This window comes from Pinus tabuliformis, chromosome Q (genome assembly GCF_031772625.1).
Source record: "Pinus tabuliformis cultivar Carrire ecotype Pingquan chromosome Q, CPIR1, whole genome shotgun sequence".
In the NCBI taxonomy this organism is placed as follows: domain Eukaryota; kingdom Viridiplantae; phylum Streptophyta; class Pinopsida; order Pinales; family Pinaceae; genus Pinus; species Pinus tabuliformis.
In genome coordinates, this window is record NC_142296.1 from 1,096,702,358 (window position 1) to 1,096,774,446 (window position 72,089).

Here is a 72,089-nt window from a genome sequence, read left to right on the forward strand (position 1 = left end):
AGAACTCCAAGCTGACGGTGGAGAACTCAAGGAAGGGGTCATCTAGTGTAGTAGACATCCCTCCTACAAATCCTCAACCTTTTCTCCTCGTATTTGGCTGCCAATCTACTCATAAATGCCCGATCTTGGTCCCAAAAATGTCCAAAAATCTACAATAAGCACGTGTTAGACCTTGTGGTAAAGTGACTATTCCCATTCACACAATTAACATAAATATATTCAAAAGCATGCATAAAACTATGGAGAATGGTGGATTAAATGAGAATATTAGGCAAAATGATCCCATAAAGTTACCCATTTTCGGGGCTCATCATCACCCCCCTACTGAATGTGTTGCTCATCCTATGAGCAACTAATCTAGTTCATCATCCTTGATTGCTTTGACTGCCTCTCTGACATCCTAGGCCTCTGAGGTGATGTCCTCTTCCCTATCATGAAATCTTGCCTTTCTGTCTACCTCCTCCCATTGCCTTTGCTCCTCTTCTTCCTTGACCCCTTCTAACAGCCCTAGCGGTAGTGGAGGGCTGAACTTAAGGCCTATCTAATTGGCTTTTAGGTTTTTCATTGATTGTTTGTATAGGGGTACTCTTCTCATAGCCTCCCTCATCCTAGTTGGGGAGTGGTACTCTCTTATTTTCAGACTATGGGACAAGGTGTTCCATCTCCTTGTGCAATCAAGAATGCAATTATCACCAAACAGTCTTTCCATGTACTCAAAGTGAGTAATGGCCTAAGCTTGTCTTTCAACATAGTCAGGCATGATGTGAGGGTTGTCTGCAAGGTACCGATGGGAATATATAAGGGTTGAGGGATCTTCTGGTTCTGCCCTGATCATAAGTGGCTCATTTAGTTCCCTGGCCATAATCTTCTGAATCTCTACTCCCCTTTTTCCTCATGGCTTAACCAAGAAGCCATGGCCATTAGTTGTAGATCTCCTAATACAATGTTTAGGTCCCATAGATTCATGTTAGGTAGTGCCAAGTTATGTAAATAGAATTCTGCCATCTTGGCCTTATCTTCTGCTGAGCTACTGTCACATAATTGCAAAAACTGATTGTAATTCTAAAATGGAGTGGTGCCCCTTTGGGCCAGTGTGTTAATTCGAAATTGCAACCATTGGTCTTTATGGTATAATGCATAAGATTTAGTAGGTTTCCTACATTGTAAGGCTTCTATTGCCCAACTAGCCATGCAAGCCAATTCGGCCTCTTTCTCTTGCAACTGTTGTTTCAAAGCTTATATTTCTTTTGCTGCTTGATATTTCTGTTTTTGCAACAATTTTGTTAGCATCTCCACATTATCTTGTAGCTCCTCTTTCTGTTGTTTTTCAGTTGTGTCCTTGTCTATTAGAGGTCCTTCTTGCTTCTCTTGCCTTCCCAAAATGGACAACCTATATTCCTTTTAAACTTCCTGTAGCTGTAATTGTTTTTTCAGCAGCTCATTCTCCTCTTGTAGCTGGGCTCTCTTGCAACTTTTTACGTGCCTTACCATGGCCAATTCTCCCCTTAATTCTTTTAACTTATCCTCCATGTGGCCTATGTCCTCAACTCCCTTAGATTTTGTGATTTTCATCCATGTGTGTGTTTTGATCCTCTCTTTCTCTAATTCGAAAAATAATGGTACAACAAATTTCTATGGGATGATTTTCCCACCCTCTAACAGATTGTAATATGAGCCCAAATCAGGTTGAGGGGTAGGTTCAGGTATTTCTTCAGTTTTTCTCTCCCCTTGTGATTGTTTAGCTACCTTCTCCTCCAATTTCTCAGTCTCTTTTAACTTGGCTAGAGTTTCCTGTAGAGATGTTGCAACTTCCTGTAGAACTGCCTTTGAGTCCATCAAATTAATTCTTTCTTTCCATGTAGACGTTTTTGGGCTTCCTCTTTCATAAGTGATGGATATATTGGAAGGAGACTCTTCCTTCTTTTTAGTGGGTGAGTCCTCAATGACAATCGGTTCCCTGGACGGTGGCTGAGGTTTGCCTACTTTGATCCTTGTGCTTTTTCTGGCTTTAAAGTACATGGAGGTCCTTTTTCTTTTTCCTCTTTGTTATGTAGGTGTACTTAATGCAGCAAGCATAGCTGCATAGCTACTGGCTCTCTTGCCAGCATTTCTGGGGATTTCTCTTCCTGATGTTCTTTTTCTTCACTTCCTGTAGAAATCTCTATGCCCCATGTTTCTACTTGTGTCCCTGATATCTCAAGGTGTGTCCCTTCTTTCTCTTGCTGGGTGCTTGTCTTGGCTGTGGTAGCCTTCTTTGGGGCCTTCTTGGCCTTTTTCTTTCCAAACTTTGTCTTTTTTCCTTTATCTATTTTTGTTGTTTTCTCCTATGTTGTCTTAGGTTCAGTAATCTTGTCAAATTCCTCTTTTTCCTTCTGTTCTTCCTCTGTTTTCCCTCTGCTAGGATGTCCTGTGCTCCCTCATCAATGTTCTTCTCACTTTCTTCAATTTTCTCCCCCTCAATACTGCTGGATGGGCTGCTGTTTTCAGTCAAAGTTCTGATGTTATCACCCCTAGACATATTTCTGAAGATTTCCCAAGCTATGGGGATAGCATAGGTGTGTAAAGCATCTTCCACCAATATTTTGATGAGTCCATGGTGGGCTAACTGATGTGGGACTCCTACATTTAGCTTTGTACCACATTCAATCAAAGACTGAAGGAGGAAATATGGGATGTTCAGTTTCTTAGCTGGAGATAAGTCCATCCCATACCTCAATTCATGTAACAACCTGAAATGATAACCATAAATGATGCTAAAACTCCCTTCACATGTGATATAATTCATGATTTGATAATTGACTTCACTCCAGAGAGGAGGCAAGCTTGTCCTTCTAAGCCCATTTTTGTCTTCTACAGAATGCTCCTCAGGCAGAAAAAAATGTTTTCTTAGCCAATTGTCCCAATGACTTCTCCTCTCTGCTCCAAGGGAGCCCCAATGGTAAATCGGTAATTCTACTGATGAAATCAGGGGTAATTTCTAGGGTCAAACCCCTAAAACTAATTGTGGCATGTGTCTTTGAATGTGGTCTCAGAGACATCAAAAACTATTCAGTCACCTCCTCATCATAACCTTGGATTCTGTCAAAGAAGGATATCCAATTTTCCCTAGTGAAAAGGTCCACCACCTCAGGGTTCTCATACAATTTGCTAGAGTTTAAGGGTTCTTTCCTCATGAATCCTACTAGCATGATGTTGAGTGCGGGCTTTAACTAGAAAAGAAAATTCTTAGGCGGAAAAAAACACAGTCAATAACTGAGACAGAGGATAGCTGAATTCGGTTTTGTTTTCTGAGATCAAAGAAGGAATTTCTCGTGTGCTCCTTACAATATCAAATGGAAATAATTCCCCTGTTTGAAAACTACTGTCACCCAGAATTGGTCTGTCTGTTTATGAAAGATTTTTTTTTTTACAGAACAGAGCATAAGGACACAGGTTTTTTCAGCACATAGATAGATATGTAAATTCGGGTTTTTTCACACACAGGTTGGCCTCTACTACTGCGTATCTTCCTTACAGGAGAATTTAAAAAAAATGATGATGAGAAGATTTCGGATGTAGAGGAAAAAACTGGGTAAACTCAGTGAAATATGCAGGCAGACTTTCACTTTTTTCTCAATGCACAGGCAGACTTTTATTCTTGTTTCTCAACCTAATGCCATGTTCAATTCACCACCTTGCACCAACAAATCATGCACAGAGAAGTTTTCCTGAGCCTACCTCATTTTGAGCTTGGAATTCGATGAAAGTCCCGGGTTTTCTTTCTGCAGAGCCGTTCTCTATTTTTCCTATAGAACCCTTCCTGTAGAAGTCACCTGGCTCCTATAGAATGAAACTGTGCTTCCTGTAGAGCCCGATAGGTGGGAGATTTCTGAAAAATAGGTAGAAATCCGACGGAGGACAATTGGTTAGCTGCTCTGGAAGTGGTAGATGTGTACTCTAGTCGAAAACGTCGTGAGTGCAGAATGAACAAAAGGTGATGAGTGGCTTAACTGAGCTGTGTTTTATCTACGAGCATGATTCGTGGTGAGGTGATGAGGTGATGAGGTTGTTGGACCAGACCTTTGATCCTACATCATGGCCATAATGTTTCTGCATGCCATCTAACTGCCATCACCTCCCTTACTCCCGTTTACCTTTCGCCACCACTACCAGTCCCGATTTTTTCTTCGTGAATGGACATTCTACACGTGTTGGTTGTGTATCTTATCAGTAGTTTTTAATTTAACGGGGCTCGTTTGGATTCCACGAGGACATGTAACTGACCGAGGGTGGCCATTTAACTGGCCACTGATTCCATTCAAACCAAGCCATTCCCATAGTCACACAGCCTCGAAATATGATTCATGTAATTGCATAATAGGTTTAGGAACTTACCTGTGTAGCCACAGCCGTGTTATGCACATTTTAGATGCTGGAACCCATTTCTTCATTATTGTTGCTGGTTGCGTTCTGCATGATTGACCTCAGATTGTTGCTGATGTTTATACGTTCAAACAGATCTCATGCATGTGTCATAGGCTATACTTTGTTGTCCCCGGCTTTGTAGTATGTGTTTCAGAGGGATCAGCTGCTACATGAATCCTGTAGGATTTCCTATACCTGCTTCTCCTTCTGAGATTTAAGCTAAAATGAGTAGAGCTACGACTGCTGACGAGGGTCTCAGCTGGTAAGGAATCTTCAGATGGAGGGTATTAGGTATGGTGAGTGAAAAAAACTGTTGTTTTGATTTGTCATTAAATTTTTGTTTGTAGCATGAAAAACAGGATTTCTGGGTGTGACTATGCAGTGACATGAAAACGCGTGGAATGGAGGTGTACAAAGATGGAAAAGGATGACATATGGTGAGGGATGGAGGGAGGGAGGTTTATAGGCCTCATAGATAGATCTCAAACCCTTAGGTCTTCTTCTGAGACTGATTTTGGCTTGTCTGAAGTTTCTATAGGATCCTCCTGTAGAAGATACAGAGCTTCCTGTAGGATGTGGAATTTCAGGCCAAATGAGACCAAATCTTGGGAAAAGGTAATGATGATGGAGGAATGGATTGTGAGGGATGCATGCATCCTAGTTCTGTCCTCTATCTTTGACTTGTGTGATTCTCCCAAAACCTGTAATGACCTTCTTGCAATCTGCAATTTATTCAACCGAAATCAGATTTATTTTTCCTTCTTTTTTTTCTTTTTTCTAAGATAGCTAGGGTGCCTCAAGGAGGTTTTCACCCTCATTGTCTACCCTGGGTGCCTCCAAGAGGTTTTCACCCAAGGATCTTTTATTCTTTTTCTTTTTTTTTTGTGTTTTTTGTGTTTTTTTCCTTTTTTTGTGTGTGTTTTTTTCTTCATGATGTAGGTAGAGTGGAGATAGGGTCCTGCTCCATTACCAATACTAATTTCCCAAGAGTCTCAATGAACCCCTACTTAGAAATGGGCTTCTTGTAGATTTTCAATCTATGCCCATTGACAAGCACGGGGATGGCTTCTTCATCAATGGTCCAAATAAGGACTGAACCATTGTCATTGCATGTTTCCACTATATATGGCCCCAGCCATCTTGTCCTTAGCTTGCCCTTGAAATCCTTGTACCTTTAATCATATAATAGTGCCCAATCCCCTGGCTGAAATTTATTTTCTTTGAGGTCCCAGTCATGCCATATCTTTCTCTGAAGTTGGATTACCTCTAAGTGGAGAAGGGCCTCCATTTTCTGTTCATGTAATCCATTCAATTGAAGTAATCTTTCCTATTGTGCATGGATGAGATCTAGGTCCAGCTGAGCTGCCAACCTCAATGTGTTATATTCAAATTCTATGGATAGAAAATCCTTCTTCCCGTAGACCAGCTCATAGGGTGTGAAACCTGTTGTAGTTTTCCAAGTAGTGTTATAGGCCCAGGTGGCCTCAACCAAGCAATCTGCCCAATCTTTTCTATTGCTGCTCACTACCTTAGTCAAAATCCCTTCCAAAGCTCCATTAATAACTTCCACCTGTCCATTTGCTTGTGGATGATAAGGGGTGGAAGTTTTGTGGTTAATCTTGTGATGAGTGAGCAGGTCTTCAATCAGGTTAGAGGTAAACTAGCTTCCTTGATCTGTGACTAATTCTCTTGGGTAGCCAAACTTGTATAAGATATTTTCCCTCAGAAACTCAGCTACCTTTTCTTTTGTTGTTGCTTTGATTGCCTTTGTTTCTGCCCACTTTTTCAAGTAATCTGTGCACACAATGATGTAGGACCTCGATTTTGAAGGAGGGTTGATAGGACCCACAAAGTCCATGCCCCACTTCTCAAATGGCTCAAAAGTCACCTAAGGATGCAAGGGCATTTCATCCTTTGGAGTAGGTTTCCCCATCCTTTGACATCTGTCACATTGGCTGATGTATCTCCTGACATATTGATGAAGAGTGGGCCAATAGTATCCTACCTATAGAATTTTGAAGGCGGTTTTCTTTGCTGTAAAGTGGCCTCCATAGGGCCCATCATGATAGGTTAGGAGGATGTCAAAAAATTCCTCCTCCCTGACACATCGCCTCGAAATCTAATCTGGGCCAAGCTTAAAAATATTACCCTTGATCCAAGTGAATGGGGCACTTTTCCTCACAATCTTTCTCTTCTCTTTTGAGGAGAGGTATGGTGGAAATTGTGCTGAAACCAAATAAGTTGCTATATCAGCAAACCATGGAGAGAGTACTGAAATAGAAAATAGGTGTTCATCTGGAATTTGATCATCCACCATCCCTTCTTCACCTGTAGGCAAATCTAGTCTAGACAGAAAATCAACAACAACATTTTCCTTACCTGGCTTATCAACAATGGTCAAATCAAACTGCTGCAATGAAAGTAACCATCTAATGATACGAGTGTTTACATCAGGTTTTTTCATCAAATGCCTAATTGCAGCATGATCAGTATGCACGAATGTTTGATATCCAGTGATGTAGTGTCTAAACTTGTTTAGGGAATGGACTACAGCAAGGAGCTCTTTCTCGGTTACAGTATAGTTTAATTCTGCCTTGGACAAGTTTTTACTAATAAAATATATAGCATACGATAGCTTCTCCTCAACTTGTCCTAAGGTTGCTCCTATGGCTTTATTCGAGGCATCTATGTGAATGTGGAAAGGTAGGGCCCAGTTTGGGCCTCTCAAGATTGGGGTAGTTATCAGCTTACCTTTCAAAGCATCCAAAGCCTTTTGATAGTTGTCATTCCATATGAACTCAACATCTTTTCCAAAAAGACCAAACAATTGAGAGGCCAGCTTATTAAAATCTTTAATGAATCTTCTATAATATCCTGTTAAGCCTAGAAAGCTCTGAACATCTCTTACCTTTTGAGGAGGTGGGACCCTTTGGATGATAGCAATCTTATTGGTGTCCACCTGTAAACCTTGCTGAGAAATTGTATGACCTAGCACGGTCCCTTCAGTCATTAGGAATTCACATTTATCAGGACTGAGGGACAGGTTCATCTCAATACACTTGGCTAAAACTTTCCTCAGGTTAGTCAGAGCTTCTTGGAAGTTAGAACCATAAGGGGTAAAGTCATCCATATAGATTTCCACTGAATCATGAACCAGCTCAGCGAATATACTCAGTACTGCTCTCTAGAAAGTGGTAAGAGCATTGCATAACCCAAAGGAAAGGACTTGGTAGGCAAAGGTACCCGATGGAAAAGTGAAAGTGGTCTTATCTTGGTCTTCCAGGCTGATTTGGATCTGATTGTACCAACTAAACCCATCTAGGAAGGAAAAGAAATTATTCCCTACCATGCCATCTAACACTTGATCTATGAAAGGCAAAGGGAAATGGTCCTTCTTGGTGGCTTTGTTAAGTTCTCGATAATCTACACAGATTCTCCACTTTCCATTTTTCTCAGGCATAAGCACCAAAGGAGAAACCCACTCATTGTCAGAGATGGGGTAGATGAATCCTGCATCCAACAACTTTTGCAGTTCTTCTTTGACAATATCCTTAAGGGTTGGAATCATCCTCCTTTGAGGCTGCCTGACTAGTTTACAATCCTCTTTAATGTAGATGTGATGGGTACAGACCAAAGGATGGACTCCTTTCATCTCTTTATAGCTCCAAGCAAAAGCATCCAAATGGTTGTTCAATAGGCTACACAACTCTTTCTCCTGAGAGGTGGATAGGGATGAGTTGATCTTCAAGGTTCTTTTAGGGCAAAATTCCACATTCTTAACTCGGAGAGAGGTCAGATCGGCCACACAGAGATCAACTAAAGCACTGGCTTGGGTTTTGTCCACCAACTCTTCTAATGGTAGCACACGGGGGGGTGGATTTTGAATCAAATTCTCAATAAGATCATCCTCAGTTTGAGGACCTTCCCTGGTGGCTTCCACTGTGCACAAGGCAGCAGAGTAGACTTCACCTTAATCTTCCTCCCACTAGAGAGGTAAGTCATGTTCTAGCAGAGGTTGGGCAGGAGGATATAGGACTAGTTGTTTGGACATATGTCCATTCTTAACGGTCATGCTCCCAGCTCGACAACTGATGTAAGCATCTGCAGTAGCTAACCAAGGCCTTCCCAAGATGAGGGAATACCCCATGAGTTTTGCCTTTGGCTGAAGGACCAAGAAGTCAGCAGGGTACTCCCAGGAATCAATGGAAACCATGACATCTTCCATAGTCCCCTCAGGAGTCACAATGGAGTAGTCTGCCAACTGCAGTACTGTTGAGGTCTTTCTTAGGGAACTCTGAAGGTTGAGTTTGAGCATAGTGTCTCTAGTCATTAGATTAATGGTAGCCCCTAGATCAATCAAAGTGTGGGGGATTATGGTGCCATTTATGTGGACATCGACTACAGGACTCCTAGGGTCCAGATATTTTGGACAAATTACTTGTCCCAACATCAGGTCAGACAGTTGTCCTATGACATTGATAGTTGGAGCATCTCTCTTGCACCTGCCTGGGTGCTTGAAACACTTCTCTTTGATCAACTTACTCTAGATTGGTACATCTTTTATGGCCTGGAGAAGTGGTATTTTCAAACATAACTATTTAAGTTCTCCCAGAAGTTTAGTTTCTTCTGGGTTTGGTTGCGTGGTTCCCATTAGTCTCTCAAGAAAGGGTGGAATGGCTTTGGGCTCACTTTCTTGTTTCTCTTCCTCGTCCTCCTAAGGAGGAGGTTAGCTATCTAGGAGGACCTTCCCCGATCGTAGGTTGATCTCCTGAATCTCCATAGCATATGTAGGGCATGTGGTTTCTCTAGTATATACTTGTTGGACCTGTCTGTTATGGGGTTCGAGTTCGGTTGAGCAGGTATTTGGGGTTGTCTTAGAGGAGCAGGAGGTAATGGTTGTGGTTGAGTAGGTGGTGGAGGAAAAAGAGCAGGAGGAGAGTTGTATTGGGGTCTCCACCCCTAATGAGGTGCATTCCACTGAAGTTGTGGCTGAGTGTGAGAATGAAACGAGTGAGCAGCTAGTTAAGTATGGTATTGAGGAGGATATGACCAAGGAGGGGGTGTGGACCAAGAAGGATGAGTAGGGGGACCCTAAGAAGGCATGGAAGTGGCTTGATTGGGGTTGTAATAAGTTTGGGATGTCCCTTGCATTCCCTACTGGTAAGGTCTGGGTCCATGTGGTCTTCTTTGGTTCATAAAGTAGAGTGGTTCAGTGGCTCCTTCAACCCCTTGGTACATAGCTTTAAATCCAGGCAAGGAAGGGCACTGATTTGTAGGATGGTCTTCTTCATAGAAAAAACACACTTCTACAGAGTGCAATGGACATTCGTTCCTAGGATGCTTTCTGGTGCACAAGGGATAAAAGATGGCCAAAGCCCTCTCGGCTTCCTCTTGCTTCTTTTGATTTGCAAGGCACCCATTTGCATGGCAATGGTCTGTCTCATCTCGCTCTTGAATTCTTCCATCTGATTTGCAAACTTGTTTTTGAGGAATGAACTAGATAAGGGGGTACTGGCTAAGAGTTGACTTCCCCTACCTCTCTTTCTGGCTGCCCTAGAATGGTTTCTAAATACAAAATTTATGTCATCATAAGGTAGCTGGTAGATGTATTCCCCGGCTTGCAAATGGAGGGTATCTAGAAGGTCTTCAGGGACTTCTCTGAGTAGAACCAACTTCAGAGATTCAGGGTCAAGTGTGCACCTGGCCCTTTTATAACTGAGTTGAAACCTCTATTCATAGTCTTCTAAACATTCATCACTTCCCATGGTCATTCGAAAGATTTATTTTTCTGTATCCTTTGACCTATAGTAGTCCCGGTATTTGTTGTTAAAGGCTTGCTGCATTTGAGCCCAAGTTGTGATACTGTTTCTAGGTAGCCCATGAACCAGTGGAGTGCTACATCCTTAAGGGTAGAAGGAAAGAGTTTCAACTTTTGCTTGTCTTCTGCATAGTCATAAGTTCGACAAAGGACAACAAACTCAAACAAGAAGGTATCAGGGTCTTCAATAGTCAATCCATGGAAGTGAGGTAAGGCTGAGGGACTGATGTTTTTCATTTTTGTGTCCCATTGGTTTCTCAGATGGGAAAGGTACCTTCTACTCTCTCCCCATTTCCTCTACCATTTCTGTTTTCAACCATGGTCTTAGGAGGAATGGTTTCTTGCTCTTCTTCTATTATAGGATTTTTGTATATCTCTGGAGGTTCACCTATAGGTTCTTCAGAATCACTGCCACCAAAGAAGAGAGAAGAGTGACTCAGTGATGTGGTGGGGTGTTGGGTAGGAATTTTCTTGAATTGTCTCTATTCCTACGAGGCATGAAATGAGATCTCTTTTTTTTTGGGTGATTTTTGTTGTTTTTTTCTACTTGTACCTACAAAAACTGAAATAGATTGAATAGAAAATTGCAACTAACTGAAATCTATCTTGTTGAAATGAAAATGCAAAATTGAAATGAAAGCAGGAAAGGACTAATATATTTCGCTGAAGTGAAATTGCAGAATTGAAATGAAAGTAGGAAATGTCTAATCTATGCTTGTTGAATTGAAATTGGGGAATTGAAATGGAAGTAGGAAATGTCTAATATATGCTTGTTGAATCAAAATTTCAGAATTGAAAGGAAACAACTACTCTACTCTTGCTGAAATAAACTACTTAGCAGAATGTTTGCAGTAGAAAATAGAAGAAAAGCAGTAATCACAAAATACTCTGACGCTTCCCCAGCAACGGTGCCAAAAATATGGTGAACTCCAGTATTGTAGCAATGATGCTACAACTTCTGGGATTCCCTACTTTACTTTTATTAACCCGGTAGTTCGTAACAAACTTGGAAGTGACGGTGCTATATGCACAAGTACTAGCTCTTACTGCAGGCTGTCACTTGATCAGCTGGCACAAGTTCGCTAGGAGCTTAAGCCAACTTCTATGAGTTCTTACAAGAAGCTTTTAACTATGATGGATGAAAGCTAACTCAAAAGAGGCTATTCTACTTGCAGAAAAAAGATGAAAGCTGAAAGGAAATGTAAACCCTATCAAACCCTAGCTTTACTGACTAACCTTACTTGTGCAAGAAAAGAGATGTACAACTACTGAAATGGATGCCACAGACTATTGTAGAGGTAAAATACATTTGTTTAAGCTACTTCTAAAAGGAAATATGGAAAAATATTCTTTTTGTATTTTTGAGCAATTTTATGAAAAAATTATTATGCATGTGTTTTAACTATTTTTTACTGTGCAGGGGCTTATCGGTGAAAGAAAATGGAGTGGGTGATTGTAGGGGGTTAGGAAGGTATGGAGAGTGGTGAGCTCCAGTATTGTAGCAATAATGCTGCAACTCCTGGGACTCCCTTCTTTACTTTTATCAACCCGGTAGTACGTAACAAACTTGGAAGCGACGGTGTTGTATGCACAAGTACTAGCTCTTGCCGCAGTTGTCACTTGGTCAGCTGGCACAAGTCCGCTAGGATCTTAAGCCAACTTCTATGAGCTCTGAGAGGAAGCTTTTTAACTGATAGAAGAAAGCTAACTCAAAGAAGGCTGATCTACTTGCAGAAAGAAACTAGAAAGCTGAAAGGAAATGTAAACCCTAGCAAACCCTAATTTTACCAGCGATCCCTACCGATCCAAGAAAGAGGATGCAAGCTACTGAAAGAAATTCCATTGAATTATAGGAAGGTACATACATGTATCTAAGCTACTTCTACAGTAACATCTGAAAAAAAAAACATCTTTTTGTATTTTTGAATAAGTTGCCAGAATTATCATGCATGCGATTTGACTGTTTTGACTGTGCAGAGGTGGATTGGCGAGAGGAAATGCTTGGAGGAGGTCAGGAAGGTTCAGAGAGGGCCTAAGGGGTCCCTAACACCCTTCCAGAGAGTTTCACAGAGTTTGGCTATCAAGAAACCTCATTCGTGAGCTTCTACAGGAAGTTTGCAGGGGTTCTACAGGATGTCTGTGATTTTCTACAGGATGTCTGTAACTTTTCTACAGGATGTTTAGAAATGGGATTTTGGAGGATGGATGGATGAAGAAAGATGAAGGAGTGGGTATGGAGGTAGGATAAGGGCTGGAGGTGGTCCAGGACTTGGTGGATGGAGTTGAGGACAGATGTAGATGGCTGGATTTGTTCAAGGAGGACTGAAGCAATGATGCACAAAAACTAGGGTTATGTGAGAAAATGGAAAATGTAAGGCTAGAAGCTGAGCTGAGGGATGGAGCAGATGGGTTTGATGGAGTATGGGCAGGTAGAGAAGTGGTACAGGTGCTCTGCAAGTCATTTTTCCAACTGAACCGATGAAGACTTGTAAAATCAAAAACCTAGTTACGTTGACCTAATCTGATCTAGCTGTCAGTAAAAAGAATGAACAGAAGTTTGAACTACAATGAAACCATGTATACTAACTCATGCAACTAAGCAAGCAAAAGTCTGAACCTATAACCAACTTCTACAAATGAAAATAAAACACTAGTGATTACATGGCAAAGCAAAATCAATGTTTTTGTGGGCAGCAAGGTCACCCTGATCCCAGCTCCTGATCCCACTGAGGGAGAGGTGAAATCAGAGGTGTTTGATGGCCCTTTTTTGAAGCTTTTCCCTATTAACAACCTATCAACTCAATCTAAACATCAAAAGTCTTTCTAACCATTAATAGTGACCTAGTTAATCAACAAGATTTAATCTACTTAACAAAAATTATTTTGCAAATACATAAAGAACAAATAACAATACATAAAGGAGGCCTTAACACTCGGGTTAGGCCCAACCCCAAGAGCTGCAGGCTCCTATAAAGAACTCAGATCTGATGTCAAGTAAAGCTGCTTCTCATTACTCAAAAATAACCATCACAAGAAAGTTGTACAGCAGTAGCTAAGAAAAACGAGCTGAAAAGGACAACACTATAGTGCAAATACCAACAGTTCAAAAAAATAAACTACAAAGGCTGAGGCCTTCCTATTTATACAATACGAGGGGGCTAGCAGCCCTCCTAAATTCAAGGGACTCGGCTATTCCAACTGCTAGTAAATAGTCACTCTTCCTAAAGCTGCTTGGCTACCTTTAGAACTCGTTTTGGTGGCCTGTTGAGCTCGGAGTTGAGGGTGGAGATTTCGAGGAAGGGCCATTTAATGCCAGAGACAACCTCCCTATGAATCCTCACCTCAAGCTTGGCTGTCACCTGGGCCATAATTGCTTGGTTTTGCTCCAAAATTTGTCCAAAAAACCTGAATGACCACGTATTAGCCTCCTTGGTAGAGTGACCACCCTTATTCGTTCAAATAACATAAACATATTAGAAAAACATACATAATATATGAAAAATGGAGGATTGAACAAGGACAATTAGGCAAAATGAGCCCAATAAGTTACCTAATTCGGGGCTCATCATCACCCCCATGCTAAATGGGTTGCTCATCCTCTGAGCAACTAGTCCAGCTCATCATCTTTTATGGCTTTTATCACTTCCCTCACGTCCTAGGCCTCTGCGGTGATATCCTCTTCCCGGTCGTGGAATCCTGCCTTTCATTCCACTTCCTCACATTGTCTAACTTATTCCTCTTCCTTCACTCCTTCTAGCAATCCCAAAAGTAAAGGAGGACTGAATTTCAAGCCAATCCAATTGGCCTGCAAATTCTGCATCAACTGTTTGTAAAGAGCATAGAAAATTTTAGGGGCGAATGTTCGCCCTTCGGTGAAATTAAAGGGTTTTAAATTTTTAGTGGGCGAATATTTTGTATCATAGTACATTTTTACAAATCACCTCAAATAGCCCACCTTATTTTAAGGGAGAGGGTAAAAAAGGTAAATTTAGCCCTTGAAATTAGGAGTTACAACCTTCCATTCGCCCATTTTCAAGAATAGGTTTTATTTAAGTGAATCCATTCGCCCATTTTCAAAAATAGGTTTTATTTAAGTGAATCCTATGGGCCAAAGGCCCAAATACCATATTTATAAAAGAGGCATGGTAAATTAATAAAAATATAAATAAATGAGAGGTATGGTAAATAAATAAAACATTTTTTATATTTACTCCATAAGTCACCTTATATACATGCAAGGGTGTAAACAAATAAAAATATAAGTGGAGGTATGGTAAATAAATAAAACGTCTTTTTATACTTACTCAAAAGGTATGGTAAATAAATATAAATATAAATAAACTAGACGCGTGGTAAATAAATAAAACCTCTTTTTATATTTAGTCCATAACCCTCATTCTATTTATGAAGGCTCAAGAAAGTGGTTTTATTTAAGTGAATCCTATGGGCCAAATACCATATTTGTAAAAGAGGTATGGTAAATTAATAAAAATATAAATAAACGAGAGGTATCCATAAGTCACCTTATATTTACGAACACTCAAAAAATGAGTTATATTTAGGTGAAACCTATGGGAAAAATACTATGGGACAAATACCATGGACTAGATTGTTATTAATACCATGCAAAAAAACATTATTAACCCTAATATTAGTATTAATAAAAATAAAAATGGCACATGGTATTGACCCATGGTATTCACCTGGAATGTAGCCTATTTAAATGGGGGAATTAAACCAGCATAGATCCATCTTTACTCTGGATCTACTAACCCTCGTGATGCAAATTAGCATAGAGTGAAAAAATATTTGATCCGATCAAGAGTAAAAATGGATGTTGTAATTTAATGTATGTTAAAAATTTTAGCTTGGTTAAAATATAAAATAAAATAAAAATCAACTATTAATTTTATTAATTTTTATAAATTACTAATAGTAATTTTTAAGCTCCAGGTTTATGATAACCCATGGTATTGACCCATGGTAATACCATTGTATTCATGTGAGCATAGACTATTTAAAGGGGAAATTCTATCATCTTAGATCCATCTTAATTCTGGGTCTACCAAGTGCTCAGAGGGATAAATAGATTTCATCCCCCTAAGAGTGGTAGATGTGGAGTTAAGATGGATATAGGTTGGTTTTTATGATAATGAAGATATTAAATAGACTTAGGAAATTATATTCTAAAAACATCTTAAGGTGAATGGTTAAAGCATAGACATTGGACAAGTATATTTGTACACTTCTGTTTTAAACTGAAACAAATCCAAGGCTAAAAGGAATGGATTGATTGCACTAGTCATCCTTCTATAACTTTCCAACATATGCTGGAGTAAACAGATTGTAATTTGGGTAATTTTTCTAATTGCAAACAGGAACATACTTGTGTATTGGCAGGGTGGTTACGAGGTCCCTAGAAGTGATGAATTTGAATTTTTCTTGGTTTTATATATAGTATTAGGTTTTTTCTCATGCTTTTTGTGAATGGCATGGGTGAATTTTATCCTACACCCACTAGGTTATCAATATGTAATTTCAGTAATTTTGATTTCAAAAGATATTTTAAAGAAATGCAATGATTTCATTTGTGTATTCAATAAACAAAGATTTTATAATTGAGTAAAATATTCGCCATGTCTGGTGAGAGATTCCCCAAAAAATTATATATACATATCATATTATTGATAAAATCGCCTTCCATTTTTCCTATATACCATGGAGATTCGCCCATTTATTATACATGTAAATTTAGGCAGGGTTCTTAAAATTTTCCCTGGTAGAGAGGTACCCTTGCCAAGGCTTCCCTCATCCTGGTGGGAGAGTGGTATTCTTTTATCTTCAGGCTGTGAGGCAGTGTGTTCCACCGCCTTGTGCAGGCATGCATGCAGTTTTCTCCCAACAGTCTCTCCATGTCCTCAAAGTGGGAAATGGCTTGAGCCTGTTGCTCAATGTATTCCGATAGCTCCTGAGGACTGTTGGCCAAGTGCTGGTGGGCGCTTATCACTGCTGAGGGGTCATCCGGCTCTGCTCTGATCATGAGTGGCTCACTAAGCTCTCTGCCTATGATACTGCGGACCTCTGCTACTCTCTTCTCCTCATGGCTCATCCAAGAGGCCATGGCCATAAGCTGGACATCTCCTATCACCGTGTTGGGATCCCATGCATTCATGTTTCGGAAGGGTGAAGTTGTGCAAGTAAAACTCTGATAATTTGGCCCTATCCTCAGATGAACTACTGCCACATAGAGCTGCAAACTAATGATAATTTTGGAATGGGGTGATGCCCCTTTGGGCCAAGGTATTGATCTAAAACCGTAACCACTGATCCTTGAGGTATAGGGCATAGGATTTGGCAGGCTGCCTACACTACAGAGCTTCCATTGCCCAGCTGGCCATGCAGGCCAGTTGGGCCTCCTTTTCTTGTACCTGTTGTTTCAGAGACTATGTCTCCAACTCTTTTTCTTGTAGCTGCTGATTCAGTGTCTCAATCTCAGTCTGCATCCCTTTCTTTCGCTGTTGTTCATCAGGGGTATCTTTGGCTATTGTGGGCTCCTCCTGTTGCTGTTGTTCTCCCAAGATATGAGGCATGTCTTCCTTCCTTTGTCCCTGTAATTGTAGCTGCTGTCTAAGCAGCTCATTTTCTTCCTGTAGCTTGACCCGCTGGCTGCTCTCCACATGTCGTACCATAGCCAATTCCCTCCTTGCCTCTTTGAGTTGTTCCTCCAGAGGACCTATATCCGCCACACCCTTGGACTTAGCGATTTTCATCCAAGTGTGGGTCCTCACTCTCTCTTCTTCTAGTGCAAGGAAAAGTGGCACTGTGAATTTTTGAGGAATGATCTTTCCAGCCTCTAAGAAGTTATAGTAGGAGCCCAAGTTGGGCTGGGGGCTAGGTTCCACAATGTTCTCCACCTTTTCTTCCTCCTGTGGTGATTTAGCTGCCTCACCTTCCATTTCTTTGGTCTCCTTCAGTCTAGCCAGTGTTTCCTGTAGAATAGTCTCAGCATCCTGTAGAGAGGCCTTTGTGTCCAACATTTTCATTCTTTCTTTCCAGGTGGATGTCTTCGGGCTTCCCCATTCATAAGTGATGGATGCCTTGGAGGGGGACCTCTCCTTTTGTGTGGTAGGGGTGTCTACAATTGTGATTGGTTCTTTTGATGGTGGCTGGGGTCTGCCAGTCTTAATCCTCACACTCCTTCTTGCCTTAAAATACAGGGGAGGCTCCCTCTTTCACTTCCCCTTCTGCTTGGGAGATGTGCTTAGGGTGGCCAGCACAGCTGCTGCCTCCCTAGCTAAAATTTCCGGTGATTTTTCCCTCTATTGCTCTGTCTTCAGACTTCCTGTAGAAAGTCCTGTGCTCACTATTTTCTGTCTTCCTGTAGAAGCAGTTTTTGGGCTTCCTGTAGAAATAGTTTTCACTGTTTTGGCCTGCTTGGTTTGGTGTGCCTTCTCTTTCAATTTTGCTATGGTTTCCTTGGATGTGCCCTCACTTGCTTGGACTTTTTCAGTCCTTTTTTCCCTGTTTTGCAACCATTTCTCCCTTGGACTTTGTGCCTTTATTCCACCTACAGTTTTGGGCTCAACAGCTTGGCCCTTCTCTTGTTTCTCTTTTTGCTTTTTCTGTGGTGGTCTGTCCTGGGGTTCCTTACCCTTGGCTTTCTCTTCTGCCTCAATGTGCTCCCTTTCCTCACTGCTGGATGAAGTGAGTTCCTCGGCCAGAATCCGGATGTCATCATTCTTGGACATATTGCAAAAAATATCCCAGGATAGAGGGACAGTATAGATATGGAGGGCATCTTCTACTAGAAGCTTGATAAGCCCATGATGAGCCATCTGGTCCGGTGTCCTTTCCTTCATTTTTGTGACACACTCCATCAATGATTGTAGGAGGAAATATGGGAGGCTTAACTTTTGTTCTGTGGGTAAATCCATCTTATGCCTGAGTTCAGTTAACAACCGGAAGTGATAACCATATACAATACCGAACTGCCTGTCACAGGTAATGTATTTCATGATTTGAAGGCTGGCCTCGCTCCAAAATGGATGTAGGCTGGCTCTCCAGACCCCATTTTTATCCTCTGAAAATTGTTCTTCTGGTAGGAAGAATGCCTTTTTGGCTTTTTGGTCCAATGCCCTCTCCTCTTTACTCCAGGGTATCCCCAATGGCAGATTAGTGAAACGGCTGATGAGATGTGGGGTAAGTTTTAAGGTCAACCGTCTGAAATTTATAGTGGCCAGTATCTTGGATTTAGGCTGCAGAGACATTAAGAACTCTTCTGTGACCTCATCATCATGACCTTGAATTCTATCACAGAAGGTCATCCAATTGGCACGGGTAAATAGGTCTACCACCTCGGGATTTTCTCACAATTTCCTAGAATCCAAGGATTCCTTTCTGATAAACCCTCCTGGCATGGTGAAAATTCTCTATTTTGGCTTATGTTCTGATCAGAAGGGGGATTCTGTGTATGGTTTCATCCTTTGATTCTCAGGACAGGGTTTCTCAGATGTTCGTATCTCCCTATTCACCAATTCCCTGGTTATAATGCTGTTGTTGCCCCAAAACTTGACTGTCAAAAGGAAATTAGGCTCTCACAGATAGAGTGCAGAGCTTAATTTTCACACCAATCACATACAAGTCACATTCTTTATGCACAGGTCAGCCCTTATAGTGGTTTATCGTTTCTACAGGAGGAATTTGTTAACAGGAACCGTGGAGGAGAATGTGACACAGCATCATCTGAAAGAAATTCTGTGTATCATACAGGCAAACCACCATTCTTGACCCATAGGCAGACTTGTTTTAATTCTCCTATTCCAAATAGCTTAATTTACCACCTTTCGAAATATCATGCATGGGTATGGCATTTTTCGAGCCTACCTCTCTTCGAAACTCCAATTCTGACGCAAAAGATCCGGATTTCTCTGCTCTGGGAGGCTATGTTTTGCTTCCTATAGAGCTCCTTCATATAGAGAGCTTTTTCGGCTTCTGGAGGATGTCACAGTGCTTCTGAGAAAGCCTGGGATGTGGGAGGAGTTTGAAACGAGCCAAGAAGCTCGGGCTAACGAACTGCGGAGGAGGAGGACGCATACATTGCTAAAAACCGGTTGCAAGAGTAAATGACAGTGGTTAATGTGAGTGCTATGGCCGAAGGATTTTGAATTACGACGCAATTCATGGCACGGGGGTGAGGTGTCCAGGCCGATCCATTGGCCAACGTCATGGCCATCATTCTCCGGCGTGTCTCTGACCGCTATTTTCTATCTCTGCCATTACCCGCCGTCATCACTGCCCATCTGCCGATTTCACTGCAAATCCGCCGATTTTCCTCGATTGGACACTTCCCACCTGTTGGCTCCACGTCCCTTTGGCGGATTCGAGTGTAACCGAGTTCGTTCAGATCCCACGAGGCCATTTGACTGATTGTGGGTGGCTAGTTGACTAGCCACCAAATTTGTTCAATCCACACCATTCACAGACATGCAATTTTCATAGTATAGTCTATGCAATTTGACGAAATAAGGTTAGGAACTTACCTGTGTGGCCGTGGACGTGATCTGCAGGTTTCCAGATGTGGAACAATGGCTTTTCTCACTGCGGCTTCGTGCACAGGAGCTGGAATTCCTTCGTTCATTGGCTGATGCTGCATGCAAGGCTTCGGGACCCGATCCACTGGTGGTGAACGTTGCATGCACGGCTCTATCTTTTCTCAGCTGTCGAGGAGGTTTCCACATTCAAGCAGAGCTAGTTGCATGCCTCCTGCATTGATTTCAACTACTATTGACTCCATAGTGTGTATTCCAGGCGGATCAGCTGCTACAGGATTCCTGTAGGACATCCTGTAGCTGCTTCTCCTCCTGGGCTGCATGCTGAAATGAGCAGGGTTGCATTCACGATTGAAGGGTCCTGATGGAGCTTTAATAGGTAGAGTGTGCGGGGCCTTCATGTACTTGATTTGTCCCTTGAAAAAAAATTGCAATCTGAGGAAAACAGGACTCTTTGCATGACTGTGCAGGAATACAGGACCAGATTGTTGTAATGGTGGTGGAAAGAGATGAAACTGGTGATGGATGGAAGAGAGGAGTGGCTGCAGGTCTCATCAACAGACTTCAAGCTTTAAATCCCTTTCTAGAATTGACTTTGGCCTACCCGAAGGCTCTACAGGATGTTTCCTATAGAAATGCGAAACTTCCTGTAGAAAGCCCCAAAACTTCCTGTAGAAAGCTCAGAACTTCTTGTAGGAGGTTGAATCTCGACCCGAACGTGTTCAAATCTTGGAAAAAGTGTGTGGCCATGGAGGTGGTGTCTGTGAGGATGTCTGGTAGCTTGGTACGGACCCCTGTCCTCATTTTGCGCGACCTTCTTTATCTGCACTGTATTTCCTGCAACCTGCAATAATTCCAGAGATTAGACGTGCTTATTTTTCTTTTTTCTTTCTTTTTTCTTTTTTTCTTTTGAGAGACAGCAGGGGCGCCTCCATGAGGTTTTCACCCCCACTATCTGTCCTGGGTGCCTCAGAGAGGTTTTCGCCCAAGGATCTTTTTATTCCATTTCTTTATTTTCTGAGAGACAACTGGGGCGCCTCCATGAGGTTTTCACCCTCACTGTCTGCCCTGGGTGCCTCAATGAGGTTTTCACCCAGGGATCTTTTTATTCCTTTATTTTTTTTATTTTTTTATTTTTTATTTTTTTGATGATCAAGGTGTGGCCGGAATAGAGGCAGAACCCTGCTCTACTACCAGCACTGATTTTTCCACAGTTTCAATGAACTCCTGCCTTGAAAGGGGTTTCTTTTAGATTTTCAATCGATTCCCATTGACAAGCATGGGGGTGGCTTCTTCGTCAATGGTCCTGATAAGGATCGAACCATTGTCATTGCATTTCTCCACTGTATATGGTCCTAACCATCTTGTCCTCAGCTTTCCTTTGAAATCCTTGTATCTTGAGTCATACAACAGCACCCAATATCCCGGCTGGAATTGACTTTCATTAAGGTGCCGGTCATGCCATATCTTCCTCTGGAGTTGAACTACTTCTGAGTGGAGGAGGGCCTGCATTCTCTGTTCATATAATCCATTCAGCTGCAATAATCTTTCACGTTGAGCATGGTTGAGATCTAGGTCTAGCTAAGCTGCCACCCTCATTGTATTGTACTCGAACTCTATGGACAACAAAGTTTTCTTCCTGTAGACCAGCTCATAAGGTGTGAAACCGGTTGTAGTCTTCCAAGTGGTGTTGTAGGCCCAGGTGGCCTCAACCAGGCGATCTGCCCAATCCTTTCTACTGCTTCTCACAACCTTAGTCAAAATCCATTCCAATGCTCTATTAGTGGCTTCCACCTGCCCATTTGCTTGAGGATGATAGGGTGTGGAAGTCTTGTGCTTGATCTTGTGATGCGCGAGTAAGTCTTCAATCAGGTTGGAGGTGAACTGGCTTCCTTGATCTGTGACTAACTCTCTTGGGTAGCCATACTTGTAGAATATATTTTCCCTCAGAAACTCAGCCACCTTTTCCTCCGTTGCTACTTTGATTACCTTTGTTTCTGCCCACTTGGTCAGATAGTCAGTGCACATAATGATGTAAGACCGTTTCTTTGAAGGAGGGTTGATAGGGTCCACAAAATCCATGCCCCACTTCTCAAATGGCTCGAAGGTCACTTCAGGTTGGAGAGGAATCTCATCCCTTGGAGTCAGTTTCCCCATCCTCTGACATCGGTCACACTGGCTGATGTATCTTCTGACATCTTGATGAAGAGTAGGCCAATAGTAGCCTGCCTGTAGAATTTTGAAGGCAGTCCTTTTTGCTGCAAAGTGGCCCCCATAAGGTCCGTCATGATAGGTTAGGAGGATTTCAAAGACTTCCTCCTCCCTAACACAACGTCTCAAGATCTGATCTAGGCCAAGTTTAAACATGTTGCCCCCGATCCAAGTGAACAGGGCACTCTTCCTTACAATTATGCTCTTCTCCTTTAAGGATAGATGCAGAGGGAACTGTGCTGAGACCAAGTAATTTGCTATATCAGCAAACCATGGAGAGAGCACTGAGATAGCAAACAAATGTTCATCTGGCATCTGGTCATCCATTGTTCCTTCTTCACCTGCAGGCAAGTCCAATCTAGACAAGAAGTCAGCAACAACATTTTCCTTACCTGGCTTGTTGACAATAGTCAAATAAAATTGCTGCAACAAAAGTAACCATCTAATGATACGAGCATTGACATCAGGCTTATTCATTAAATATCTAATCGCAGCATGATTAGTGTGTACAAATGTTTGATAACCAGTGATGTAGTGTCTGAACTTGTTTAGGGAATGGACTACAACTAGGAACTCTTTCTCGGTTACAGTGTAGTTCATTTCTGCCTTGGACAGGTTTTTGCTGACGAAGTATATGGCATATGGGAGTTTCTCCTCAACTTGTCCTAAGGCTACCCCTATGGCTTTGTTCGAGGCATCAGTGTGGATGTGGAAAGGTAGGGCCCAGTTTGGACCTCTCAAGATCGGGGCGGACACCAACTTATCTTTCAACTCATCCAGTGCCCCTTGACAGTTGTCAGTCCATTTAAACTCAACATCTTTCCCTAAGAGGCCAAACAATGGTGAGGCTAGCTTGCTGAAGTCTTTAATGAATCTTCGATAATATCCTGCTAAGCCTAGGAAACTCCGAACATCTCTTACCTTTTGAGGAGGTGGGACCTTTTGGATGATAGCAATCTTATTAGGGTCCACCTGTAATCCTTGCTGAGAAATGGTATGACCTAGCACGGTCCCTTCAGTCATCAGGAATTCACATTTTTCGGGACTGAGGGACAGGTTCATCTCAATGCACTTGGTTAGAACTTTTCCTAGATTAGTCAATGCTTCTTGGAAGTTGGACCCATAAGGAGTGAAGTCATCCATATAGATTTCTACCGAATGATGGACCAATTCAGAAAACATACTCAATACTTCTCTCTGGAAAGTGGCAGGAGCGTTGCATAGCCCAAAGGGAAGGACTCGGTAGGCAAAGATACCCCAAGGACAGGTGAAGGTGGTTTTATCTTGGTCTTCCGGGCTTATTTGGATCTGGTTGTACCCACTGAACCCATCTAGGAAAGGGAAGAACTTCTTCCCTGCCAGTCCATCCAACACCTGATCTATAAAAGGCAAAGGGAAATGGTCTTTCTTGGTGGTTTTGTTAAGTTCTCGGTAATCTACATAGATTCTCCACTTCCCGTTCTTTTTGGGCACCACCACTAGAGGCGAGACCCACTCACTATCGGAGATAGGGTAGATGAATCCTGCATCCAATAATTTTTGCAATTCTTCTTTGGCAATGTCTTTAAGGGCTAGATTCATTCTCCTCTGAGGCTGCCTAACTAGTTTACAATCTTCTTTAATGTAGATGTGATGGGTACAGACCGAAGGATGGACTCCTTTCATCTCCTTATAGCTTCAAGCAAAAGCATCTAAATGATTGTTCAGTAAGCTACACAGATCCTTCTCCTGGGAAGGGGAAAGGGAGGAGCTGATCTTTAAAGTTCTTTCGAGACCAAACTCCACATTATTAACTTTGGGAGAGGTTGGATCAGTCACACAGAGGTCCACTAAGGTGCTAGCTTGGGTATCTTCCACCAATTCCTCTAAGGACAGTGCACTGGGAGGTGGATTTTGAATCAAAGTCTCAATCAAATCATCCTCGGTTTGAGGGCCTCCCCTAGTGGTTTCTACTGTGCACAATGGTGCAGAGTAGACCTCATCCTCATCTCCTTCTTCCAACCAGAGTGGTAAGTCATGTTCTAGCAAAGGTTGGGCAGGAGGATATAGGACTAGCTGCTTGGACATAGGCCCATTCTTGATGGTCATGCTTCCAGCTCGGCAACTGATGTAAGCATCTGCAGTGGCTAACCAAGGCCTTCCCAAAATGAGGGGGTATCCAGTGAGCTTTTCCTTTGGCTGAAGGACCAAGAAGTCCACAGGGTACTCCCAAGAGTCAACAAAGACCAAGACATCTTCCACAATCCCTTCGGGAGTCACGGTGGAGTGATCTGCCAACTGCAGGACTGTCGAGGTCTTCCTTAAGGAATTCTGAAGGTTGAGTTTAAGCATGGTGTCCCTGGTCATCACATTAATGGCAGCTCTGAGATCAATCAAGGTATGGGGGATTATGGTACCATTGATGTGGACATCAACTACAGGACTCCCAGGGTCCAAATACTTTGGACAGATTACTTGCCCCAACATTAGATTGGACAGTTGTCTGATGACATTGATAGTTGAGGCATCTCTCTTTCGCCTGCCTGGGTGCCTGAAACACTTCTCCTTAATCAATTTGTTGTATATCGGTACATCTTTGATGGCCTGGAGAAGTGGTATTTTCACACACAATTGTTTCAGTTCTCCTAGAAGTTCAGTCTCCTCTGGGTTTGGTTGCGTGGTTACTATTAGTCGCTGAGGAAAGGGTGAAATGGCTTTGGGTTCACTTTCCTGTTTCTCTTCCTCGTCCTCTGCAGGAGGAGGTTGGCGATCTGGAAGGGTCTCCCCGGATCATAGGTTGATCTCTTGGATCTCCACAGCATAGGTAGGACATGTCGTCTCCCTAGTGTATACCTGCTAGGCCTGTCGGTTGTTGGGGTTTGGGTTCGGTTGAGCATGCATCTAGGGTTGTCTTGGAGGAGCAGGAGGTAATGGTTGTGGCTGAGCCAGTGGTGTAGGCAGAATGGAGGGAGGAGAGTTGTATTGGGACCTCCACCCCGGTTGAGGTGCATTCCACTGAGGCTGTGGCTGGAAATGTGAGTGAAATGAATGAACAGTGGGTTGAGTATGGTATTGAGGTGGATAAGACCACGAAGGAGGGGCAGACCACGAAGGATGAGCAGGGGGACCCCAAGAAGGCATGTGAGCAGATTGGTTGGGGCTATAATAAGCTTGGGATGTCCCTTGCATCCCCTGCTGGTAAGGTATGGGTCCATGCGGCCTCCTTTGGTTGAGGAAGTTGAGAGGTTCAGTGGGTGCCTCAGTCCCTTGGTACATGGCTTTGAATCCGGGTAAGGTTGGGCATTGGTTTGTGGGGTGGTTCTCCTCACAAACGAAACATACCTCTACTGAGTGCAATGGACACTCGTTCTTAGGGTGCTTCCTTGCACATCTGGGACAAAAAATGGCCAAAGCCCTCTCAGCTTCCTCTTTCTTTTGTTGGATTCGGAAAGTATCAAGTTGCATGGAAATGGTCTATCTCATCTCACTTTTGAGGACTTCCATCTGATTAGCAAACTCATGCTTGGAGAAGGTAGTACTAGCGGAAAGTGGATTCCCCCTACCTCTTTTCTGGGCTGCCCTAGAGTGGTTTCTAAACACAGTCTTTATGTCCTCATAAGGTAGTTGGTAAATGTCTCCTCCAGCTAGCATGTGAAGGGTATCTAGAAGGTCTTCAGGGACTCCTCGAAGCAGAACCAGCTTTAGAGATTTAGGGTCAAGTGTGCACCTGGCCCGTTTATAGCTAAGTTGGAACCTTTCCTCGTAGTCTTCTAAAGACTCATCATTTCCCATGGTCATCTGAAAGATTTCTCCCTTGGTTTCCTTTGACCTACAGTAATCCCAGTATTTGTTGTTAAAGGCTTGCTGCATCTGAGCCCAAGTAGTGATACTGTTTCCAGGTAACCCCATGAACCAGCGTAATGCTGCATCCTTGAGGGTAGAGGGAAAGAGTTTCAACTTTTTCTCATCTTCTGTATAGTCATAAGTTCGACAAAGGACAACAAACTCAAACAGGAAGGTATCAGGGTCTTTAGTGGTCAATCCATGGAAATGAGGTAAGGCTGAGGGACTTATGTTCTTCATTTTCATGTCCCCGTTGGTCTCTCGGATGGGGAAGGTACCTTCTATTCTCTCGTCATCGTCTCTACCATTTCTATTGTCAGCCATGGTCTCAAAAGGAATGTTTTCTTGCTCTTCTTCTGTTATAGGATCTTTGTATATCTCAGGAGGTTCACCTATAGGTTCTTCTGGGTCACTGCCACTAAAGAAGAGAGAAGGGTGACTTACTGAAGTGGTGGGGGTGTTGGGTAGGAATTTTCCGGTATTATATTTGTTCCTACGAGGCGTGAAAGGATTTTTGGTTTCTTTTGTTTTTTCTCTGCCTGTACTTGCAAAACTGAAACAGATGGAATTGCAACTAACTAAAATCTATCTTGCAGAAATGAAAATGCGGAATTGAAATGAAAGTAGGAAAGGACTAATATATTTTGCTGAAATCAAATTGCGAGAATGAAATGCTAGACTATGCTTGCAGAATTGAAATTCTATTCTATGCTTGCAGAATTGAAATTGCGGAATTGAAAGGCTAATCTATGAAAGCAGGAAATGTCTAATTTACTTTTGCAGAAATGAAATTGCAGAATGGAACTGAAATAAACTACTTAGTAGAAGGTTAGAGTAGGAAAATAGAAGAAAAGCAGCAATCACAAATACTCTGACGCTTCCCCGACAACGGCGCCAAAAAGAGTGGTGTGCTCCAGCATTGCAGCAATAATGTTGCAACTCCTGGGACTCCCTTCTTTACTTTTATCAACCCAGTAGTTTGTAACAAACTTGGAAGCGACTGTGCTGTATGCACAAGTACTAGCTCTTGCCATAGCTGTCACTTGGTCAGCTGGCACAAGTCCGCTAGGAGCTTAAGCCAACTTCTATGAGCTCTGAGAAGAAGCTTTTTAACTGATGGAAGAAAGCTAACTCAAAGAAGGTTGATCTACTTGCAGAAAGAAACTGGAAAGCTGAAAGGAAACGTAAACCCTAGCAAACCCTAATTTTACCAACTATCCCTATCGATGCAAGAAAGAGGATGCAAGCTACTGAAAGAAATTCCATTGACTTCTAGGAAGGTACATACATGTATCTAAGCTACTTCTATAGTAACATCTGAAAAAAAACATCTTTTTGTATTTTTGAATAAGTTGTCAGAATTATCATGCATGCGATTTGACTGTTTTGACTGTGCAGAGGTGGATTGGCGAGAGGAAATGCTTGGAGGAGGTTGGGAAGGTTCAGAGAGGGCCTAAGGGGTCCCTAACACCCTTCTAGAGAGTTTCACAGAGTTTGGCTATCAAGAAACCTCATTCGTGAGCTTCTACAGGAAGTCTGTAGGGGTTCTACAGGATGTCTGTAACTTTTCTACAGGATGTTCAGAAATGGGATTTTGGAGGATGGATGGAGGAAGAAAGATGAAGGAGTGGGTATGGAGGTAGGATAAGGGCTGGAGGTGGTCCAGGACTTGGTGGATGGAGTTGAGGATAGATGTAGATGGCTGGATTTGTTCAAGGAGGACTGAAGCAATGATGCACAAAAACTAGGGTTATGTGAGCAAATGGCAAACGTAAGGCTAGAAGCTAAGCTGAGGGATGGAGCAGATGGGTTTGATGGAGTATGGGCAGGTAGAGAAGTGGTACAGGTGCTCTGCAAGTCGTTTTTCCAACTGAACCAATGAAGACTTGTAAAATCAAAAATCTAGTTACATTGACCTAATCTGATCTAGCTGTCAGTAAAAGTAATGAACAGAAGTTTGAACTGCAATGAAACCATATATACTAACTCATGCAACTAAGCAAGCAAAAGTCTAAACCTGTAACCAACTTCTACAAATGAAAATCAAACATTAGTGATTGCATGGCAAAGCAAAATCAGTGTTTTTGTGGGCAGCAAGGTCACCCTGATCCCAGCTCCTGATCCCACTGAGGGAGAGGTGAAATCAGAGGTGTTTGATGGCCCTTTTTTGAAGCTTTTCCCTGTTAACAACCTATCAACTCAATCTAAACATCAAAAGTCTTTCTAACCATTAACAGTGACCTAGTTAATCAACAAGATTTAATCTACTTAACATAAATGATTTTGCAAATACATAAAGAACAAATAACAATACATAAAGGAGGCCTTAGCACTCAGGTTGGGCCCAACCCCAAGAGCTGCAGGCTCCTATAAAGAACTCAGATCTGATGCCAAGTAAAGCTGCTTCTCATTACTCAAAAATAATCATCACAAGAAAGTTGTACAGCAGTAGCTAAGAAAAACGAGCTGAAAAGGACAGCACTATAGTGCAAATACAAACAGTTCAAAAAATTAAACTACGAAGGCTGAGGCCTTCCTATTTATACAATACGAGGGGGGTAGGAACCCTCCTAAATTCAAGGGACTCGGCTGTTCCAACTGCTAGTAAATAGTCACTCTTCCCAAAGCTTCTTGGCTGCCTTTAGAACTCGTTTTCGTGGCCTGTTGAGCTCGGAGTTGAGGGTGGAGATTTTGAGGAAGGGCCATTTAATGCCACAGACAACCTCCCTACGAATCCTCACCTCAAGCTTGGCTATCACCTAGGCCATAATTGCTTGGTTTTGCTCCAAAATTTGTCCAAAAAACCTGAAATGACCATGTATTAGCCTTCTTGGTAGAGTGACCACCCTTATTCCTTCAAATAACATAAACATACTAGAAAAACATGCATAATCTATGAAAAATGGAGGATTGAACAAGGACAATTAGGCAAAATGAGGCCAATAAGTTACCCAATTCGGGGCTTATCAGAGAGGACTTAAGGGTCCCTAACACCATTTTGGAGATTTCCACCATGATCAGATCTCGAAAAACTACTCGCGTTATCTTCTACAGGAGGATACAGGGGATCTACAGGAAATTCTACAGGAACAGGGCGAAAGTGGTTTTTTGAAGATTGATGGAGGAAAAATAATGGGGAAGTGGGAATGAAGGATGGATAAGGTTGTTAAGAGGTGTAGGACCTGGTAAATGAAGCTAAGGAGTGATGAATATGGTTGGATTTGTTCAAGGATGAAGAAAGCAATGTTGCACAAAAATATAGAAATTAGGGTTAGTTGGGAAAGTGTGGCGAATGAAGGGAAGAAATATTGAGTGAGGGGTTGGAACAGGTTGCATGATGGAGGAAGGATAGGTAGGGATGTATTACAAGTGTTCTGCACATTACTTTCTGAAAACTGATCCAAACAAAGACAAAAAAACAAAGATCTATCTACGTTGACCTAATCTACTCTTAAAAACTAGAAATATGATGAACAACAGTGTATAAACAGAAAATTATGCAAGAGAGCTATGGAAACTAAGAAAGAATAGATATGAACATGAAGACACAACTGATATCAACTTTTCCAATTCAAAATCTAACACTAGCAATTGCATTAGAAGGCAAAAACAATGTTTTTGTGGCAGCAAGTGTACCTTGGTCTCAATTCATGATCCCAAGGAGGGAGAAATGAGATCAAGGACTGCTTGGTGGCCTTTTTGTGGATCTTTTTCTATTACCAAACTGTCAAATCAACTTGAAGCATGAACAACTATCCGAATCATCAAAACCAACCTAAGTAATGAAGCAAGATTCTACCCTAAATAATAGAAAATATTCTAGGAATGTAATAAAAACACATAAAAGTACACAAAGGAGGTATTGGCACTTGGGTTGGGCCCAAACCCAAGAGCTACAGCCTCCTAGAAAGATCAGAGCTGGTGCAAAGCAAGATTCATCTTCATTGATCAAAAAATAATAGTTACATCCCACAAACTGTCTACAAGAAGAAGCTCGAAAATGTGCTGATACAGAGCTGCACTAAAGTGCGAAAATGGACTAACCAAATGACTAAAATACCAAGGCTTTAATCCTTCCTACTTATGCATACAAGGACCCCCAATAGTCCTCCTTAACTTGAGGAGCTTGGCTGTCCAAAACTATAGTTAATCAGCCACTTCACTAGACCTGCTCGACTGCCCTTGAAATCATCTTTGGTGGGATATAGAACTCCGAGATGATGGTGGAGAACTCGAGGAAGGGGTCATTTAGTGCAGTAGCCATCCCTCCTACAAATCCTCAGTTTTGTTTCCTCGTATTTGGCTGCCAATCTACTCATAAATGCTCGATCTTGGTCCCAAAAATGTCCAAAAATCTGCAATAAGCACGTGTTAGACCTTGTGGTAAAGTGACTATTCCCATTCACACAATTAACATAAATATATTCAAAAAAATGCATAAAACTATGGACAATGGTGGATTAAATGAGAATATTAGGCAAAATGAGCCCATATAGTTACCCATTTTCTAGGCTTATCATACACAACATTCCTTGTTACTGGGTTCCAAAGCTTATAACCCTTTAAACCATCCTTATACCCAATAAAGATGCACTTTTCAGATTTAGAATCCAACTTGGTTCTTTTCTCCTTTGGAACATGTACATATGCATCACATCCAAATACCCTCAGATGTGAAAGAGATGGTTTCTTACCAGTCCATACCTCTTGTGGAGTCTTATCCCCCAATGCTAATGAAGGTGATCTGTTGACCAGGTAACATGCTATCTCCACTGCCTCTGCCCAGAATTCCTATCCTAACCTGGCACCGTAGAGCATGCTTCTTGCTATTTCCATCAACATCATGTTCATTCTTTCTGCAACTCCATTTTGCTCAAGTGTGTATGAAGTAGTATTCTACCATGCTATACCATACTTCTTATAGAATTATTCAAATTCCTTGCTGCAAAACTCTCCACCATTATCTGACCTCAACACTTTTACATTCTTCTCTGTCTGGTTTTCCACCAGAGCCTTCAATTCTTTAAACCTGTCAAAGACTCAGATTTTTCTTAAGGAAATATATCCATGTATTCCTTGAGAAGTCATCTATAAATGATACATAGTACACAGACTTACCCAGTGATGGAACCTTCATAGGTCCAAATACATCACTGTGCATAAGCTCTAATATCTATTTCATCCTCTGACCACCAGAGGGGAAACTCACCTAATTCTTCTTCCCCTATACAAAATTTTCACAGAAATCAAAATCCAAAGAGTTATTACTCATACCTTCTACCATACCTTTACCATGAAGTATTCGAAGGTCCTTATCTCCAATATTTCCAAGCCTTTGATGCCACAGCATGGTCTTCTCTCCAGAGACCACTAGATTTTATGCTCCACTTTCAGGAAACACAGAACTGTTGCACCCATCAACAATAGTGCTACCTTGCAGCTTTTACAGAGTTCCAATCCGAACTCCCCACATCAATAGCAGTGCTCCCCGAACCATATTGCAGGTATCCTTCTTGAACAATGTTTTTACACCTGTATCATCCAACTTTCTGACAAAAATCAGATTTCTAGCCAATGCAGGAATATGCAGAACACCCAGAAGTGTTCTAACCCTTCCACCTTCCAACTTCAACTTTACTTTTCTACAACCAATGATTCTAGCCTTCCTATCATCCCCTAAGAAGACATCAGTACCATCATATTTCTCATACTCACAGAGCCACTCTCTATGGGGAGTGAAGTGAAAGGATGCACCTGAGTCAATCAACCATGCCTCATGATCTACATGTGTACTTGAAGAAGCCAAGTACACATCCCCTCCTTCTTTTGAGGTGGTTTTCGCCTCTGCAGAAGGAGCAGCATCAGATCCCTTTCCTTTGTTAGGAGCTTTAGATTTATAGTGCGTTTTGTAGTGCCCTTCCTTTCCGCATTTCCAACACACCACCTTTACAGGTTTTCCTAGAGATTTATATCTCCCACTCGATGACTTATTTTTGTTTCTACTCTGGGACCGTCCTCATACAGATAAGGCATCTTCATTCTGGCTCTCCATATTTTTTCGTCTCATCTCCTCCATTAGCGAGGATTAAACTATTTCATCAAACTGCAAGGTAGTTGCATTACTACCTATTGCAATAAACATATTATCCCATGAATGTGGTAGAGAACACAACAAACTGATGCATGTATCTTCATCTGAAATTTTAATATCAACAGATAATAATTAACTTACCACAATATTAAATGCCTTCAGATGCTTAGTCAACGAGTCTCCATCTTTCATCCTTAGGTTATACAACTTTTTCCGTAGGGACAGTTTATTCACCAGAAACTTATATTGGTACAAAGTCCCTAACTTGTCCCATAAAGCCTTAGTCATAGCTTCCCCTGATACATTCAGAAATACTGAATCTGAGACACACAATCCTATTGTACTCTTTACCTTCCAATCCAACTTCTTCCATTCTTCATCAAACACTCCCATTGGTTTAGTACCTAGATCTACCATGATCCACTGATCTTTATCCACCAACAGATCCTCCATCTTGAGTTTCCAAAACTCAAAACTATGACCATTAAATTTCTTGATCTCTATCTTTTCACTTCTCGCCATCTTCTTTCACCACTAGAATCGATCCCGCAGATCTCCCACTGAACAAGGTATACCACAAGCTCGAGAAAAGCCCCTCAGAAACAAAAGTTTCCCCTTGAAGCTAAAACAAATCTGATATCAAATGTAGGTTTTAACCCCGTATAGAAATTTACCTGCATACGAATTCTAGAACATAGAAAATAGACAATGCAAGAGAAAAACACATAAAACACATATACATAGAGATTTTCCCCTGGATCCTAAAACCGGGACTACCAACTTTACTTTTCATTATATTCCTTTCAATGTTATAATATATTTATACACACCAAAGCATCCAATACCATGGACCAAAAACCATCACGTCCAAAACCATGGACTGAAAACCAACACGTCTAAAACCATGTGTGAAAACCATGCACAAAACCATAGGTAGGTCCACCCAACCCAACATGTCCAATGGACATATCTTTCACATCGAGAGGGAGTTCTGGGATCACTTGTCACAAATCACATATGATGGTGAAATTGAAGTGGCCTGGCCTAAGCACTTAGATGACTTCCATGCGCTCATGGAGGGCATGGAAGATCTTAATGAAACAAATGTCTATTCGTTGCTCACACACAAACTTCATGACCACCCATTGCAATGGTGTGGCACACTACCTCATAACTCTGTGCACTCATTCAAGTCATTCACCAATCTAATCAAATTTGTTTTCCACCATTTTTATCCTAAAGTACTTGATAAAAAATTGTTAAAACAACGGAAGGCACTGCACGAATCAGCTATGAAGTTTTTAGATCACTTCCACCTATTCATGTTTGAAGTCCCGAAAATTTAGATGAAATTTTAGTATCTCATGGACAAATTTGAATATTTTCTTATCAATCCAAAGAAGATGTTCAAGCTCAAGCCCTACTCATCATACTTCGGTGATGGATCTATGCAATCACAGATGGAAACAGTCACTGTCACAAGTGACTGTCCACCGTGATGTGGAAGAATATGCACACACATCTGTTCAACCATCACTCCTGACATCGCTCCTTTTGATTTTCACACAAGTTTGGTTGTAAATCCATTGGGTTATCACATGTATTTTTTACCTCAACCTCCATCTTCTTACTTGGATGATCCTTCAGATGACACTATCTTGTGTTCTTCCATTTCAGACTCTACACTTTTTCTGAACGAGGATCAATCCATCGATAAAGTTGGTGTTGCACAACCAACATATGCTATCATTCACGAAGAGTATGACTGGGAGCTTGAACATTCATTGATAGCAGAGGACTATCCCCATCTGTCTATACCTCCTCCATTATTTCTTGACATCCTTGATGATCCTGCCATCCCTCATTTTTCATGTGTATCTCTGTCCATGGATGCACCTATTTTTCATTCATAGGACACACCGGATGGCAGTCCATCATCCGACAATAGAGAGGACCAATCATTATTTGAATATTCACTTGATTTGTCATCTATTTTTTTTGGAATGCAGAGGATGAACATTCCTTCTTCTCATCTATCCCTCTATATGATTCATCAAATCATGAGGATGCTGACCAACATCCTGAATTTTCTAATCTTGGCTGTCATGATCTCTTTACCTCATCATCCAATCACAATGTTGATTCACCTATTGTTAATCTCTCTAAGACACTGGTATATGATGATCTATCTATCGACGAAGTCGAAACCCCCCAAACTGTCGAGGCACTTCAGCCCAAGATGATGGTTATGTGAGGCCCTCACTATCCGGAGGTTGGTTTCGCTTCTGATCAGGAAATTGTTCAAACACCCAAGGCTCCTCATCACTCATATGTATGTGCTCAACAACAATCCAACACTCATATTTCATTTCCTCCACTCGAACTACACGATCCCATCGCTCATGCATTGGAGGAATCTTACTCAGCAAGCACACTTGCATAACGTAAGTGGTCTACCTTCCTCACATATGCTTTCATGTCATCGTCAAGAGTATCCATGTGCTCAACATCCAGACGTAGTGTCACACAATATCATGGTACTTCTACAGACTACATGTCATGCACTTTCCCTCAGTGTTGTTCTGTGGACGCTTGTAAGCTCGAAGTGTGTTTGTATTCATTGTTGCATCTTTCACATCTTCTTGTTCACATTGATATGTTGTTCACGAACCATGCCTTCACCAACATGGGTCAACCAATGCACTGATGGATGCGTTAGAACTATCACTTCATGTGAGATGACCCATGCACTATTAGCTTAGGAGTAGGAGTAGTGTTTTCTTTTTGAGCTGTTTTCTTGCATGCATGTTTGCTTCTTTCTTTATGTGTTTGTTTTCTTTCTTGTTTTTTTTCTTACTCGCTTTGATTTCGCATTTTCTTCTGCTTCTTCATTTGCTTTTTAGTGTTTTTTATTGTTATTGTCTGTAGGTTAGTTTTGCATGGACTGTGTGCGACTCTTGAAACAAGCTGGGTAAAGTAAAAGAGGACTTATACAACTATCAACATTTGGTTATCTTTTGTCCACTCTCTTACGTAAGAACTTGTTGTCTTTATTCCATGATACGTCAATGGAAAATATTTACTGTTCAAAGTGAACCTTGGTGAAAACACAATGCTTGCATGCTAACTAGTATCACCTACTCTAGTTGGTTGTTTTTGGGTTAATCCTTGTCAGCTCAGTCAAGTAGAGTAAGGTGAGGGGGAAAACCTTAACAAGTGTGTCAAAGATATATATAAACTACTTCTCTAAAGGAAAAAATTCTTCTGCTCTCAATAAGTCAGGATCCCTCTTCCACCTATGAAATGAATAAGTTCTATGCACAATTATGAAAATGAAAAATGAAAAAGTGAAAAGTGAGAAGGGCCTTCGAATACTTCATGGTAAAGGTATGAGTAATAGCTCTTTGGATTTTGATTTCTGTGAAAATTGTGTATATGGGAAGTAGAATCAGGTGAGTTTCCCCTCTGGTAGTAAGAGGATGAAACATATATTAGAACTTGTGCATATTGATGTGTTTGGACCTGTGAAGGTTCCATCACTAGGTAAGTCTGTGTACTATGTATCATTTATAGATGACTTCTCAAGGAATACATGGATATATTTCCTTAAGAAGAAATCTAAAGCCTTTGATAGGTTTAAAGAATTTAAGGCTCTCGTGGAAAATTAGACAGAGAAGAAGATAAAGGTGCTGAGGACAAATAATGGTGGAGAGTTTTGCAGTAAGGAATTTAAAGAATTCTGTAAGAAGTGTGGTATAGCACGGCAGAAGACTACTCCATATACACCTCAGCAAAATGGAGTTGCAGAAAGAATGAATAATACATTGATGGAAATGGCAAGAAGCATGCTTAGTGGTGCCGGGTTAGGACAGGAATTCTGAGTAGAGGTGGTGGATACTGCATGTTACTTGGTCAACAAGTCACCTTCATCAGTGTTGGAGGATAAGACTCCACAAGAGGTATGGACTGGTGAGAAACCCTCTCTTTCACATCTGAGGGTATTTTGGATGTGATGCATATGTACATGTTCCAAAGGAGAAACGAACCAAGTTGGATAGTAAATCTGAATAGTGCATCTTTATTGGGTATAAGGATGGTTTAAAGGGTTATAAGCTTTGGAACCCAGTAACAAGGAAGGTTGTGTACATATGAGATGTAGTGTTCAGAGAGGTGAAAGATGTTATTAAACATGAATTCCAACCAAAGGAACCCGAGAAGATAGATTTTGAGCTAAAGGAGGAAGAATCAGACTCTATAGCAGAGGAGGAATCGAAGATGAAGAGCCACAAACTCCGGCTGTGAGAAGATTAGTTCGAGAAAGAAGGCAGCCATAAAGATATAGTCCATCTATTTTTTGTTCAAATTTTGCTTTATCTATTACTGATGATGATCCAAGAACTGTGAAGGAAACAATGGATTGAGAGGATGGACAACTCTGGAAAGAGGCCATGGTTGATGAAATAGAATCTTTGCACAAAAATGAGGCTTGGGATCTGGTGGAGTTTCCAGCTGGAAGGAAACCCATTGGCAGAAAATGGGTGTTCAAAAAGAAGACAAATGCGGAAGGAAAAGTGGAGAAATAAAAAGCTCTGTTGGTAGCAAAAGGTTATTCCCAGGTGTCGGGAATTGATTTTGGTGATATTTTTTCTCCTATTGCCGAGGTAACTTCTATTAGATTACTTTTATCTATTGCTGCTGCTTTTGATTTTGAGGTAGAGCAAATCGATGTGAAGACAACATTTCTTCACGGGGATATGGAAGAGGAGATCTACATGAAGCAACCTAAAGGCTTTGCGGTGAAGGGTAAGAAAGAACTGGTACGTAAGTTAAAGAAGTCTCTGTATGGGTTAAAACAGTCACCAAGGATGTGGTATCAGAAATTTGATACATTTATACAGGAACTTGGATTCACCAGAAGCAAAGCATATCATTGTGTGTATTTTAAATTAATTGGTGACTGTGTTATTTATCTTGTCTTGTATTTGGATGATATGTTGTTGGTTGGAAATGACAAAGAAATTATCCAGGATTTGAAGACCCAATTGTCCTCCAAATTCGACATGAAAGATCTTGGTGCTACAAACTATATTTTGGGCATGGAAATTAAAAGAGATCAGGAAAAGAGGAAGCTTTGGTTAAACCAGAGAAAGTATGTCGAGACAATACTACAGATTTTTAATATGCAGGATAGTAAACCGATGAAGGTTCCTATTGCTATAGGTGTGAGGTTATTTGCTAAACAGTGTCCCAAGACACAAGAAGAGGAAGAGGACATGTCCCGTGTTCCATATGCAAATTCAGTTAGTAGCCTGATGTATGCAATGGTCTATACTAGACCAGACATTGCACATGTAGTGGGAGTATTGAGCAAGTTTATGTCAAAACCAAGGAAGGAGAATTGGACAACAGTGAAGCGGGTTTTTAGGTATTTGTATGGCACTAGTGATTATGGTTTGTGCTATCAAGGAAGATTAGGATTAGACAGAGTTTTGGATATTTGTGGCTTTGTTGATGCAAACTGGGCTAGAGATCTAAATCAGAGAAGATCTACAAGTGGGTATGTGTTTAACCTATTTGGAGGTGCAATTAGTTGGATGAGTAAGAAACAATCTATAGTGGCACTAGCAACTACAGAGGCAGAATACATCGCAGCCACTCATGCAAGCAAGGAAGCAGTTTGGTTGCAGAGATTGTGTTCAAGTATGGGGTTAGTACATGAAGCTATAAGGATAGAATGTGATAGCCAAAGTGCAATTTTCTTGGCAAAGAACCCCGCATATCATTCAAAGACAAAGCACATTGATGTTCATTATCACTTTGTGAGGGATATGATAGAAGACAAAAAGGTGTTGCTAGTAAAGGTGGACACTTTGAAGAATACTGCAAATGCATTGACAAAATCTGTGAGCTCTGAGAAGTTCTCTTGGTGTAGAGAGACAATGGGCGTTTCAGGGCTGGAAAAATGACTAAGCTCTCTTGTGGCCCCCTGTGGAAAGAAAACAACAAGTGGGAGAATGTTGGGTTGTGTTATATTCTTTCCATGACTAGCCACGCATTTAACTAGGGGGTTAGGGGAGGGGGGTCACATGGGGTTCAAGGTGTACCTGTAACCCCACTTTATGGGGTCTGGGGCAGCGCCCTGAAAATTTTTGGTTTTGGACCCTATGTTAGGTTGGGCAGACCCACCTATGGTTTTGTGCATGATTTTCGCACATGTTTTTTGGACGTGATGGTTTTTGGTCCATGGTTTTGGACGTGATGGTTTTCAGTCCATGGTATTGGATGCTTTGGCATGTATAAATATGTATTGTAACATTGAAAGGAACATAATGAAAAATCAAGCTAGTAGTCCCAGTTTTGGGATCCAGGGGAAAACCTCTGTGTATATGTGTTTTATGTGTTATGCCCTCGCATTATTTATTTTTTGTGTTTTAGAATTCGTATGTAGGTAATTTCTATACGGGGTTAAAACCTACACTTCACAGGCTACTTTCCGGACATACTGTTAGTTATTGGTTGAGCAGATCCCTTTGGGAATTGTTCAATTCTCGAGGGGAACCAGCCATGACTCTAGAAATTGTGCAAACCCAACTAGACACCCAGATGGGCTCCAGAATTGTGCAATTCTTCTTGAAAGTCTTCCTCTAACAAAATTGTGCAATTGATCCTAGGATAGTTGCTCAACCTAGAAATTTTACAATTCTGGGTAGCAGTCACCTGTTGTTCCCAAAAATTGCATAATCCCTATGGCACGGCCAGCCCAGAAGCTAGTAGAAATTGCACAAATCTAGCCAAAAATCCTGTTGGGATAAGAAATTGTGCAATATAGTCAGATAGGCTTCCTTGAGAAAATTGTGAGGTATGACCCAAGAAATATCCTTAGCTCAGAAATTGCACAATATAGCCAGATAGGATTCCTTGAGAAAATTTCGAGGTCTGACCCAGGACAGCTGCTCATCTTAGAAATTGCGAGATACAGTCAAATAGGCTTCCTTGAGAAAATTGCGAGGTTTGACCCAAGATAGCTGCTTAGCCCAGAAATTTCACAATCCTGAGATCCATTCACCTGTTCCTCTTAGAAATTGTGCAATCCCACTAGGACATCCATCTCTGCTTAGCCCATAAACTATGCATATTTTCATCCTAGGATCACATACCAATGCATGTGTCTTCAGGTTGATCGGTTCCCTTTGGGACCGAGTAAAAATTATTTGCATGCATGGACTACTTCTCCCAAGGCAAAATGCAAAGGCATCCCTTGATTCAGGGATCTATTTTTAGTAGCTGTAGGCTACATGCAAGGATAATTTCATAAACCTCCCGCCAAGTGTCGATTTTCCTAGATTTATGGCATGCATGCCATAACCTCAATTTTATCAAAACTTATGAACCAAATGCAACAGAGCTCTTTCCTCACATCGATCTTGTAGCTCTGACATCCCACATTGCATTTAGGAGTTGTTGGAACATTCAACCTAGCTGTATCAAGGTAAGCCTGCTTTTCATGTCTTGCGTAGCGTTTCTGTCACTTTTTTTCTTTCGCCTTGTGTGAGCGTTGTATTCTTGATTTCGAGTGCTTATTTTCATTTTGATGTATGTTAGCTTGTAGAAGCACCATTTCAGTTTTCGTTCACATCTCACTCCTGTCGCATGCATGACATTGTTTTTGCACGGACGTCATTGTTGTAGCAACTCGCTTCACACACATTCATGCTTTCCCGTTTTCTGAATCCTGCACTTGTTGTTTGCATGTATGATCATTCACTCTTTGTTTTCACTCATCTCATCATACATTCATACTTCTCATGTTTTTAGTCGCCCGTCAGCAGGTTTGGGCTGCCTTGGCCTGGACCGTGCCTTGCCCGACTAGCACTACATATTTTGGGAAGCGAAGGCTCTACCTTTCCTCCTGAAATTGAGTAATTATGGCCCAACACTGACCTCCATGCTTGCATTGTGCAATTCTTGGAGGCATTGTCCTGCTGGCCCTAGAAACTGTGCAATGCAGTTTGCTGGTTGCATGTCACTGCTAACTAAAATTGCACATTGCACAGTTTCAGTCCTTAGCAGGGCAAGCTGGATAGTTCATTGTGCAATTCCAGTAGTCAGTCAGCCTCCTGACAGCCCGGACTACGCCTTGCATAGTTTTGGTAGTCAGTCTCCTGACCTCCTGACGAAAATTATGCAACCTTCACAATCAATCACACAGGTATGTTGCAAGTTAGCCCTCAAGTTTGTTTTGGTTTTTGACTAACAGATTTCTTGCCATGAGTGTTGTTATGTCTTCAAGCATCACAGGTGTTCATCTGTCTTTGAGCATCACAAGTAAAATGGCCTTCAGGAGAGCAGAGTCAAAGGACACTATTGAGAGCACAACAGGGGTGGCAACCAAGCAAGTGTCTGTGAGCTTGCCTACCTATGAAGACATCAAGTCATTCATGGACAAGGATATTAAGATAAATGGCAATGACATAACAGTGAGTAACACCATTAGCATCAGTAGAAGGCAACACACCTACACGCGACGAATGAAAGAGTAAGGTTTTTGACAACATAAAGGCAGAGCAAAGCTGCAAGTTCAAAGGAGATCCACTCATGCCAAAAGCAGCTTTGGAGATTGAGGCTATGAGGTGATGACGCGACATGAAGATCACTTGAAGGTAGAGAGAGAAATAGAGAAGGAGTTGCATGTGCTGAAGTAGTGACTCAAGGAAGAACAGGAGCTGCACAGATGAGAGAATGAGTTATCACATGAATAGGTACAACAATGTGCACAACATGCACAGACAGATGAAACCGCGCACGTAAAAGTTATAGATCCATCCCAGCAACTGGCATGGAACAAACAAGGTGAGAAGTGCTATTGATTGCATGCAAGGAAATTCATCAACATGCATTTCATTGTGTGCATGCGTGCGATCCCACCCATTTGGCACACTCACCGAGGCAAAGACAAGAAGCAAGTCCGACTGGAGTTGAACATGTACTTCGACAAGTTGATGTGCATGATCACCAAAACACACTTGGAGATCAGGATAGACACTATGCATCAGCTGGTCCATCCACAATCAAGACGATGATGCACATGCTATCAAACAAGTTGGACAGAGTGGCCATATCAGTGTACCCGAGTGCAACGGAGGCAAGAGTTCACTTTCAACAGGATGTCACCATTGAGCGCATGGACACCATCACGAATTACCAAGCTTGGCATCAGTTTGCCACCATTGACCATCACAAGGATGTCAAAGAGTTGGTCTCACCATAATGGTCTGAGTGTTAATGATGTCTTGCATGGCTTGCTCAAGCCATTTTGTCTCACATGGGTACATGTGTAGATTGTATGTAACATCTTATCAATTGGAAGTTCAAGTGTCGAAAGTTGAATGTAACAGTCATAGAGTAGTTGAAGAGTCATGAGGATAGATGAATGGTCACAAAGGGGAATGTCAAGGGTCATCCCAACCTTTGCTATAAATAGTCCCTCATAAGTCATTTTATAGGCTGTTGGTCAGCCAAGCTTCCAATAGGAGTATCTTAGAAAAAGCATGGACAGTATTGCAATGCACCTTGGCTTCTTCACTGTGCAAAGCTAGTATATCTCTTTGGAGGAGCAGATGGAAGTGACTGTACCATTCCGCTGTCGGAACTGGTGGTTGGTCATGGATGTATTGTATGACTGGAATTTACACTTCTTAATATAACAAAGCCAACATGTTTGATGCATATGTTGTTATTATATCTCAACTAACTTGGTTACTCTAATGATATATGTATTGTTTTCTTAGGCATGCATGTATGGACTCATTCTGTATAAGTATATATGAATCTTACTGAAATGTGTTGTTGGTTTAACCATCACCTTGGATTGTTAGCTAACCTGCTTTCCAGTTTGTGATGCATCTTTGCTTGTGTGTTCCCTTCCAAGCTGCATGCTATCACAGGTTTCCAAGGGGCACACTCACCCCACTTTCCATGTGTTAGAACCATTCATGTGCCTTCCTTGGCTTGCTACACATGTCACACCCTTACTACCAACAGGGACATCTTACTTGCCTCTATGTGCAATCGTGGTCAAGGCGATACCGCACGACCCACTGTTGGGACTCCTACAACAAATGGTCTGAGGTCTAATTAGGAATTTTTACTGAGGAGATCCTATGACATGTTGGTGGGTCCAACACTATCAACATAAGGTTTCAATCTGAAACAACCGTAGTTTTGTGAAGCAAGATGTAATGGAGAAATATTTGGATGTCTTGAACAACCACGAAAACTAAATTTTCCACATGAGTATACCATATCTCAATATTGTTTAGGTTCTAACTCAAATAATAAATGGGATGTTCAGTCCCAATATCATCTTCTTGGACCAACACCATAGCTATAATACAGATGGTAGAAGTAAGGTACATGAAATAGTCATGCTGATAGTTAGGGGGATATAAGAGAGATATCCAAACCAATACATCTTTTAAGGAATCAAACGCTTTATGTGCAACCTCATCCCAATGGAAGGGAATCCCCTTTTTCAATAAGAGAGTAAATCCTTTGGTCAGTTCAACAAAGTTAGGGATAAACCTCCTCAGGAAGTTAGATTTCCCTTAGAGTATTTGTAATTGAATGAGGGAGGAAGGCACAGGAAAGTTAATGATCACCTGGAATTTTGAAGGATCAATATAATTCCTTGTTTCGAAACGAAAAAACCAAAGATTTGACCAAAACCAACAAAAGACACATATTTTTGTGGGTTAAGTCGAATGTTATAATGTCTACAACGAAGAAAAATTGCCCATAAATGCATGGGGTGATCAATGCGATGCTTGGAGTGAGCCGGGAGATCATCCAGATAGGGTTGCACGATATGCTTGATGTCATGGAAAGTGTAATCCATCACACATTGAAATGTGGCCCCTGCATTATTTATACCGAAAGGGAGCTTTCTATAAGTAAAATTACTCTAGGGAAAAATAAATGTGGTTTTAGGTTGGTCCATTGGGTGAATGTTGATTTGAATATAGCCTGAGAATCCATCCATAAATGAATAAATTTCATAGCCAACATAGTCATCAACAATATGGTCAATAAATGGGGTCGGGTAGTTGTCCTTCAGACAAGCTCGATTTACATCCTGAAAATCAACACATACTCATATCGTACCCTATTTCTTCATGACATGGACAACATTAAATACAAAATAAGTTAAAGTAATGGGGTATATGAAACCATCCCAAAGAAGCTTTTTGATTTCATCTTTTATCCCAACAACCTTGATCTGAATTAGATCCATGAAAATTATCAAAGCTCCATGACTGTATCAAATCAAGACAGATTTAAAGTTTATAAACAAAGAGCTATCAGGAAGACCTCTAGACAGTGGTCGTTTGCAGCCAGCAGGGAACGACGAGGACCTCGGTCAAAGCGCGCTGACTGAGGCCCATGGAGACTGCGCAGGAGGAAAAACTGGCAGTTAGGAAACCCGGATCGGGAAACAGAGGCCATTTCAAGAAGGAAAAGCCTCGAAGCGCTCAGTCACATGGGAAGCCAAGAAACTGTAGGGAAATAACTAAGGCAAAAGGGGGGTCCTGTGCTCCCAAAACCAGCGGTATATCGGAGGCATATTGAGGCAATAAGTGGATTTGGAAGAAAACAAGTGATTCCATTCGTCACACAATGTGTGTCTGGTGGATGAGAGAAAACCACCTCTCATCACGGGCTAACAGTCTAGCAAGTCAACCGTGCGATAAGAGCAAACATCGTCAGATCTGGGGGCTCTAGATCTAACGGTGGAGATTGCGCCTGATGAGAAACTGGATTTGACGAGGGAATTAAGCCAAGGCATATAAAAGTCTGAAGTCTGATTTGACTGCTAAGTTGGCAGATGAATCATTCCACAATGTAACCAAAATACCGAACCGTTGAGGAAGAGCTAGCACAGTTCATGAGAAGACAAGTGGCCAATTCCATGTGAGACGTTACGCAGTGGCAACAATGCAAAGGTAGGGAACTCCAAGCGAACAGTAGTAGGCAATCTGAAGGGGCGGAAGAGGAAGCAAAAAATCAAGGAAAAATTAGCTTAAGCCATGAACAGATAGAGACCAGGACAAGGAAGAACCAGAGAAGGGAATAGTGGAAAAAAAGAGACAAAAGAGACAGTGAAGCAAGAGGTAGAAAAATAGAGAGCCGAGCTAACCTGCAGCGTAAGGTAGCATCGAGCAGACAGAAAGCTTGAGAGGTTCAAGCAATCCCTGTGAGGATCTATCGGGAATTGAGTACCACATTGAGCTCCTCCCATTAAAGAACAGAAAGGTTGAGACTTGGTAAGGAAAGAGTCTGTGCGCTCTAGTGGCTTGGGGAATCCAAGAACGAGCCTACTAAGCATCCTATGTTTTAGGAGACTCAAGTTGAGCTCCTCATTGTAAATCTCTACGTTAAAGACACAATAATTAAAGGCCACCACTGAAAGCTGGACCGGAGACATAGCCCTGGAGGATAGGGTGAACTCCTTATTAAATTTGCTGTGTTCTTGTATTTGCTTATTGTGTTTCTCTTACTGTTTTCCATTCCAGTGTCTATGTATTTTAAAATCTGATCGATCCATTGCCTAAGATAACATAGACACACACCAACACATGAGTCTGTAATACCTTCATTCATTGATTAATTAACTGAGGTCAGTCAAGAGTGATTTTCAGATCAAGTGGTATCAGAGCTCTAGGCTGTCAAGCTTATACAAGCTTGTGTTGGATTTAGCTGTTGAATGTTGACTATATCAAAGCTCAAATTCGGAGAAGGAGAGTTGGTCGAAACTAATCCTAAAATTGGGAGAGTCTATCCTCAGAAGACAATGTCAGAAGAAGGTTCTATGGGGCTAGACCCTCAATTCATAGATAGTTTCTTAGCCATATGGTCCATGGTAGAAGAAATATATAGGGACTTTAGAAAACATAAGGATGAAGATTCATCAGGCTCCAAACAAGACAAAGGAGAAGATGAGTCTCACTTCCATGACCACTCAAAAGGCAAAGGGAAATAAGAAAGCTTTCTTACACCTCCTAATAGCCCTGAACATAAAAAGAAGGCATCTTTGATTAAACTAGATGTTAAATTTGATTTAGCTATATATGATGGAGAGTTGAATGCATAAAAGTTGGACAATTGGATTAGGTAAATTGATGTTTATTGTAGAGTGCAGAGTATTGATTCATACAAGAGCAAGACTCAGCTAGAAAGCCTACGCCTTGGAGGCACTGCCTTGGTTTTGTGGGAAGAAAGGACCCAAGTTGACCTGAAGAGACATGGTAAGACTATCTCAGTCTGGAGTGAATTTGTTTTTTCAATCAAAAAGTAGTTCTATCCATTGGCCTACATGCAACAAGCGATGATGAGCTGGCAAACTCTTCTACAGTTGAAAGGGAAAAGTGTATAGGGATACACTCAATAATTTAGAAAGAGAGCATTGATTCTAGGAATCTCATTAGACTCACTTGAGACTCTGTTGAAGTACATCGGTGGTCTACACAGCTACATGAGGCTTACTATCCTCATGTTTAATCCCACCAGTATAGATGAGGTATCTGTACAAGCTACTCATCTAGAAGCTAGAGGAAAGAATGGAAATCTAGAAGTTGGGGGATCATCCCAACCCACTGCAAGAAAGAATAAGGAGAAAAGAAAGCAGAAATGCAAAGCAAGGAAGGCTAACACTACACAAAAAAGCAAGGCTTCATGCACTCACTGTAAAAAGGATGGGCATGATGATGAGCACTATTGGATTCTGCATCTGGAGCTGAGACCTAAGAAGTTCAAGGGCAAGAAGAAGAAGAATGTTGTAGCTATTCAGAAAGATTTGGGGTTAGACTCAAGAGATGAAACAACTATTGCAGCGACAGGTATAAAAGGTAAGAATTCTAAAGCATCTACTAGTAATTCTGCACAATCTACTATTGATGAAGAAAGTGAGATAAAAGTACATGAGATTTCCATATTCAAGTTATTTCCAAACATCAAAAGATTGATACTTTGTTTGATAGTGGCTCACAAGTAAATTTTATTTCTGAAGCAATTGTAAAGAAGTTGGGATTAGTGACTACACCTCACAAGAAACCATACCCATTAGGATGGTTGAATGATAAAGCACAACTACAAGTGACTAGACAATGCAAACTCAAGTTTTCTTTCGGGTCAGCATTTGTAGATGAGGTTGAGTTAGACATAATTCCTTTGGATATAAGTGGAATTGTTTTAGGAAGTCCTTACTTGTATGACAGAAAAGCTATCTTCTATAGAGCCAAGAACAAGTATCTACTTGTTAAAGATGGAATCGAATACTTTGTAAGAGCTCATAAGCTGAAGAACAATTATACTCTCATAAACTCAGGGCAGATGAAATGAATGATAAATTCATGTAAACAATTCTTACTGATGGTTGTAAAGGAAAAGAAACCTGATAAAACCAATGTATTTGAGGGCTGTAATGCTGAACAGCAAGCTAATTTAGAAAAAGTTGTTTCAGAGTATGATATCTTGTTTCAAGAACCTAAAGGTCTGCCACCCAAAAAGGAAATAGTGCATGATATTATTTTGCAGCAAGATGCTTCATTGCCTAACATTGGAATGTATAGGTTGTCTGCTTTAGAGAATGTTGAAATCAAGAAGTAGGTGTAGGAGTTGCTCGAGAAAGCGTTCATCAGACCTAACACATCACCATGTGGGTCACCAATCGTTTTGGTGAGAAATAAAGATGGCTCATGGAGAATGTGCATTGATTACCGAGCACTGAATAAGATAACAATAAAAAATCGTTATCCGCTTCCTCACATAGATGATCTATTAGATCAATTGAAAGAAGATGTTTATTTTTCCAAGCTAGACTTGCACAGTGGATACCACCAGGTTAGAGTTGCAGAACAAGATGCATAGAAGATTGCTTTCAAAACAAAGCATGGATTGTATGAGTGGATGGTTATGCCTTTTGGCTTAACTAATGCTCTTGCTACTTTCATGAGACTAATGAATGATGTACTCAGACCTTTTCTTGATGATTTTGTTATTGTGTATCTGGATGACATTTTGATATTTATCAAAACATGGGAAGAACATTTAAAGCATGTTAAGTAGACATTAGATGTTTTGAAAAGAGAAAAAATTTATGTTAAACTCTCAAAGTGTGAATTTGGAAAAACATCTTTGAATTATTTGGGACATATAGTAGGGGGTGGTGAATTGAAGATAGATCCCTCTAAGGTGGCAGTCATTGTAAATTGGCCTAAAAGCAAATCTACTACAGAAGTTAGAAGCTTCTTAGGGGTAGCACAATATTGGAGAAAGTTCATTTCTAACTTTTCCTACATTGTAGCTCCCTTAAATGCTTTAATAGGATTGAACAAGGTGTTTCAGTGGGGAGGCAAACATCAAAACGCCTTTGACACCTTGAAAGAAAAGATTAGTACAACACCTGTACTAGCAATGTTTGATCTTCAAAGACCATTTGAGATCCAAACAGATGCCAGTGACTATGCCATGGGAGCAGTGTTGACACAAGACAATAAACCCATATGTTATCATTCTGAGACATTTAATTCTATAGTAGTTAACTATCCTACATATGATAAAGAATTGTATGCATTAGTGCAGAGTGTGAAAAAGTGGAAACATTACTTAATGGGAAAAGAGACAGTAATACATACTGATCATCAACCACTTCAATATCTACACTCCCAAACTAAGTTGCAGCATTCAAGACACTATAAATGGATGGGTTTTCTACAATAGTTTCATTTAGTCATCAGATATAAAAAGGGCATACACAATAAAGTTACAGATAAGTTATCTAGACCCATTATAAATGCATCTACTATACTTAAGCATAATTCTGTGTTACATGAGAGCTACATTGAACAATATGCTCAAGATATAGATTTCAAAGATGTATATGCAACTTTAAGTCAAGGCAAAAAAGTAGAAGAATTGGAATATCATGTAAAGGACCGACTCTTATATCATTGTGGGAAGCTATGCATTCCACAAACTGAAAGAGTAAAGATAATTCAAGAAGCACACACTTCTCTAATATCTGGTCACTTTGGGGTAAGTAAAACAGTTGCAGAGCTGCAAATATTTTGTTATTGGCCAAAAATGAACGAGATAGTTTCTATATATGTAAGATGGTGTACTATGTGTGCTAAAATCAAGCCCAGCAATAGAAAACTAGGCTTGTACACTCCATTACCAGTTCCTTCTCACCCTTGAGAAACTGTTTCCATGGATTTTGTTGGAGGACTACCTAAATCTAGGAAAGGTCATGATTATCTGTATGTTGTTGTGGATAGGTTGAGCAAAATTTGTATTTTGATACCTTGTAATAAACATATTACAGCTAAACAAATTGCAAAATTGTTCTTTCAACATGTATGGGCTCATTTTGGATTACCCACTTCCATTGTATCTGATTGAGACACCCGATTTGTGGGGAAGTTTTGGTCAAGTCTATGGGAACTGATGGACACCAAACTGAAGAAAAGCACAGCTTTTCATCCACAAACCGATGGCTAGACCAAAGTAGTCAACAAGACAGTGATCCAGTTGCTGAGGGGATATTGCAGCAAATATCCTAAGCTTTGGGATGAACATTTGTGTTATGTGCAACATGCTTAGAACAGATCAAAACATTCTTCTACATAGAGATCTCTTTTTGAGACCTATTTTGGTTTCATACCAAGGTCTCCTTTGGATTTTGTCTTTGGCAAAGACACCACAGTTGAGGGACATAGTGATGCGGACAGGGCAACTAGGTTCATTGAACAAATCCAAGAGATCCACCGGGCAGTATAGGAATAACTGGAAAAGAGCCAAGCCAAATACAAGGCAAGGCATGACAAGCATCGGATGGAGCATAGTTTCCAATTCGGTGACCAAGTCTGGTTGTATATCAGTAAGGATAGGATGCAAGGTGAAGGAAAAAATCTAAAGCCTATCAGGTATGGACCTTTCAAGATACTTGAGAAGATTGGTGAGAATGCTTTTCACCTTGATCTACTAGCTTACATGCACATCTGCTCATTCACAAATGCAGATTGCTTGAGATTGTTTGAACCATCACTAATTGAGGATCCCAAAGAGCAGAGTCAATTGACTTCTATTGATGTCCTGATACCTGAATATCTTAATGAATTGTAGAAAGACACAGTTCTAGACAGGAAGGTGAGGACAATGCACAGGAGAGATGTTGAGTACCTTAGAGTTGGGCTCAAGGGTTCAAAGCCAAGTAGTGCAAAGTGGATAGAGATTAGACAAGTGAGACAATTGTACCCTCACTTAGTCGATGCTTGAAAACCAACTTTTGGTTGTCCAAAAGCTTTTTTAGTGGGAAGGCCGTGATCCAAATTGGATCCATGAAAATTATCAAAGTGCCATGACTGTATCAAATCAGGATAGACTTCGAGTTTATAAAGAAAGAGCTATCAGGAAGAGCTATAAGGAAAAGCCCCGAAGTTCTCAGTCGCATGGGAAGCCGGGAAACTGTAGGGAAAGCACTAAGGTGAAAGGTGGGTCCCGTGCTCCCAAAACCAGCGGTATATCGGAGGCATATTAGGTCGGTAAGTGGATTTGGCAGAAAACGAGCGATTCCATTCATTGCACGATGTGTTTCCAGTGGATGAGAGAGAAAACCACCTCTCATCATGGACTAACGGTCGAGCAAGTCAACCATGTGATAAGAGAAAACTTCGTCGGATCTGGGGGCTCCATATCTAACAGTGGAGATTGCACCTGATGAGAAACCGGATTTGACGGGGGAATTAAGCCACAAAATATAAAAGTTTGAAGTCCAATTTGACCACTGAGTTGGCGGATGATCATTTCACAGTGTAACCGAAATACTGAACCATTGAGGAAGAGCTGGTACAGTTCGTGAGAAGACAAGTGGCCACTTCCCTGTGAGACGTTACGTAGTGGCGACGACACAGAGGCAGGGAAATCCAAGCAAACAATAGCAAGCGATCTGAAGGGGTGGAAGAGGAAGCGAACAGTCAAGGAAAAATTGGCTTAAGCCATGAACAGACAAAGACCAGGACAAGGAATAACCAAAGAAGGGAACATTGGAAAAAAAGACAAAAGAGACAAAGAAGCAAGAGGTAGAAAAACAGAGAGCCGAGTTGACCTGCAGTGTAAGGCAGCATTGAGCAGACAGAAGCCTTGAAAGGTTCAAGAAATCCCTGTGAGGATCTGTCAGGAATTGATTACCACATTTGGCTCCTCCCATTAAAGACCATAGAGGTTGAGACTTGGTAAGGAAAGAGTCTATGCACTCTAGTGGGTTGGGGAATCCAAGAACCACCCTACTAAGCATACTCTATTTTAGGAGACTCAAGTTGAGCTCCTCATTTTAAATCTCCTCTTTAAAGGGACAATAAGAAAAGGCCACCACTAAAAGCTGGACCGGAGACGTAGCCCTGGAGGATAGGGTGAACTCCTTATTAAATTTGTTGTGTTCTTGTATTTGCTTATTGTGTTTCTCTTACTGTTTTCCATTCCAATGTATGTGTATTTTGCAATCTGATCGATCCGTTGCCTAAGATAACATAGACACACACTAGCACATGAGTCTGTAATACCTTCATTAATTAATTAATTAATTAAGGTCACTCAAGAGTGATTTTCAGATCAAACCTTCTTGGCATGGACCAGACAGAGGTGCTACTAGATGGGTTTGACATCAGGATACATCTTGATTTCATGCAGTACTATGTTTGGGTCCATACCTAACATTTCTTCATATGTCCAGGAAAAGACATCTCTGAACTCATAGAAAGGGGCTAGAGAAATCTCAATTTCAGATGGAGAACAAGATGCTCTAATGTGTACATTTTTTACTATTCTTGGTTTAGTCGAAATATTGAGAGGAATGGTTTCTTCAATATTCGAAAGGTTTTTTTTCAGAGTTGATCCCATGAATGGAAACACAATTTGTAAAGGCTTCGACAAAATTAAGTAGGTATAAACTACTGAGATTATCTTCAATGGTTTATGGGAAGGAGGAACGATGATGATGTTCATCCCAAGGCGCGTCTTCTGATATCATGATCTCCATAATGATTTTGTCAGTAGAGAATGTATGTGAGGAAGGATCAGAAGGCATGCCATAATGCAGTGATCGATCTACCCAATTGTTTGAAGAAAAAATACAGGCCACACAATCCAATAGATGGCCTTATAATCTTGCTAACTAGGGCTAAGCAAAATTCAGTCGACAAAAATTTTGATGTCAGTTTCATCAAGTATAATCCATGGGTCAGCCAAGATCATAGGGTATGATATCATGTTGATATAAGTAATCGAAGGGGAGGATATGATAATGGGAGGGGGGCAATGAAAAGGTTCCCATAAGTGATGAATCTTTCAATAAACCAACTCCAACATGCTGATAGGAATGTAGAGATTCCCCTACAAGAGAGACACTTCCAGTAACATTGGAATCAGAGGCAAAAAAGGTGAGTTGATTTATGTCCATGATCCTTTCTTTATGAGGAAAAGTGATCATTCGAAAGTAAGTTGAAATGATGGAAACCATAGCATAAACCCATGTATGTCCTAGTACAAGTTTATAATCCAAAGTTTCATCAATAACTCCTACTTCAACATAGACGACTTTTCCCCCTAATTCCACTTGGAAGGAATTCAGAATCCCACAAGGTTTGTATGTCCTTCCATCAAAGGCTTCTAATGTGGTGGTCAATTGACTCAGGGTGAACCAATCACCTTCCATCAAGACAAGGACATGATGTAGGTCAAAGCTTCCTCGTCCACTATAGAACGATGAATGTTCTTACTATGGACAATGACCTGAATCATAAAGGCTAACTGAGCCAGAAGTATAGGGGTATAGTTTTCATGAAAGAAAACCACTAGGTTGGAATCCGATGGATCCACACATTCGATAGCTGATAACAAGGCCTTCTTTTGGGTGGGGTGATTTTACAACACCTTAATATTCAACATAGCAAAAGGAGACTGATCCAAGTCTTCAACTACGTTGTTGAGTGGATCCCAAATGAGGGTTGAAAATAGGCATATGGATAACACCCTTTGAAGGCTTGATAGTAAACTCTGTGCGAATAAGAGGTGGAATAGCATCAAATGAAGGTGGTCCCGAATTGGCAGGTTCATTAGTAGTCTGACCATTTGATGGATTCACATTACCATAGTCCTTATTCCAAGTTCCCACCATGACATCAGATTTCATCTTTGAGGAGGAAAGCATCAAAACTGTGTTAGAGGAGGAGGCATCCCAAGAAAAAATATGAGTCTCCTAATTGGGAAACGGGTTAGTCAGCATAGTGGGAGAAGTGGATGATTTAGGAAACTGATTCACTGTAGCATGGTAAGGAAAATAAAGTGTAAAGTGATCCTCGTTACAAATCAAGAATGGGTATTGAGACTTTTGTTTCTTATCGAAAAATGAATTTGTTTGTTTATCCTGTGATGAGCAATCTTTCTTCTTCTTACCTTTACCTTTCTTCTTGCTTCCAGGCTGCTATTAAGACTTTACTTTATTGGATGAGATGACATTTATCTTGGAAGCAAAAGCCATAGGAGGATGGGATGGATGGTTTTGTGCAGGAGCAGTAAGAGAAATACCAGATGGTTTACTCACCGACTGCGAACTATAAGAACCTATAATTCCATCGGTAGCATGAGACTATTTACCACATGGAGGAGGAATAGTACTTGAGGGTCTCGGAGCATTTGGTATCTTATCATAGAGCATGCCCAATTGGGTATAAACCAGATCTAAATACTAAGCATGAGAAATAACTTTCTCTTTAGTCACGACTCCACCTTTGGCCACATCTTTTGTTATGGGAGCTAACAGATATTTGACAAACCATTGTGATAACAACTTAACAGGAACATAAGTCTTGAACAACGAGCGACAATGCCTTCACTCATGAATGTGATCTGAAATGTGAGTAGAGTCTGATTTTTTAAAGTTAGTCAATAGTTTTGTTCCAGTTTCATATTTGATGGGAAACTGGAAATATGTGAGGAAGGTAGTGGCTAAAGTGCTAAAGCCATGAAACAACTCTCTAGGTAATTTAATATACCATTTAGCTGCAATACTTGTAAGCATTCAGTGGAAAAGATAGAGTCGAATGGAATCATCATTAAGTGAATTGGATGAACACCATAGATGATACATCATAACATGTGTCGACAGGTATTCTCCAAGATTCCCATTGAATTTTGGGATATCAAAAGGAAACTTTGTGGGAATAATCAGCCACCATGTTGAATGAGTAATGGGGTCATCAGTAAGCCGAGTTAAGTCAAGCAATTCAAGAGTAGCCAAAAAAGGAAACTACCGATTAAATTCTGGAGGCACATGACTTGGATATGAAGGGATGGCTTGGGCAATAAGAAATTTCATTCCTGGGTAAAGCGGGTTTTGATAATAAGGAACCTGGTTAACAAAACATGGAGGGTTTTGATAACCAACATACAAGTGATTTTGTTTCCTAGACGTAGGATGGAAATAAATTTGCTAGAATGGTTGGGTTTGGATTTGCTGGCCTTGAAAAGGCACTTGATGTGATCCATATTGTTGCACGATATGGGTTTGCATTTCCCCCTAGTATGGGTTAGATTGAGACTGTACCAAATTTTGAATAATTTAATCTATTGAAACTTGAGGAGTACCTTGCACAAGCGAATTAGAAGGTGAGGGACCTTGTACAGTTTGACTAATCAGGATCTAGGGGGAATGAGACACTATTCGAATAAGTTGTAAAGGTTGGCTCACATGTATTAGAGCTTTCTAAGGTATTGGGGGATAGGTAGGAGTTTGTGATGAAGATGGTACAATTTTAGGATTCAACAATCGATCCCAATATGAACCAGGTTGAATGGGTAACGTAGGTTGCCAAACACTAGAATCCATTCCAGGATAAGGAGGACTGCAACTAGGTGGATTACCATATTGAGTTATACCAATAATAGGTTCCCCCCTGCCATAGGAGGATGGGATGATGGAGGCAACTACAATCCAGATGGAGGGTACATAACATAAGGAGGTTTGGGTTGTTGAGGGTAGCTTTGCCCACTGATATAAGGGCCAGACGGCTACTCTATTATAGGTGTGGGTGGAGGAAGAGGAGAATAATGTGTGGAATTCATAACAGAAATACCCAACGTTATCCCCGAATTATATGACATGGGAGAGGTCCAAGGACTAGAAGCCACACTAGAAAAGGTACCAAATAATATTTGATAGCCAGGCAGGATGGATAGGCCACCATATAAATGAGATTCTTGTGATGTTACAAACATATATGAGGATGCGATGCTTGATGTCTCAACCATAGTGGTGGACACAGGCTGCAAGTTTTAATCAACTCTAGTCATGGTTAACAATCCCAATGATGATTGTGACGAGAGATCCTTGGGTAGGCCAAAAGAGTAAGGTAAAGGAGATTGTATATGAGGTTGAGGAGATGGAAGAGAATTGGTTTGATAAAAGTAGAGTCCTTCTGATGCATGAGAGTAGAAGGATGAGGATCTTCTTGAGGGATCTCTTCAATACTCAGAAGTTTGTGTGGAAGAGGTGTACAGTTAGGCCCAAGATATATTGGTTATGTCTAAGACAAAGGAAGAGAGGAGGAAGGTCCCAAGGACTCATGTAAATATGGCAGAGACTCCTTAGGTTCAAAAACCTCAGGAAACAAAGTTTCTGACATAAGGAGATCAGATTCAATGACCTCAGGTAACAAAGTTTTAGGGACTTCTATTTCAATTATGTCAACACCACAAATACGAATAGATGTAATATTAGTTTTGGAACTCAAAGGCACAGATGATTCTGGCTGATCAATATTGAGAGGAGGTCTAGAAGTAGTTCCATATGTTCCCGATTCAATATTTTTCATTTTCCTATGTCTTGGAAAATGGTTAGGAGTAGCCTCTAGAGGAAGTGGAGGCTTATTTGGAATTCTACGCAAACGACAGGGAGGGGAATTTTTCCCTTCCACGTTGGGAAATAAATTTTATTAACACAAAAAGAAATAAATCAAAAAGAGGGTAATATAGGCATAGAGGATTACCAAGCAACTGTGAACTACAAAATAAACCTTGGCGAACAAAGGAATTAACGTACAACATCCAATCTCTGCGAATGTTGTGTTCAGTGTATCATGGTATACAAGGCGATAGACTTTGTTACCTATGGATGGATAGAAACCTATTGGGGAGTACCAAAATATACGTGACAGTATGTGGGAGTGCAGTCCGTAGAAGTATTATCTAATGCGTAATCCTTCGATGAAAGAGTTCGCATATACTTTACGTGCATGGAGCGCCACCAATATACCCGAAGTTATGTGGAGTATGATCCTATACACTCACATACATAGAACAAGATTTCACCCTTGAGATGCAACACTGGAAAACAATGATAGCTCCTACATTTAATGACACAAGAACACGTCTCTAGCCTAGACCTCTAAATGTTTGTGTTAATGTTACAAATGCTTCTTAGGTTGATTCAATAAATTTTCCTATTTATCTTTGATTATGTTTTAGTTTTGGGGCTCACCATGAATGTCACCTAAATATCCTAAAATGGAAATATAGAAAGAGAAAATATAAATCCTTTCTCTTTCAATGAAAATCTAGCTAAGGAAGGGAAGAAACAATCAAGATGCATCACACAACATGGAGAAAACAATATGGAAGATGCAATTTCCTTTTTGATGCAACTATTCTAATGCTAATGCACATGCAAAATCCTAAATGTCGACGCAATTTTTTTCTTTTCACCACACTTAAGTTTTGAAATGAAGAAGACTAAGATGAAAATGTTCAATTACTGATTCAATTACACTTTTTAGAATGAGGACTGGAACAACAATTCATCTAAGTGATCAACAATCAAACGAAACAAGTTTGCAAGCAAACAAATGATAAGAATAAAGAAAAATCAAAACCAATTCTTAACAAAGGAAAATGACAGAAATGGAAACTAAACAGAGTCTTTAGAGAGACCACAAGACACTGAAGTCTTAAGGAAGCTCAAATAGAAGTAGGTCGACCAAATATAGGCTCAAGAACCAGGGAAAAATTCATGAAAAAAAGGAGCCAATGCTGGTGCAGAAGAGGCACCAGTGCATTGCAACGTTGGCGTAGACTAGGCTAGGGTGAGGTGCATTGCTCTGTCAAAGGCACAGGGGGTGCGTTGGTACTAGGAAAGAGGACGCTAGCACAAAAATTGCAAAAAGGGCTCAATGAAATCACTTCCTAGGTATGTTCTTGGTTGGATGACACAATAAAGATTTGTCAAGGAGGTAATAGAACACAATAGATAATGAAACCACCAATGGAATACTCTGTTCCCCAGTATGGTTGCCAATTTATTATACATGATTTACAATTGCAGACAAAAGTACTTCCCCAAGGTCGGTGGCTAACATAGAGCAACATAGAGACAAGGAATATAATTCTTTTCCTTAAAGTAAATAGATGATAGAGTGAAGCCTACCTGGAATCCTTCACACACTTCGGTCCTTCTTTAGCTTGGAAGATCAAATTCCAGCTCTGAATTCCAAAATTAGAACCTGTATAGTGAGATAACACGAGTCAAGAAATTAGGAGATCTATGCAGTATCATCTAAGTAATTCATTCAATATATCAACATGGTATTGAAATATATGAAATAAAAACATCACATATAGGAAAACAATGAATTGTTTGCATTAATATAAATATAAGGATATTACAACAATAAGTAGCAGTTGATCTTGTAGAAGAGCTCCTTTAAGTTGTTGACTTGTCCTTTCCTTGTCACAATATGTACCTCCAATCACCGTAAATGCATGATATGATGCCCACTCACTACAACAGCATAAGAGTAGGAACACTCTCCAAAATCCAATCCCCAACCACATACAAGGTTAGGAATATACAAAGAATTATGGTAAGTTGGGAGTTCTTATCCAATTACCAATTTGGGGTAAGAGATACACCTTCGATGGAGGGACAGGATTAAAGGATAAGTGGTGAAATCTCCAAATTAGGGAAGCATATGATCCGAATGTTCTATCCACATTAATTAGTTGAAACAACTTCTGCAAACTCTTAGAAGGGGAAGCTTCTAGAATCTCAATCATTCTCCCATATTTCTAGAACCGACGCATGTGCAAAGGGGAGAAACTTGTTGGTGACCAACATAGGCTATAGTGGAGCAACGTGCTGGGTCAGATGAAGTAGTTTAGGGCTGAAATTTTGGGAGAGGAAAGGTACATGCTTAGGGCTTTGTGCAATATGGTGACAAGGGGAGATATGATGTTGATTGATCCCATTAGGAGGCTCACTGATTGGATGTGACAAAATGGCCTGCAACAAGTAGGATATATATTTTCCTTGTGGAGAGCAACTTGAGCCAATTTATGGTTGAGTTGAGGCATGTACATTGGGTTGCAGCAAAGCATGGTTGAGCTACCTGCGTGGTATATTAGATGTGGATTGAGATATGGATCAGGTGGTGAAGTGAAGTTGCTGGGATATATGAAATCAAATTGTGATGGGAGTGTAGAGGATAGAAAATGCATATTAAGATGTTGCTTCAGATCAGCTATGATATGTTGGTTTAGTAAGAAGGAAATTTTTGTCCCACTCAACACAAAATATGCATAGTATATAGCATCTTGTGTCACAATTTGTGAAGTAGTGTGAATTTGAAAGCTTCTTACTCGACTCCTTGATCAAGTTACTTCATCCAAGACATGGGACATAAAGGAGAAGTGGAGCTCCACTACATATACACACATGAGAAAATTGTGTACTTTAGAGACAAGCTTTATGTGATGCAAATTTGATCTCTTTACAGGATCAGGGAAAACCATCTCTTGAAGACTTAAAGGAATTTGGATGGGTCATAAAGGACTTTGACCAAGGGAAATGGATATATTCATCTCAGAATCCAGAAGGACCTCGATAGGTCATAAAGGAATTTGACTAGAGGTGAAAGGCCCATGGAAATTACAATATTGGACAAATCTTCTCCTAATAAGCCAGAAAGACTTGGATGGGTCATGAAGGACTTTGAATAGAGGATATAGATGTAATTCACCTAAGAATTCATAAAAGACCTTAACTAAGGGTGAATGGTCCAATGGAATATTCTCTCATGAGAAGAAGGACTTTGAGTAGAGGATATAGATGTAATTCACCTAATAATTCATAAAGGACGTTAACTAATGGTGAATGGTCCAATGGAATATTCTCTCACGAGAAGCGAGAAGGACTTGGTTGGGTCATAAAGGACATTCAAAAGAGGAGATTGATATGTTTACCTAACGATCCATAAAAGACTTTGGCTAGAGGTAAAACGCTTTGGATTCTTACATTTACCACTCGAGGATGGATTTATCTATAGTCATGCATCAATATAGTGATATTTTCTTAGCATTATTGCGGAGGGGGGGGGGGGGTGCAGGGAATCAATAATTGTATCTTTCCAATCTTACTTTTTTTTCTAATATCTTCTTAAGCAACTAATGAATTATGTATATGTTCAATTATTAATGATTTCATTTAAAGTTACCAAGAGACACATTTTCATATATACTTATTTAAAATCAAATAGCACTTACACAACATTAAAAAAGAAACACATGAAGACACCATATATAAGTGGAAACCCATAAGGGATAAAACCACAAATTTTGGGCTCAAAGTGATGTGAAGGAAAGCTCTTACTCCCCTATTGCATCAAATTTTATGTAGGTTCCAACTTGAAGGAGGCTACTACCTCAAGGATTCTCCATGTTTTGTAGGCTACAACCCACAAGAGGCTCTTGCTTCAAGAGGCTACAACCTTTTCTTTATCAAGCTACGACTTGAAAGGAGACTACAATCTCCCAATCACAATACAAAATCGAGCATTTTGGAGACTACAATCTTCTCTCAAGTATGTTACTCACCTTTTATGCTTCTCTTCTTCAATTATGTTCCTCTTTTGATACTTTTCTCTTCTTCTCCTCACTAGAATGTTGCTCATGAACCATCTCACATAAACTATTTAGCATCAAAAAGTTTGTTTTCTCATTCAACAATGTATATTTTATAAGCATAACTTATTGGATGTTTCTATTCTATCAAATAATATGAAATGAGGAGTTGTTTCTTGGTCTTGTAAGGTTGTTCACAATGTGTCTTTCCATTTTCAAATATGAAAATCATAATTTTGTAATATAAAATAGAGTTGAAATAATATGGGCTAGTAGCAATGATTGAAAAATACAAATCTTGGAAATTTTTCAGATTTGTATCAGCTACATTTTTAAGATTTGTACCAGCTACATGTTAATGCCTTTGAAGGTTCTTGTTTAATAAAAGCATACATTTTCTAGCTTATGTCTCAGGACATTATGTGCTATTTTTCATTTTAATTGTAAGCCATACATAAAGATAGTCAATCAACATATTTCACAATGTTCATCCTTCACAATGATTAACATAGTTAACAATGATCAGCCTTTACAATTCACATCACTTATCAGCCTTTGCATTCCATGCAATCAAAGTGTAGCAATAAACATAAATTAACCTTAACACAATCAATATCAATAAGATTAATGACATCAAGTATCCTTAACATCTTTGACATCAATGCCAACATTACTAACATTCTCCCCCTTTGGCATTGATGGAAAAAAATGTATTCCTCTTGTTTGTCTAGAAACTCCATCCCATACCTCTGCTTATCTCCCTATTTGACATCAATGACAAGAGGCTAGTATGCATAATTAGGGAATATAAATATGAGATGAACTATCCCGTGTGAAAACATGTATCTGATGCTCTAATCAACCTTTGCTATATGGGAAAATATTATACCTTCTTTGATGTTATTTGTCAATACATGAAGGTACTACTCTTTGTTTCTTTAAAGCATGAAAGGTATGCCACTATATTTATGATATTCTTTGTAGAGAGTCAATGTGATATCCATTGTGCTTATCTTCAAAAATTGCTAATTTGAATTAATAATATCTTCAGTACCTTTGCACCTACCAAGCACCATCAATAGTATTCAGCCACTACAATCAAAGCTATGAAGAGTTGAATAAAGGAAAAAAAACCTATTTCAGAAACATGAACACACACATATATAATGATATGGAATGTAGCAGCCATAAAACATAAAAAAACATTGCATATCATTCCAATTCTTCCCAAGGTAGCAATATGCAACGTTACAAAAGTAATGTTATGGAGTGTTATTTCTCGCAGCGTTCCAAAAGCAACGTTCAAAACCAAAGTACCAACAACTTTCTAATATGTACCAACAATGTTCTCGACATATAGCTCTTGAAATATCGTTCTAATATATATGAACGTTCTTGACATAAACTCTCATTTGACATAGTGTTCTAATATGTACCAGCAGCGTTCTTGACATATACCACTTCACATATCGTTCTAATATGTTGTAATATTCTAGCATATTGTTCTCGACATATCTTTCTAATATATCGTTGCATGAAATTAAATGCTCTGATATTAAACATTCTCATATGAACACTCTCCAATTCCAACATAATAAAGAATAATAAATGTTCTTCAACTTTGCTTTCCAACACAATAAAGAATGCAATGAACTCTCTCCACCACAGTAGAGATTGGAATGAATGTGGGCAATGTATTAGCTCTTTAACGTTGGAATTAAGAGCACATATATTAATTGCTTGAATATATTAATGGTGCTAATGTATGTAGTAATGATGGAATACATTTAACCATATATAATCATATATCAACCATCAAGCTGTATATATTAATGTTGGCCAACCAGGTATTAACACCATGACATTGTCAACACTGCATATTGTATCAACACAGTATGTAATAACGCACCTTGTGATAAATTTTAACAAATGCCACCACCGAAAGAAGCAATCATTGTTTACGTCATGAATGATTAAAATATGGAACTTATATTCTTCACTTAAATAGTGTTGATGGTGATTAAATTATCAAATGCTCTTCACTGAAATAGTGTTGATGGTGATTTAGGGTTTTGAGGAGTCTGAGCCACATTTGTATCTTAATCAACAAATTGAGCTTCATAATATATCAATGTACCAACACAAGTTGTATTACCAATTCCACCCGATAAAATATTCAGCCTCACGCTCATACATACTAACTAAGAATAACTAAGAAATTTGTCTCCAGCAATAACTCATGTTGAAATAACGAATTATATATATCAATGAAAATAACACATTACAGATATTATAAGAACTTTGCATATACACGTATAAATGTATATGAATGTATTTCTCACCACACCAATTGGCCAACGCATTGATGCGTTGAATATATATTATAACATTTATCAACGCTCTCCAAAGAAAATAATGGTGCCATTGAATATTAACTCATGGAATATTAATGCATTAACTATTAATCATTTAAAATATGAGGCAAATATCGTCCTCAACTCATAACGTTGTCCAATTAATTCATTCCAAAAGAATTCTAAAGAACGCATAGGATACAAGGTTGTTGCACAACATTCATTATCTCCCTTTTTATCTTTCATCTCAGCTCCCATTTATACTCTATCAATTTTGAATATCCATAATTATATTCTTGATTATTCTTGATTACACTGTAGTTACTCTTCTCTGTGTTATTTTCCCTTTCACCACTCATTCTTTAGTATTATATATAGCTATTATTTTGAGTTTTCAATTCTCTTTGTGGCTACCATTTTATTTGTCAAAATGCTTGGTTTTTTTTAGTTTCCCGTTGTGATCAATTCACACAAAGTGGATCTAGACTAGTTCTTGATTTTTAGGGTTTAGCCTCATTTTCTTTTGCAACTTATTTAATCTATGTATTTGTAGCTATTTTGTTTCACTCTGTTCTAGCCTCATTTTCTAGAGCATGTATGTAGTCTCCCATAGATATAGAGAACTACCTCTGTATATGATGCAATTTCTTTTATTTGCAAATGAACTAAACTATAATTTAATTAAGTTTTTGTTATAGGAATATTGACTTTCTTTTTTCTTCATTGTTTACTTGGATTTCCCCATTAACTCATTGACTAACCCGTGCATTAAAATTGGTTCAAGATTTTTTACCATAGCCTCATGTCAAGAATATGCCTCTTTTAGTTTGAATGCTTTGTTTTAGAACAATGAATAGATTGTGATGAATGGATGTTACTCTCATATCCTTATGAGATAATGGATCTTCATTTAATCAACATAGTATTGATGAATTTTATTTTTTCCAACTATATTGCTTAAGCTCTTCAAGGGATTTCTTCATTTAATGATAAATACACTTTAACTCTTTATGCATTCACCATTTGTATACATGAGGTTAGGTAAAAGATATAGCATCTAATGTTGAAGCATTTATAGGAATCATAGTGATGCATTGAAATGCAACAATGTAGCTTGGTCAAATCTTGGCCTTTTGATCATAGAACCACTTTCATAGTTTTCTCCAATAGCACTCCTTTGCAATCATAGAACCCTTTGCAATCATAAAACAAGTTTGATTTCTTGATTTATATATGAGAGAAATGATCCTTTGCACCAATATTGTGATAGATTAGTTGCTAGACTAGATGTCTTCATATGAAACCAACTCCATATATATGTCTTCATTTGGAACTTGCAAATAATATGGTTTAGATGTTGATCTCATGGTGCTTCATGATGAAGGCTTCTCGAAACAAGACATAAATACATGTAGGATATGCTCCTGTATTCTTCATGGCAACACAATTTCTTTCACTTTGTATATTTGAAGAGATCTCATGTTTTGTCTTAGTGGTTCAGAGGTTATCATTTGAATTCATGAGTTAACATAATATACTTTGATGCATAGAACATAGGTATTCAAATTTACGAGAGGCTCAATAATTTTGAGAAACTCTAATGATTCAAATATACAATGAGATAAGCTCATTTTCAACATGTTTTGACTAGATATACAAATGTTTAACTAGACTATGAACCTGATTGATGTTGTTTATTCACCAAGAAGATGGCTTGATATTGCAATTGTAGGATGATCCTTTGTTCTTGGTGCTTCTTGAATGCTTCAAAATATTGATACAACCATATGCTTCTTGCTCCTCTTATTTACTCCTCGCTGCTCTTGTAGTCTCCTAGTAGATAGTGCATTCATTTTCATATTCTCTACCATATTTTAGGGTCTTATTTTGAAGTAAAACTAGTGAGAAGAGTCGACAAGGGACTATCCCTAATTTGTTCCTCACATATTCAAATAGCTATCTAGCAAGTGGCTTAGTAAATATATTTTCTATCTATTCTTTTATGGGTATGTATTCCATATTTATTGTTTGCTCAGCCACTTGTTCTCTTAGGAAGTGGTACTTTATAGGGATATGTTTAGTCTTTGAGTGAAGCACTTGATTTTTTGAAATTCTTATTGCACTTGTATTTGCGCACTTAATAAAGATAGGTTCATTGGAAGTTACCTTCACATCTTGTAGAGTTTGTTTCATCCACAACACTTGTCTGCAAGAAGCAACAACTCATATGTATTAGGCTTCTACTATAGATAGAGATATTGATGATTATTTCTTGCTTAACTATGCAACAAGAGACTCTCCTAACTAGAATGCACCACCTCTAGTACTTTTCCTATCACCCACACAATTGTCCCAGTGTACATCTGTGTACGTTCTCAATGTAAATTTCTTCGCTTTTGGGTACCATAGTCCATAGTTTGTAGTCCCTTTCAAGTATCTGAATATCCTGTTGCTAACGGTGTTGCTAGTAGATGACTCTGTTTAGGTGTTCATTGATATCTTACAACTAGCCTCACTACTAACATTATATCTAGTCTAGATATTGTTAGGTATAGCAAAACATATCTAGGTATAGCAAAACTCCCTATAGATTTCTAAAGCTTCTTTAGGTGATTCATCATCTGCATATAACTTGCATCCAATTTCCATGGGGGTTGATACATGTTTACAGTTTTCCTTTTGGAACTTTTAAAACATATATTTTAGGTATTTTTCTTAAGAAATGAATACCCCTCATGAAATTTTGTAGGATTTGTATCCCTAGGTAAAAGGTAAGTTCTCCATTCATTGACATCTTGAATTCAGACTTCATATCTTCAACAAACCATTTTACTATATGATCTTTATTGCTACCAAACATTTTATCATCCACATGTACAACCATAATTCTTAATTCATCTCCATCAACCTTTATGTATAGGTTACTATGAACTCATCCTCTCTTGAAACCCTATTTTCGAAGATACTTGTCTAGCTTAGAGTACCATGCTCGTGGTGCTTGTTTAAGACCATACATTATCTTCTAAGCTGCATACATAATTAGATTATCTAATAATAAAAATCCCTTAGGTTGTTCCATGTAGACTTCTTCCTCAATTTCTCCATTTAAAAAGGCATACTTCACATCCATTTGATACACTTTTAAAATCATTACAACAAGAAAAGGCCAAAAACATCCTAATTTCCTCTAATATTGCTATTGGTGCAAAAGTTTCCTCATAGTCAAGACCTTGTACTTGGGAGTAACCCTTGCATACTAGTCTCACTTTGTTTCTCACAAATTGTCCCTGTTCATTCATCTTGTTTTTGAACACCCATTTTGTATCAATGACATTATTTTCACTTGATCTTCGTGTCAATTTTGAGGTCTTGTTCTTTTCAATTTCATCTAACTCCTAGTTCATAACATCTATCCGGTTTTCTTCTTTACTTGCTTCATCAAAGTTCTTTGTTTCAATCTTTGATAGCATAGCAATATGAGTTTGACATTTTTTCTTTGCAAGTTGCCTCCTTGTTTGAACTCCTTCACTCTTATCTCCAATAATCTGACTTCCAGCCACAGTGATTATTTTGGACATTCATTTAGGGACCTTTTGAATGAGTCTTAATATTTTCTGATTCTTCATCATGTACTTCATTTTCTTCACTATCATGGTGATGATTTGGAGGATTGATAAAACCAATGTTCTTTTTCTTATTAGGAAGCTCTTCATCAAACCTTACATCTATACAACCCACAATCTTATGTAATCGTTTATTATAAAAGCTATATCCCTTTCTTTTTTATGACTATCCCAAAAATAATCCTTCATTTTGATTGAGCATGGAGCTTTCTTAACTTTTCATCATTGTTTTTTACATAGAATTTACTTCTGAATACTTTAAATTTTTTTATTAAGGTTGGCTTACTGCGCTACAACTCATAAGCTTTCATGTAGCATTTACTTTTGAATACTTTAAAATGATTGATTAAGGTTGGCTTAGTGTGCCACAATTGATAAGGTATCTTGTCACAGTTTGTTCTGAGATGTGCCTTATTGCAAAAAGGATCCCAGTTGGTTTGAAGAATGTTTCTCTCTTGCATCATGGCTCTAGCCATTTGTTGAACATATCTATTTTGTCTCTCTGCAACTCCATTCTGTTGTGGTGTGTTTGCAATAGTATACCCCCTTTTTATGAAAGTTCATGCAAACTCATTTGAAGTAAATTTACCTCCTCTTTCTCAACTTATACACTTTTTCTTGCACCCAATTTGATTTTATACTAATGCCTTAAATATTTTGAACTTCTCAAATGCTTCTAACTTATTTCTAAGTAATTATACACATGTCAATCTAGAACAGTCATCAATTACCCACATGAAATATTTTTCTCCTATTGGTTATTTTGTTATGGAAGGACCACACAAATCCATATGTACTAATTACAAAGGCTTACTACTTGACAACTTATCCTTGACTTTGAATGAAGTTTGAGTTTGTTTTCCCATTTGACATGACTTGCAAGTATGGTTTTGAGGTTTCTTTATCTTTGGTAGATCTCTAACTACTCTCTTCTTACTAAGCCTAATGATGTGATCAAAATTGAGATGCCCCAATATCCTATGCCATATCCAAGACTCATCTTGTTTGTTGATGTAGCATTCTTCATTATCTTCCTTTAAAATATATACATTATTATCTATTTGAACTCCTTCAACCAAAACCTTACAAGTAGTTGTTGACTTGATTTCACAATATTGAGCTCTGAATCACACTCAACAAATTATGTTTTACACCATCCACAAATAGTACATCCCGAGCCTTTCCTTTTCCATTATTCAGACTATTCTACTCTTTACTCTAATTTTTCTTGTTTCATCATTTCCATATGTGACATTTCCGGTTTTATTTTCATTTAGGGATACAAACTTTCTTTTATCTCTTGTCATATGTCTAGAGGAGCCATTGTCCACATACCATTTATTGTTTTGATCTTGAGCATACAAAACTAGGCCACACTTATCAACTTCCTTCTGTTCTTTCTTCTTTCTCCACTACATACATTCATCTATTCTACAGTTGTTTTGAGATTGTGATCTATTGTTTTTAAGTTGACATTCATATATGATTTGTGCCCAAAATTGTGACAGAAACATAGAGTGATATAAATATAGGATAAAGTGGGTTTTTTTCTAGATTCATGTTTGTTTTGGTGTATGTAAATCTATTGTTAGCCTCAATTCTCTTAGGATTCCTCAGCTCATTTCTTCTGACATAGTCTTTGAAATTTATAGCTTTATGTCCAAAAATTTTACAACAGTAAAAATACCCCTAGAGAAAAAATGTGTACGTGGTGGTGGATGATACTTGAGGATATAACCAACTTAACATTTTTAAATCGTGTCTCCTAAAAAGGTACGGTCTCTGATAGTTTGTTGTTTGTTTTTCCACTTATTTTGTATGCTACACTTCGCTGGAATTGGTTCTTTGTTGCTGCTCATTTGATATTGAAGTGTTGCTCTGCTTCTTGTTCTTAGATTGATGTGGAATGTCATTCTCTCCCTTGACATATTTTACAAAATTAATTTCCCTTTTGTCCTATTAATTTCATTGGATTGTCCTTCATAGCCTAACCCAACCTTCATAAGTGGATACCTATGAGCATTTAATATCACATCCACTTTTTTGGATCTTTTATGTGTTGAATGTTCATGTTCAAATTAGTTTGTGCATTTTCTAGGTTTATCTTTAGGGTTGACAACCTCTTCTTCCAATCTTTCACACTCCTAACTTTCTCCTTTATTTGTTGGAACATAATATCTTCCATCTTCTTTTCTTCTTTAAGTTCAACATTTATCTTGATAATTTCCTCTAAATTTGATTCTTCTTTTACATATTCCAACAAAATATCTCTCCACTTCTTATTCTTTTGTTTAACTCTATTTGTTTCCTCTAGAGAACTAATCAACTTCCCCTCAAGATCTACCTCACTGTCCTCTTCTTCTTCTTCATATTCCTTTCATTCTTTTACGAAATATTCTAAGTCCATTAAAATTAATTCATTGGTTCCATATTCACTTGAGGATTCATTAGAGCTTTGATATATACTGCTATCTTCTTGAGCATAGAATATTTTCTGTTTAAAGCTTTTCTCTTTCTACATTTTATTAGACTTATTGTTTTCTTTCCCTCTAGACTAGTTTTCTTCTTTCTTATGAGGAAATTTGGAGGTAAAGTGCACCACTATTCCACAATTGAAACACTTAAATGGGAGATTTCCTTTGTACTTACCTATAACTTTTTTCAGTCATCTAAAAAATTTCACCTCTTCTTCATCAAATTGTGAGCATGAACATTCCTTGTTTTCTATAGGCTTGTTTTCCTTAAAGGTTGCATCTCTGGTAGCTGAATTTCCTCTTGAAATTATCATCTTGTATGTTATCAAAGAACCAAGTAGTTGTTACTTGGTTAAAGTCTCAAAGTTGGTTGTCTCTTCTATAGCAGAAACATTAGGATTAAACTTTGAAGGTAATGACCTCCATATTTTTTGGACTGTTACACTCTCTTTGATTGTTTCTCCTAGACCCATCATTGCATTAACAACTTCGTCTACTCTTATAGAAAACATCACAATATATTCATCTTCATTCATTTTTAATGTCTCTAACTACATTCTATATACTTGTAATTTGGCCATCTTCACTTTATTATCTCCTTCATGGATATTTTCGATTTTATCAGAGATACCTTTATTTTTTTTTACAATGCATTACCTTAATAAATTCTAATTCACTTAAAACACTAATAATTGCATTCATAGTATTTGCGTTGGCTGTGAATTCAATTTTTTCATCCTTGTCACTACTCATTGTCTTGGGTTCTTCATATCACACCAACTTAGTAGCCCAAACTTATACTCGAAGAGACATTAAATATGTCTTCATTTTGACTTACATGAGTGTATAATTTGTGCCAATGAAGAAAGGAGATTTATTCATTGAGCATCCTTAGTGACTAGCCATTCGAATGATTCAATACCTCCTTCTAGTTGTTAGACTCATACTGAAGGAACCTGCTCTAATACCAATTTATATTTGCTTGGAAATTACTGAGAGGGGTCATGAATCAGTAACTGCATCTTTCCAATATTAATTTATTTTTTCTATTATCTTCCTATGCAACTAATGACTTATGTATATGTCTAATTATTAATGGTTTCTTTTGCAATTACTAGAGAAGTGCAATTTCATACATAATTATTTAGAATTGAAGATCATTCACACAACTTTCAAAAGAACCACATGAAGACACCAGATATAAGTGGAAACCCATAAGGGAGAAACCGATGAATTTTTTGTTGAAAGTGATGTGAAGGAAACTCCTACTTCCCTATTACATCAATTATTTTGTAGGCTCCAACCTACATGAGGCTACTACCTCAAGGAAGCTCCAACTCCCACAAACTTTTCTACAGGCTACAACCCATGGGAGGCTCCTACCTCAATAGGCTACAACTTGTTATTTATCAAGCTACAAATTGAAAGGAGAATGAAATCTCCCAATCACAATACAAAATAAAGTTTTTTGGTTACTGGTATTAATTTTTTCTCCCAAACATGTTTCTCATCTTCTCTGCTTCTTTTCTTCAATTATGTTCCTCTTATGCTAATTTTATCCTCTTCTCCTAACTAGAATGTTGTTCATGAACACTCTCACATAAACTTCTTAACATCAAAAAGTTTACTTTCTCATTAAATTAATTTCCTTTTTGTCCTATATCTTAATTTCATTGGATTTTCCTTCATAGCCTCACCCAACCTTCATAAGTGGATACCTATGAGCATTTAATATCACATCCATTTTTTTGGATCTTTTATGTGTTTGAATGCTCATGTTCAAATTAGTTTGTGCATTTTCTAGATTTATCTTTAGGGTTGACACCTCTTCTTCCAATCTTTCACACTCCTGACTTTACTCCTTTATTTGTTGGAACATAATATATTACATCTTCTTTTCTTCTTTAATTTCAATGTTTATCTTGATAATTTCCTCTAAATTTGATTCTTCTTTTACATATTTCAACAAAATATCTCTCTACTTCTTATTCTTTTGTTTAAGTCTATTTGTTTCCTCTAGAGAACTAATCAAATTCCCCTCAAGATATACCTCACCGTCCTCTTCTTCTTCATATTCCTTGCATTCTTTTATGAAATATTCTAAGTCCATTAGCATTAATTCAGTGGTTCCATATTCACTTGAGGATTCATTAGAGTTGTGAGATACACTGCTATCTTCTTGAGCATAGAAGCTTTTCTTTTTAAAGCTTTTTTCTTTCTACATTTTATTAGACTTACTGTTTTCTTCTTTCTTATGAGGAAATTTGGAGGTATAGTGCCCCACTCTTCCACAATTGAAACACTTAAATGGGAGATTTCCTTTGTACTTACCTATAACGTTTTTCAATCATCTACAAAATTTCGCCTCTTCTTCATCAAAGTGTGAGCTTCAACATTCCTTGTTTTCTATAGGCTTATCTTCCTTAAAGATTGCATCTCTGGTAGCTGAATTTCCTCTTGAAATTATCATCTTGTATGTTATCAAAGAACCAAGTAGTTGATACTTGGTTAAAGTCTCAAAGTTGGTTGTCTCTTCTATAGCTAAAACCTTAGGATTAAACTTTGAAGGTAATGACCTCAATATTTTTTGGACTATTACACTCTCTTTGATTGTTTCTCCTAGACCCATTGTTGGCTTATTGGGGCCTAACCCAAATTCATAGTTGATTTAACCAAACAAATCCCGGTACTACTGGCCCTTTCGGCAATAGTCCTTGGAGCGTGGACTAAGGTCTCACCCGAAGTAGTATGGGAGGGTTCTAGAACCAGGTTTTCGCAACCTGGATATGTCTAATGAGTTCAACTGGTCCGCAGTTTGATTTGTGCGTAAGTCACTACATGCACTTTCCCTTACCTCGCAGCCGAATATACTACCTTTGCACAGCCCTACCGAGGGGCTGAATGTCACATGCTACATTATTACCATGACCTCAATGGTATTCCAACGTTAGTTAATTAACTTTTCCTACTTGAGTGCTTTACGTATACTTAACAATATAAACCATTCATACAAGTGCGCACAGTAAATAAATAATATATTTGAAAATCATATCAAAGAGGCATTAACCCAAGAACAAATACACAAAATTATGATAAAACTTCTCTTTATTAATTTCTTCCTCGGTTACACACTCGACTTTGCCCTGCACAGTCAGCTGCAGGGGTCCGCGCACTCAGCTACGGACTACTAGGCCTCTGCGCACTCAGCTGCAAAGCCTTCTCCTACTCTAAGACCCAAAGACACACTTCACACTTGTGACTCAATCACTTAGACTTGTTATTCTTCTCTCTACTATTATCTCTCCTTTACACTTATGGCCTCACTTTATTTATACAATCCCATGCTCCACGGACCATGGGTAGGTCTATCTAGCCGACATTCCATTACAAAACAAGGGCGGACAACCCTATGACTCTATTATACTTTCACACCCCACGCTCACAATTCACGGAGCTTTACAACAAGATTGGATGAAGACTTGGGTTTTGAGCCCCAAAACATGCCTTGGGGGGATTCCATGCCCAACAGGCCCCCAACAAAAACATTGTGACTCGCCCTTGAGTCACTCTGTTGGCATAGCAATCTTTGTGCAAAGTCCCTCCAACTGTTCTCAAACTGCGTGGAGGTTAGAAGTGCACTGAGCTGCTGCTTGTTGGATCTGTTGCATACGTTGTTCTGAGACCTATGTGTCTAGGGTGTTTCTCTACATCAATGTGTGCATCCCATATATGTTCGCGAGCTTGCCTTCGATGTCTGCTGTGATGGTGAAGGCCTCATCAATCCAAGGTTGGACGTGCGCTTTTGGGACTACCTCCTTATGTCATGCCACATCCACCTGCTCCTTTAGTGCTTGAGCCTGCTGCATCCTTGCAAGCTACTGGGTGAGGACCACTGTATGCGGAGTTCCTCAAACACTGTCATACTGTTGTTGGAGTTCTTGCACCTCTGTCTCTAAGCGTTGGATGTTGGAGTCCTCTTGCAGAGTTGTCAGGAATTCAAGTGATTCTTCTAACATGTTGGTGCAGTCTCGCATTGCACCTCCAATTTCCTCCAATCCCGCTGTGATAGCGCTAGTGTGTTGTTCTCTAACTTCCGGAGGAGTGGATGGCTACACCTTTAATCGCAGCTCGGCGATCTGAAGATTCAGCTCTAGTTGAACCTTTATCATTTCTTCCCTGGCCTTGCGGACTCCTGCTACTAACATGTGGATCCACTCCTCCACTGATATATCTACTAGGATGGCCAACTCCGGGATGCTTTGGCAAGCGTCGTCTATCACCTACACCAGCTGTTGATTTTGCGACACCAATTTGTTGCGCTACAAGCTAAGTTGTTCCATATTTATCTTCTGCTCACGGAGGACTTGAAGTGTGCGGCTCTCCTTTCACGCAGCTCTGCCATTATCCCATCCTGCAATAGATATAATGTCTCACATGGAAGGGTAGCTAGATTAACCTAGAGACTTTTCATCGTGCCAATTGAAAGTCTGTCATCCTCATTTGATGTCACTAGAGCCCCTTCCAGCAACACAATTGTGTTTGTCATCCGCGCGCGCAACATTTGCTCTGCTGTTGTGGATCCAATTGTGAGGTTGGTTGAAGGGATAGCAACCTGAGAGGGGTGCGCTTGTAAGTCCTGCAACTGCACTCTGAGGGCCCCTAACAAAGTCTGGTGCTCCTGCATGAAATCTTGATGAGTCTCATTTTTGACATTGCACACCATCTCACCGATGTCATTTAGATC